This window comes from Amblyraja radiata, chromosome 3, assembly GCF_010909765.2.
Source record: "Amblyraja radiata isolate CabotCenter1 chromosome 3, sAmbRad1.1.pri, whole genome shotgun sequence".
Taxonomy (NCBI): domain Eukaryota; kingdom Metazoa; phylum Chordata; class Chondrichthyes; order Rajiformes; family Rajidae; genus Amblyraja; species Amblyraja radiata.
The window spans coordinates 79205773-79277861 of record NC_045958.1 but is presented as its reverse complement, the minus strand read 5'-3'; the positions used below and the strand labels follow the sequence as shown (position 1 = coordinate 79277861).

At 43.2% G+C, this 72089-nt stretch overlaps 3 protein-coding genes and 1 long non-coding RNA gene across 9 annotated transcripts in view; 2 read left to right on the top strand and 2 right to left on the bottom strand.

Moving 5' to 3' along the window:
- The window catches only part of LOC116971220 (A-kinase anchor protein 2-like), a 125215-nt gene extending 119433 nt beyond the window's left edge, over positions 1–5782 (top strand). For all 6 annotated transcript variants that reach the window (XM_033018193.1, XM_033018196.1, XM_033018191.1 and 3 more), the window contains 2 exons: positions 105–292; positions 4831–5782. In XM_033018193.1, the coding sequence (XP_032874084.1) occupies positions 105–292; positions 4831–4920 (278 nt within the window). In that variant the 3' untranslated portion in view covers positions 4921–5782. The remainder of the gene's footprint in view (positions 1–104; positions 293–4830) is intronic.
- LOC116971224 overlaps positions 1–6224 on the bottom strand; it is a 12102-nt gene extending 5878 nt beyond the window's left edge. The window contains exons 1-2 of the long non-coding RNA XR_004411441.1: positions 6210–6224; positions 4562–4566 (exon numbers count right to left, since the gene is read on the bottom strand). This is a non-coding gene — a long non-coding RNA (uncharacterized LOC116971224). The remainder of the gene's footprint in view (positions 1–4561; positions 4567–6209) is intronic.
- Positions 6225–34708: 28484 nt separating this feature from the next.
- Positions 34709–47969, top strand: slc46a2 (solute carrier family 46 member 2). The gene is made up of 4 exons (XM_033018190.1): positions 34709–35970; positions 42671–42754; positions 43923–44079; positions 45831–47969. The coding sequence occupies exons 1-4, from the start codon at positions 34860–34862 to the stop codon at positions 45883–45885; spliced, it is 1407 nt and encodes a 468-aa protein (XP_032874081.1). The 5' UTR covers positions 34709–34859; the 3' UTR covers positions 45886–47969.
- Positions 47970–54076: 6107 nt separating this feature from the next.
- Positions 54077–71510, bottom strand: snx30 (sorting nexin family member 30). The gene is made up of 5 exons (XM_033018189.1): positions 71286–71510; positions 67399–67598; positions 65687–65773; positions 57368–57520; positions 54077–57096 (listed from the first exon to the last, which is right to left on the bottom strand). The coding sequence occupies exons 1-5, from the start codon at positions 71365–71367 to the stop codon at positions 57022–57024; spliced, it is 597 nt and encodes a 198-aa protein (XP_032874080.1). The 5' UTR covers positions 71368–71510; the 3' UTR covers positions 54077–57021.
- Positions 71511–72089: the final 579 nt, after the last annotated feature.

Genomic DNA, 72089 nt, shown 5'->3' with positions numbered 1-72089 from the left:
ATGTCCTTTCTGTTTTTAAGAATACCTTCACCCATCCAGCACTTACTGTACAGCCATGAATCTTTTGAAGAGTTCCTGATGGCATTCCTCTTTTCTCTCTGCAGGGAAAATTGAGAAGTCGGGTCCGGTATCGCCAATGGCGGAAGGCCCGTTACCCTCTCCACGGTCTGATGCCACGTCTGTGGAGCAGGAATATTTAGGACAGTCTCGCTCCAGAGGCCTGATGGAGACGTTGCTGGAAGACTATGAAGTGCAGAAAGTAAAGCGACGGGAGAGGCGGGACGATACCAATGTAAGCATTTGTGATTCTCCTCACCATACAAGTTAAAATGCTTGCCGGCTCCATTCATTACCAAAGGTGCCGATACTTGCCCCTGAATCTCACGGCCATCGGACGACTTAGCTCCATGCTCCTCAGCATTTTCTACAAAAAGAGTTCGCTGAAGATTTGATCTGATGAAGGTCCTTGAAATAATGCAGGGGATTGGCAGCAGGTGGTACAGATGTTTCCACTTGAGCAGATGAAGTGCAAAGCCAAATGTTAGGAAGCTGCTAATTAGATGCAAAAAACAGCATTCAGGAGCTCAGTGTGGAACTCCTTAGTGTTAGAATGCACCTAGAAAACTAGAAAGGAGATATGGGAACAAAGGTCTGGAGTTAGATGCGGGGAGTATGGGAGGAATCTTGTGTGGAGCCTAAATTCAGCCATACATCCATTATAGTTCTGAGCCGTAAACTCTATGTTGAATATTATTTGCACTGTTCATATAATGCACCCTTGCCCCTGCTCCTTCCCACTTGCAAGCCTTTGTCTCCAGGAACACAGTGACCTCAAGTCCCAGACGCAAGAGGATCAGGATTTATTTTGTTATATATACCATATATTGTCCTATAAGCCAAATGTGGGGAGTAGTGACTCAGGATTGGAGAAGAAAATGAAAGACATTAACAATTATGGCAGAATGCAAGTGAATCCATTAAAAAAAACTGAAGGGCCTAGTTCTAAATAGAAAACAAAATCTAGAGGGCACTCCACTGTGGCCCTGGAGGGATTGCTGTCTCAGAGGCACGATGTGTATGAATTCCCAATTTCTCTCCCGGATGGTTGTAATAGATCCCATGGTAATAATTTCAGATGTCAGTTAGTTCTGAGCAGGGTTTATCCTTTAGCCAACAAGATGAAAGTACATTTGCTCATAACCACAGTGCATTTAGTAAGAGATTGCCCATTCTGTTTCCCTGCAATACAACAGCATCTGCACCAGAAATACTTCACATGGTGACGTGCTTAGATGTGGCCTGAAGGCTTGAAAGCGGCGATAGAAATGGAAGATTGCTATTTTTAATTAGGTACATCAGTGGGGAAGTTGTGGAGCCTCTCAGTGACCCCCAGGTCATGTGATGACAAGAGAATAGAAGGAAACTGAATTAGCACTCCATTGCGATTTGGCAGGAATTATATCTTTGCAATTGTTTCATTGCTTTAACCCAGGTCATGGTGAGGTTTGTGAGCAAGTTGGTTTTTTTTTTAATTGTCTTTTCTATGGTTCGATACAATATGCATTTGTTGTCCATTTAAAGTGAAAGAGGAAGCAATGAGATGTTCTGCTATTTTAATGTTGATGTTTTACGTGGCACAGATGGAGTAATTAATCAACTTCGCCACAGATGGGGAAACCTGGGAATGTGAGTTTTGTAAGACTGCAATGGTTAAAGTATTGATTAGTTTATCCACAACACATTTCTCATTGGTTACAAATCTCCGTAGCCGTTAATCTCTCTCTCTCTCTGTCCCTCGCTCACTGTGCTTCCTTTTTAACTTGCTTAATCAATCCCCACCTCCTGCCCAAACATGGGCCGCCCTTCGGCAGCTACTGAGGGGTGCCAGGGCCTCAATTAACGAGCTGATGTTCCACATGCTTCCCAACATGTATCCATTATTAACAAGAGAATCATCTTTCCACGGCTACAGGGGTCTTGGGAATATCCCCCAGAGCGACACATTCGGCCAACAGTGGCAGGGCGACCACTGATCTGTCGTGAGTGGGTTATTCCCAGTGCACTCCTGTGACCCTGGACTTCACCCCATACATTTAACAACCTCAGAAGAAGTGATTATAAGGTTATAATGTCAATAACCATGAAGCAAACTTGGGATACAAAACCTTGGTACTTTTTGCTCTATTCACCTGTGACCTGCATTGTATTTGATGGTGTCACAAAACCCACAGCAGCCAGCGAGTCCATTTCCTACGATATTGCCACTGAGCAAGCTGAGATCATACTGAATGACTGTGAAGCTGTAAGTATTAATTGTGTCCGCCAGGGGATCAGGTGATGTACATTACCAATTGACAGTGGCTTTACTGCACAAACGCAATATTAGAGCAAGGACGTAAAGACGTAGAAGTTTGTAGGGTAATTGGCTTGGTATAATTGTAACTTGTCCCTAGTCTGTGTAGGATAGTGTTAGTGTGCAGGGATTGCTGGTGGGTGCAGACTCGGTGGGTCGATGGGCCTGTCTCCGCATAGTCTCTCTAGACTAACCTAAGCAAGGCAAAATTAATGCCAACATCTTGGAGTGATTGCAATAAACAGAACCACCAGAATTTACAACACAGTAACAGGCTGTTCAGCTCTTCCGATTAATGCCAGGTGAAATTTACCAGTCTTACTGCCATTCTCTTCATCTGTGGCCCATTAGCCTCTCAATCGTATTCCTTCATCCAGGGCTGCTCAATATTTTCTCGGGTTTTATAACCTTTGTACAACAATTAAAACTGACTTAGCTTTAAAGCAAATACAAGGGTGAATCTCTTAAACGTGGCTCATATTATATAATCTTGGGAGCCTTTAACTGTGATTATATGACATTCCAATGAGGGGAATGGCTCTGGGATAAGAGGTTGATCTCAGAGTTCCATGGATCATTGGGGATAATCAAGAATGAGTTTGATTACTTTGGGAATCAATGCTTTTGGGGATTGAACAGCAGAGAGAAATTGAAATGTGGGAAGTGCTGTGATCTGACTGATTGGAGGAGCAAGTTTGAGGGATTATATGACTTATTCCAGTACTTTTATCATCCCCAGAATATTGACAATGTCTATAATAGGGGTCGGCAACCTGCGGCCCCCGGGCCGAATGCGGCCCGTAACCCGACATCATCTGGCCCGCAGGTGGATTTTTTCCCCCATAATCATCCGGCCCTCAGAGCACTCCCCCGAGCAGCGGACGAGCGCTTCCCCAAGCGAGCCCCGAGCTCTGGCTGTACCGCATCCTGCGCAAAGCCGCCGGCACGGCCGCGCACCTTCTGTGAACATGTTTAAGAATGAACTGCAGATGCTGGAAATATCAAAGGTAGACAAAAATGCTGGAGAAACTCTGCGGGTGAGACATGCAAGGATTGCATGAGGCTGCCTCACCCGCTGAGTTTCTCCAGCATTTTTGTCTACCTTCTGTGAACACGTGATTTGATGCTGGCCATCCGGGGCAGGATCCATGTGCACACATGATAGATATGGCCCGCCATCCGCTCACAGACATGCGTCCCGGCCCCTATGCAGAACAAGGTTGTCGACCCCTGGTCTATAAGATGCTAAATAAATCCAAATTCTTTCTGACTATACACAAACCCCACATCTCACCAAATGTTGCTTGTTTCTCTGCTAACCATGTGGAGGTTGAAGAGGCTGGACACCGAATAACAGTCAACACGGGCAATGAAGGCCAATCTGGTGAAAATGAGCATGTTATTTATGTTTAAAAAAGCTGCCCGTTTTTTGTCTATTGCAGCTGTGTTCTGAGGGTTTGTATCCCAGGTGCTCAACATTTTTAATATGTATATCAGAAATATTGATAATGCACATTTTGTTTGGTTTACCTAGGTTGGGCTCGAAAGTGGCATTCAGTGTCAACTATGTATTGTTTAAAAGTATAATACAATGGCACACTCTTCAAAATTAATTCAAAATATTGCTCCAAATAAATGAATATGCCTGGAATGAATGTGTATGTGGGCAGAGATTTGCCACATTACATTGTATCTCACCACCACGTTATGTGGTGATGGATTTTCAATATGTGGAACATGCACCTTTCTATTAAGTTATTGGACCTTTCTTATGCAGAGGATGTATTCCAATCAACTAATAAATATTCCCAAGAGACACAATGCTATTTGGAATTGAGTCATTCATTCCGCTGTATTCCAAATAATTTTGTTTATAAGATGATTTAAAAGAGTAAGAGCTCCATGTTGGAACTAAAAGGTCCAGTTTGATTTTCTGGACTGTTGTTGCTCAGAAGAAGTCTAGAGCTCAGTTTCAATATGGAGGATGGATACCACCCTGTAATGTCATGAATCAGCCCAGCCTAGGGATGTCAATGGTATTTTAAACCTGTCATTTATTTATGTAGCCACTTCCTCCTCAAAGTGAATCCATGCCATCATTTACCTTAATCCTACCTTAACCAATTTTCTCCCCATTTTTATTGTCCCATCCCAGATTCTAATACCCACCTGGCAATATTGGGAATTTAAAGTGTCCAATTAACCGACCACGTCTTAGAAGGAAATACACGCTGTCACAGGGAGAACATTTAAACTCCACACAGACATCACCTAAGGGCAGGATTGAACCTGGGTCGCTGGAGCTGTGAAGTTACTCCAGTTAATGAAAGCCTGCCATCTTAATAGTGGGCGGGGTGACCAGTCAGCACGAAGTGGCGGTTCACGTTGACGAAGAAGATGTTCACTGCGTAGAAGTATTGGTTGATTGATTTATTTTTCCTTCCGCTCACTTCTCTTGGGGTTTGCAATTCTTCCAGGTCCTGGAGGCCACCAGGGTCACCCGCCGAAAGAGTGCCATGGCTCTGCGTTGGGAGGCTGGCATTTACGCCAACCATGAAGAAAAGTAGTAAACCTTAGCATCGCCACGTAAGGGAAAGGTCAAGAGTATCTTGTTTTGTTGTGTTCCTTTTGTTTTTGCTGTTGTTGTTGCTGAAGCACAGGTACAATGCGGCGTATTTATCCAAGCCAAGCCATGCTGGGATGCTCTGTAGAAACATCCACCTTTGCAAGCACGTTGAAAACAGTAAATGGAGAGATTCTGCGTTCTCAAATACAACCCAGCTACTGCAACAACAAAAAAAGACACAAGGATTCCCGGACAATAACTGCATTTTAACTGCAAAACCTGAAGAGCCAGTTACTTGTATATGTATAAATACTCCTCGCATCCCTGCATTTAATTCTGCACGGGCTATGTTTAAGTCACAGTCCTTCAGACTCCACCATTGTCAGCCTCCTTGTAAATAGCCGTGATAATGAATTGCATGGGCTTTTATTTTAATTACAGCTCTCGTTTGCTTACTAACATGGGAGGGGAGGTGGGGCTTAAGAGACATATTACATTGTGGTTTTCAGGGAGCTCCATCCATGCAGCAACTTATAGTTAGCTGCACTGGACCTAGTCACACACATCGGCAGCGTATCAATCTGGCCTTTATTCCCTCTTTGATACCTGCCCTTAATTTATACCATTCATATTTAGCCAAAGTCGGCAGTGGCAAGCAACTATCTTAGCTGCTATCTCCATGTAAAACAGGATTTGTTTTTATTTTTTTTTAATTTATTGTGGAGTGTGGCACATGTTGATCACGAATCAATGGAACAATATGCTTTATAAACCACGGACAGGAATGGGAGAAAGCATGGCGAGGGAGTTGCTTTGAGGTTGACCTACTGCTGAGACACCAGAAGGACAGTTAATCATTAAAACAAACTTTGTTTTGCCAACATGCAGAAAAAGTCAACCAACCCAACCAACCAGTTGCACTGTACCATCTTAAAGCTCCTTTTCACGCTCCCTTGACCTTGCAAATGCCTGTGCTTGTTGATTTCCAACCAGAATCTGTAGTGGGTGCAACGTACTTACCTATAGGTAGCGGGGAGGGAGCTCGAGCAGGAAACAGCAGAAAATGGGGGCTCCAGCATTGCACTGAGCATCTCAGATCATGTATGTGTGGAGCAATAATCCAATCAGCTCATGCCCCCTCCAGAAATTGTGTTGCATATTATGCTGCATATAGTGTTCCAATTTGTTTTTAGTTCCCTGGATTCTCAATAAGGACAAAGTAGTTTAGAGATACAGCATGAAAACAGGCCCTTCGGCTCACCAATTCCATGCTGACCATTCATCACCCACTCACACTAGTTCTATACTATCCCATTTTCTCATCCTCTCCCTACATACCAGGGGCAATTTACAGAGGCTGATTAACCCACACGTCTTTGGGATGTGGGAGGAAACCCATGCGGTCACAGGGAAAACGTGCAAACTCCACACAGACAACACCCAAGGTCAGGATCGAACTCGGGTCGCAGCCACTGTGAGGCAGTAGCTCTACCAGCCGTGCCGCCCTAGTATAGTAGTGGTAGTGGTATAGTTAGTAAATTCACAGAGCAGAACATGCTCCCATGATAGATGCATGAAATTGTTTTCTGTTTTTTGCAGATAACCAATTATAATGTGCAAAATAATGCAGTGTTTATTCCTACGCTTTTTATCTATTAATGACAGTTTTTCTGAAATGAAGCTTCCTTTAACTCCTTGGTACAACAAAACAGATTAATTAATCCTCCATTTAGCGTGTCATACATCACTAGCCCATAGGGATGATCTGTGCCAGTATAGGCTTTATGCTACGCAGTCTTTTGCCCCTTTATGTGCATGTGATGAGTGTAGGTGGAACAATATTAGCATAGGCTGAAGCACGATAAAGTAGTAAACTTTACCACCTGCAGTTTGACTTCACTTATTAATGATGAATCCCCCTGACAACAGAATCTATTCAGATATCAGCATATGTATGTTGCAGTTTCTTACATGTTCTTGATTTATTTTACTCCCATTCGTGTGTATATGATTGTGTGTGTGGATCAATGTGTGTGAGAATGTGTGTGGGTGCATGAGATAGCTAAAGTTTGTTTTATGATTCATCAGTAATCCAATGAGCCAACAGTTCTAATGGGCAATTGATGATGACTATGAGGAGCTAACCTTGAAGATAAGGGAGGTACAATCAATGTATCAACCTATCAACATATTTTGTATTCTCCCAGATAGATATACATATTCTTGCATATTGAAGTTATGCTGGTTACCTTTAAGTTCACACAAGCAGAGATGTTTCTGCCATTATCTTAACTTGGTTCTGCATTTCAGGGGTGTTTTTTCACAGACCTGTGCACAATGATCTATTTGCTGTTCTGTGTGGTGTTGCTCGATGCCAGTAACGATTACAGACTGACTAATGATTGGCTTCTTGTTCATTCCAAACTCCTTGTGTTGATTGCTCCAAGGAGATCTTTTGTGAAATCTAAGTAGGCCATTTGACCACACTTCTGCATGACTCAATTTGTACGGTATCACTGGGTATTATATTTGATTGATTTAGATTTAGAGTTGCAATCTCAAGGTGGCCATATTTTTGGGCAGATTCATCATCTAACTTCCCACTGCCTGTGTCTCGCCCCTACTTCCTCCATTATTGGTCACCCAACATGTCCCAGGTCCAAATAATTGGTCAAATCTTGAACCTCAGCTGAACGGCCTTTCCCACCCACCTTCGATTTGTTTATCATAAATGAACACAAAATACAAATCAAAATGTAAACGCCTGTCATTCTGTCATATATTTATTTGTCAAATGAACTGGGACAATGAAAGTTTAACCTGCTGCAGCTTTATGGGCTTAGTAGAGACAACAACCACTTTCTTGAATTTCTAAATGATTTTTCACCCAAATCATTGGACATTTTTGCTTAAGACATTGAAATCAAGTTGTGTGGGGTGCACAATCTGATTTGGAAGCTAGATGGGGATTTTAAATGTACAAGTCAGCTGATTTTTTTATTTTTGATGTGGCAGCAGCAGCTTGCTCTGGAGCTGAACACATGAAAACTGTGACAGGCAGTATTAGAAAGTAAAGTTTATATCTCAATACAAGAAGTAAGGCAGTCACAAGGCTCAGCAGTTCCTCTTGTGATTTCCCTTCCTCATCTGAGGTTCACTAATTGAAACAACTTTGATCCTGGATTCTGCAGATGAGGCCCTCATCTCCTCATGAAAGCCATCTGGACAAAGTCTATCCGATGGAACCTAGATACAAGAAAGATTGGTGTTGATCATTTCAACCAAAATGGTCAATTGAGTTTTTCACTTTTTTACAAATAATGTACCTCAAATGCAGAAGCAAATTCTGAAAAGTATTGTTTTTAGCGAAAAAAACAATTAACTAAAACATTAAAAAGAGAGTTTATGAAAATGTCTTAATCTGTAGATTATGTAGGATGCTCAAAGCTAGGACTTTACCCAGAAGAACACACAACCCTGATAAATGGAAGTACAAGAAATGGTGCATTTCCGTCAGGTCAATGCTGCAATAGAGAATGCAGAAGCTAGAGCTGATGCAATCTCACGCCCTTCACCGATGTTTTGCAAGCATGAGATCAAGTCCTGCCAATGCAGCTGTGGAATTTCAGTTCAGTTTATTAACTACAAAATTAGTACCAATAATGGTGACCATGAAACTCCATCACTAATGAACGTTTGCGAAATGAAATGTGTACCAAATGTGACTCCACATCTACAACAGTGTACTTGACACTCCTACCATTGAAGACACAAGGAACTGCAGATACTGGAATCTAGGAGCAAAACACAAAGTGCTGGAGGAACTCAATGGCCCGGCAGCATTTGTGGAGGGACTAGACTGTCAATGTTTTGGGTCTGGTCTCTTCTTCAGACTGATTGAATGGGCCCCGACCCAAAACATCGCATGTCCATTCCCTCCATAGATGCTCCTGACTCAGAGTTCCTCCAGCATTTTGCACTTTGCTCCTACAATGAACTGGTCAAGGCAATCATTGCGTGATTCACAATAGCTTCTGTGCGTGTTGCTCCTGGCACTGTAAGGGATGCAGGCCGATTGAATAGTCCTCACTATGATGACCATACCCTTCAAATTGAGAGGCAAACATCAGTGATACTGTTCAGATTTCATGAACATCAAGGACTGAGATAAATAGAATACAATACCGTTTAAAGATCAGAGCTTTCCAGTAGTATGCCTTTTCTCTGAGTGATTGTAGCACCATTGTACATGCTTTATGCTATAGCACAGTGCAGATGATATAATTTTCATTCACTATAAATTGAGCTTTAGATTCTGTGAAATTGCAAGTACAATATCCTCAGTGATGCATGACTGTGTCCTATTTTAATGCAGTGGCTCCACTACACAAGTACTGCTTCTGTTTGTAACAAGCAAGAAAGATGCTAGTTCTTTTCAAATTATGATGGGATTGTTTTAAGTAAGCTAGGTCTCAGCGGTTCAATAATCCTATCTTTCCCTTTCATTCAAATATATAAATACTTCCAAATCGAGAGTGATGCCATGGTTGAGCAGCTACTACTGCTGCTGCCTCACAGCTCCAGGGTCCCTGGTTCGAGCCCGAACATTGTTACTGTTTAGTTTGTTTTTTCTCCCTGTGACCCCATGGGTTTCCGTCGGATGCTCTGATTTGTTCTCATGTCCCAAAGTAGGTTAATTGGTTACTACAAATTGCTTCTGGTGTAGATGGGTGTGAAAAGAATCAAACTGGATGGATGGGCATTTTAGAGAGAATAAGTGCAGGGTAATGAGGAAGGTGAATGGGAATAAAGGGGTCATTCTTCTTGAAACCAACATGGTTCTGAATGACCACATGGCCTTCTGTCAGCCATGATCATATTGAATGGCGGTGCAGGCTCGAAGGGCCGAATGGCCTACTCCTGCACCTAATTTCTATGTTTAATAAGTGAAGAGATTATATCAAATCATCAGCATTAAAGCAGGTCACTCTGGTGTTTATTTGGAGGGGGGGGGGGGGGATTAAGTCTCATTGAATACTTATTATTCCACCCCCCCCCCCCCCCCCCCCCCCCCACAATTCATAATTTATGTATAGTTGTATTTCCTCCCCAAAAATTCACCCCCTTCAGTTAAGAGAAAGGACTATCAGTTTAAATCAAATTCCCCCACTCCTGTTCGGGGATATAATTCGCCAGAAGAAGAGAAGAAATGTGATTCTATCTGAGCATCCACTCCATTGCCAGTAGGAGTGAAATTTGTGCCTGCTCTTCCTCCGGAGACATACCTCTGCTATACCATTGAATTGGGCAGACATTGAAGGGCCTATCCCACTTGGCCATCATTTACGCACAGCCGTCTGGAGCGCCTGACGTCATTTGAATACCCAGTTTATGATATTTATGGTGATTTTCTAAAATTTTCCAGTTTCTTGAGTGGCGCGAGCAATTGGAAAACTGCAGATGTAATTCCACTATTCAAAAAAAGAGGCGAATGAAAAGTAGCAAGCTGCAGACTAAATTAATCTGTGGGAAGGAACTGCAGATGCTGGCTTAAATTGAAGATAGACACAAAATGCAGGAGTAACTCAACAGGACTGGCAGCATCTCTGGAGAGAATGAATGGATGATGTTTCAGTCTGAAGAAGGGTCTCAACCCGAAACATCACCCATTCGACCCGAAACATCACCATGTCCCACTAGGCTGTCATTTACACGATAGGCCGGTGGCGAAATCCTGGCGCACTGCGCGATACCGCGCGCAACTCCACACTCCTCCATGCCACTCCATGCGCCCGTCCAGTGCTACCCACACACTACCATGTTTCGTAAATGGCGTGCAAATGACGGCCAAGTGGGACAGGCTCTTAACACACAGAAACAGGCCACTTGCCCCTCTAGTTCAGGGGGGCATTTGTGCTGCAAACATGTCCATGGAGGTATTTGTGCGCTGCACAGAAGCTGCCTGGCCCAGAGTTCCTCCAGTAATCTTTGTAGCTCAGGATCCCAGCACTGAAGTCTCTTGTGTCTCTCTCCCACCCCCTCCACACCGTATCAGCTTTATCACCATATACATACTCTCATTGAACACACCTAAGCCAGTTGCCTCTATGTGGCAGTGCATCCCATATTCTAACAGCAAGTTTTACCATTCTTCTGAGAAATATTATCCTATCCTGTTAACTTTTATGCAATTTCTCTCTTTTATATGAAACAGAGATATAGACATGTGCTTATGGTACAATTCAACTCCCACCTACAAAGCTTGCACTGCAGCGGGAAGGAATTAGGGCGCAGGGTAATTGATAAGGTTGTGCATCAATCCTAATAGAATAAGTCTGTTAGCCTGAGGGCAATGATAGTAAAGGATGATAGAGCAGATACAGTGGCAGTCAACAATAACTACAAATGCTGGAAACCTAAAGTAAAATAGAAAATGTAGGAAATACTCTGGTTACATCAGTGGGATGTAAAAGGGTTCACATTCCAGGATGCAGACCTTTGTTTGAATTGGGATGTAGAGGAAAGCTCAATAATCTACAGGAAGAGTGATGTCCATTGTAGAGTCCAAATGGGGTGTCCGTAGGAACAAGTGGTAAACAATGTTATCTGGTCAGCGAGTGAGTGGGAGCAGTCAGAGAGTGAGAATATCGACAAAAGAACACAGACAGAGAATGCAGGAGATGTGAAACACAGGGCACGAGGACATGCCCAGCAGGTCAGGCTTCAGTCTTCAACTCTAAACGTGAATTCTGTTTCTCTTCCCACAGATGCAGCGTCATCTGCGCAGTATTTCCAGCATTTTTGTTTTTATAGTGTATACAATATTTTATAACAGGGATGTGGATGCATATAAGCCATGTTGATGGCTCAATTTGTAGTATTATTCTGCATAAGTGATAAATTAGTTTGTGGGCAAGTTATACGATAGCAAGACAATTTATAGACATGCACACCAATAACTATGCCATGAGGTTTGGGTATATGTCCGAGCAAAAGTGTTATACTGAAAAATATAAGTGCTACATGACGTGATGTATTTGCTAAAACATGACCTGTTAGGTTATAAAATGCATTAATATGCAGTGTATATGTGACAACGTGGGATATTGTTGACAATAATTAAGGTATAAGTTATAATGTATGGTGTATGTAATAAAGTAGTGTGTTTTGTAACAGTATAGGGTGAATGCTACAAATATATGATCAATCTGATATGTAGGGTTTGTGTGATCACTTAAATGTTTTTTAGATGAGGTTGAACATATGAAGCAGGGTGTTATCAAGTGTGATATTGGTCACTGAAACAAAAGCAATCCTCAGTCAGTTAAACTGATAAGCTCCTGTTTGACCAGAATTTCCAACATATTCCCATTGACTCATTGACATAATTGGTGCAGCAAATTGGTTGGATCAGTGCAGATTATTTTTTTTCTGTTGGTAATGCCAAAGTATTGAAACTTTATTTTCTAGATCTGTTGTTATGAACTTTTATTATGTAGCTACTCAAACAATGCCTAAACTTTATGGAATTATAAATATATTTTAAAGTGAATATTGGCTCGGTATTTTTATAAGGAGAACTCCAATGGAGTGTCAAAGATGTATATCACTATGCAGGACAATGTTGCAATAAAATCTGGCTTTGCTTAATCTTGCTCTTGTGTTTATTGAGTCCTATATGTGAAATCATTTTATGTGAGAAAAATTGGGAACGTTTATTTATTTTTTCCCTTTACAAGGAAGGGGGCAACACAATAGATGGACCTGGGTTTGGAATCTGTCTCACTTGTTTTAGACCTGCAATTGCCTCCTTTCTCTGCGGACTCATTTGTCCATCCTATCTGCTTCAGTGGAATCTCTCCACTCAGAGGTCATTGTTGCAATTCATTTCATAATAACACAACTTGCATTGCAGCAGAAGGGAATTAGGAAACAGGGTAAGGGATAAGGTTGTCAATCCTGATATAATGCATTAACCTGAGAACAATGATGATAAAGGATGTGTAGTATAATATGTGCAATATTTGATGTCAGAGATGTGAATTGATGGGAACAATGCAAGTTCAATTTGCAGTATTATGTTGCATTTTTGGTAAAAAGGAGCAGAATGGGCAATCTATAACAATAAAACATATAAATCCACAGCAACAACTATTCCATGAGTATGTGTTCCAACAAAAGTTGTGTGTTCACTGAAAAATGTAAGTTGTACATGATATGATGTACTTGAGGAGAGGAACTGTTATTCTGAGAATTGATTTCATCTTTTCCATTTCCTGTCCAGACATCCAGTGATCCTGTCACATTTTAAGAATCATTGTAATTATGTCCATTTTAAGGAAGTAGCAATAGGATTAGACCGGGGTGGAGAACCTGCGGCCTTCTAGGCCATTAAGTGCGGCCTTTTGAATGAATCCAAATTTTGTAGACCAAATCCTTTTATTTTTATTCAAGAAGGAACTGCAGATGCTGGAAAATTGAAGGTAGAGAAAAATGCTGGAGAAACTCAGCGGGTGAGGCAGCATCTATGGATGCTGAAGAAGGGTCTTGTAGATGGTTTATGCATGCAACCTATAATGTAGCTACCTCATCACCACTAACCACGCCCCATCACATTAGTATAACTGTGGTATCCTCCCTTTATTCCTCCCACTAGGTTCCAGTACGCCTGAAGGCTGGATGCAGTCAGTGCTGGGACGTGTGTGCCATGTGCTATAATAAACTCCTAGTAAAGGTTACAGTGTGTCAGCTATCACACCTTTACATGGTGTCAGAAAGTTAAACTCGCGCCTCCCGTTTACCGGTTTTCTTTTATTTGTCCCCCGAGTGCCCAGTGTTGCGCTTCCTTTGATATGGCATCCTCATGCCGAAAGCCATCTCCCCTTGTCTTTGACGCTGACATTGCGGAGCGATGGTCGACTTTTGTGATGGACTACACTCACTTCGTCAACATTGTGCACCGGAATGACCCAGCCGCGGTCAAAGCCTCACTCCTGCTCAACCTGGCTGGTCCCGACACAATGAAGAGAGCTCAGGCTTTCGTCTACGAACCAGCAGTCCTGGATGACAACGGCCAGCCTGTCGAGCCAGCTGAATCTGCCGATGACCCGGTATGTCTTTTGCGCAAGTTTGCGGAGATTTGCGACCTGCCCTCCAACCGCACATTGGAGCGGGCCAGGTTTTTCTCACGGAAGCAACAGCCGGACGAACCTGTCGAGTGTTTCATCGCTGACCTGCGCTACCTTGCTCAGCGGTGCCGTTTTGAGACCATGCACGACCAGCTCACCAGGGACATTCTCGTCACTGGCATGCTCGACCAGAAACTACGTGCCGACTTGCTGCAACGGCCTGACCTAACCCTGACTCAAGCAATGCATGCGTGCCGCATCGCCGAAGTGGTTACCTCTCCACATGGGCAGAGGGGATCTGACAGCCGAGCCATAAATCTGACTGGTGTTGCTGGACAACGATGTATGCAGGACAACTTTCGCCCTCCACCGTGGCCCGTTCGTACATTTCGGGTCCCGCGCTCTCAGAAGTGTCCAAACTGTAATTATGTGCATCCCACGGAGTCACAGTGCCCAGCCCTCGGAAAGTCTTGCAATTTCTGCAGGAAAATGAACCATTTTGCAGCTGCCTGCCGGTCCCGTGGGAATGTGCCCTCAGCTCCTAGACAATTCCTAAACAACCTTCAGCAAGTTGATAGTGAGATGGATTCTCAGTCCTCTGTCGACACTGCCCCCAGCTCTGAGCTCAGCTATTCCATGGGAGATGCAAGTGTTTACACTTTCCTCCACAGCCGATCTCGCCTCCCCGATCCATCTGTGCTCATTACTGTGAACAATAAGTCCTTCTCTGCGAAGCTGGATACGGGGGCAAAATTGAACGTAATGTCAACATCACTGTTTCACAAGATAAGGAATAATGAGCTGTTGACTGCAGATCGCTCTGTTTTGCGTGCCTATGGGGGAGAGGAGCTAACACCTATGGGGAGGGCGACCTTCCATTGCGTGCTACAGAAATCTTCCCGTGACCTGTCGTTCTTTATTCTGGATTGCGACTGTGTAACTCTACTGAGCAACCAGGCCTGCCAGGATCTTGGTCTGGTGTCCTTTGACCGTACGGTCCACGAGGTGCAAGCAGTGATGGATCCACTATCCGGGTACCCAGACCTGTTTGACGACAAGTTGGGGAAGCTGCCGCTGGTGTATAAAATCGCAACAGACCCATCCGTGGTGCCTGTGATCCGCCCACCCCATAGAGTGTCGTTCGCCATGAAGGGTAAGGTGGAGGCTATGCTGAAGGATATGGTTAACATGGGAGTGCTGGAGGCTGTCAGCGATCCCACCGAATGGGTCTCCACCATGGTCGCCACAATGAAGAAAGGAAAAAATGAAATACGGGTATGCATCAACCCTAAGGACTTGAATCTGGCGAATAAACGGCCCCACTACCCTATGAGGACTGTTGAAGATGTTGCCGCCCAGGTCGGACAAGCCACGGTGTTTTCCGTCCTCGATGCCAGGAGTTCATTTTGGCAAATACCCCTGGACAAACGTTCCTCGGACTTAACCACATTCGGTACGCCCTTCGGCAGGTTTAAGTTTTTGCGGATGCCGTTCGGCATCAACTCCGCCAGCGAGGTATTCCAGCGTTCTATGGAACAATTGTTTGCAGGTCTGCCCTGCGCGATTATTGTGGACGACATTCTGGTCTATGGAAGGGATGTGGCCGAACATGACCGCCACCTCCGACAGATTCTGGACCGCGCACGGCAGATCAATCTAAAGCTGAACCAGTCAAAATGCAGGTTCCGGGTGCCTGAGGTTCCATATGTTGGCCACATTTTCACGGCCCACGGGTTAAAGCCCGACCCGCAAAAGACCAGCGCCATCTCAGAGCTGCCTGCCCCGACAGATGTTACCAGTCTACAGCGCTTCCTGGGTATGGTCAACTACCTGGGCAAGTTTATCCCTGACCTCAGCGAGTTGAGCGCACCCCTGAGACAACTTACTAAAAAGGACATTGCTCGATCATGGTTTCCACACCACCAGCAGGCGTTCGACCTGCTAAAGACGAAGCTGATCAGCACACCTACTCTGAAGTTCTTTGATCTACTGCGTCCGGTTGTGGTTACGTGCGATGCTTCTCGTTTTGGACTGGGTGCTGCTTGCCTGCAGCCCCATGATGATGGTTCGTTGCAGCCTATCTCTTATGCCTCCAGGACCATGACGGACACAGAGCAGCGCTATGCGCAGATAGAGAAGGAGCTGCTGGCGGTGGTGTTCGCGTGCTCGAAGTTTAAGGACTTCCTCTTTGGCACCAGGTTCACCGTTGAGACGGATCACCAACCCCTGGTGATGATCCTCAACAAGCCTATACACTGCGCTCCAGCCAGGCTACAGCGGATGATGCTGCAGCTACAGCGGTTCGACTTTAAAATCGTATATAAGAGGGGCACCGAGATGCATGTGGCTGACGCGCTGTCCCGGGCCCCCCGGACCTCCTGCGACCAGCACCCCTTCAAGCAGGCAGACCTACAGGTACTGAACGTAAACTCCGTCCCTTCCAAGCAACTCCAGTGCCTGGTTGAGCATACCGCTAACGACCCCGACCTGCAACAGCTTGCTGCTGTCATCAAGCGCGGGTGGCCTACAAAACGGACTTCATTGCCTGCTGGCGTCCACCCCTATTTTCTGGCAAATTCTGAAAAGTATTGTTTTTAGCGAAAAAAACAATTAACTAAAACATTAAAAAGAGAGTTTATGAAAATGTCTTAATCTGTAGATTATGTAGGATGCTCAAAGCTAGGACTTTACCCAGAAGAACACACAACCCTGATAAATGGAAGTACAAGAAATGGTGCATTTCCCTCAGGTCAATGCTGCAATAGAGAATGCAGAAGCTAGAGCTGATGCAATCTCACGCCCTTCACCGATGTTTTGCAAGCATGAGATCAAGTCCTGCCAATGCAGCTGTGGAATTTCAGTTCAGTTTATTAACTACAAAATTAGTACCAATAATGGTGACCATGAAACTCCGTCACTAATGAACGTTTGCGAAATGAAATGTGTACCAAATGTGACTCCACATCTACAACAGTGTACTTGACACTCCTACCATTGAAGACACAAGGAACTGCAGATACTGGAATCTAGGAGCAAAACACAAAGTGCTGGAGGAACTCAATGGGTCCGGCAGCATTTGTGGAGGGACTAGACTGTCAATGTTTTGGGTCTGGTCTCTTCTTCAGACTGATTGAATGGGACCCGACCCAAAACATCGCATGTCCATTCCCTCCATAGATGCTCCTGACTAAGAGTTCCTCCAGCATTTTGCACTTTGCTCCTACAATGAACTGGTCAAGGCAATCATTGCGTGATTCACAATAGCTTCTGTGCGTGTTGCTCCTGGCACTGTAAGGGACGTAGGCCGATTGAATAGTCCTCACTATGATGACCATACCCTTCAAATTGAGAGGCAAACATCAGTGATACTGTTCAGATTTCATGAACATCAAGGACTGAGATAAATAGAATACAATACCGTTTAAAGATCAGAGCTTTCCAGTAGTATGCCTTTTCTCTGAGTGATTGTAGCACCATTGTACATGCTTTATGCTATAGCACAGTGCAGATGATATAATTTTCATTCACTATAAATTGAGCTTTAGATTCTGTGAAATTGCAAGTACAATATCCTCAGTGATGCATGACTGTGTCCTATTTTAATGCAGTGGCTCCACTACACAAGTACTGCTTCTGTTTGTAACAAGCAAGAAAGATGCTAGTTCTTTTCAAATTATGAGGGGATTGTTTTAAGTAAGCTAGGTCTCAGCGGTTCAATAATCCTATCTTTCCCTTTCATTCAAATATATAAATACTTCCAAATCGAGAGTGATGCCATGGTTGAGCAGCTACTACTGCTGCTGCCTCACAGCTCCAGGGTCCCTGGTTCGAGCCCGAACATTGTTACTGTTTAGTTTGGTTTTTCTCCCTGTGACCCCATGGGTTTCCGTCGGATGCTCTGATTTGTTCTCATGTCCCAAAGTAGGTTAATTGGTTACTACAAATTGCTTCTGGTGTAGATGGGTGTGAAAAGAATCAAACTGGATGGATGGGCATTTTAGAGAGAATAAGTGCAGGGTAATGAGGAAGGTGAATGGGAATAAAGGGGTCATTCTTCTTGAAACCAACATGGCTCTGAATGACCACATGGCCTTCTGTGTCACAATAAGTGAAGAGATTATATCAAATCATCAGCATTAAAGCAGGTCACTCTGTTTGGTGTTTATTTAGGGGGGGGGGGATTAAGTCTCATTGAATACTTATTATTTCCACCCCCCCCCCCCCCCCCCCCCACAATTCATCATTTATGTATAGTTGTATTTCCTCCCCAAAAATTCACCCCCTTCAGTTAAGAGAAAGGACTATCAGTTTAAATCAAATTCCCCCACTCCTGTTCGGGGATATAATTCGCCAGAAGAAGAGAAGAAATGTGATTCTATCTGAGCATCCACTCCATTGCCAGTAGGAGTGAAATTTGTGCCTGCTCTTCCTCCGGAGACATACCTCTGCTTTACCATTGAATTGGGCAGACATCGAAGGGCCTATCTCACTTGGCCATCATTTACGCACAGCCGTCTGGAGCGCCTGACGTCATTTGAATACCCAGTTTATGATATTTATGGTGATTTTCTAAAATTTTCCAGTTTCTTGAGTGGCGCGAGCAATTGGAAAACTGCAGATGTAATTCCACTATTCAAAAAAAGAGGCGAATGAAAAGTAGCAAGCTGCAGACTAAATTAATCTGTGGGAAGGAACTGCAGATGCTGGTTTAAATTGAAGATAGACACAAAATGCAGGAGTAACTCAGCGGGACTGGCAGCATCTCTGGAGAGAAGGAATGGATGATGTTTCAGTCTGAAGAAGAGTCTTGACCTGAAACATCACCCATTCGACCCGAAACATCACCATGTCCCACTTGGCTGTCATTTACGCGATAGGCCAGTGGCGAAATCCTGGCGCGCTGAGCGATAACGCGCGCAACTCCACACTCCTCCATGCCACTCCATGCGCCCGTCCAGCGCTACCCACACACTACCATGTTTCGTAAATGGCGTGCAAATGACGGCTAAGTGGGACAGGCTCTTAACACACAGAAACAGGCCACTTGCCCCTCTAGTTCAGGGGGGCATTTGTGCTGCAAACATGTCCATGGAGGTATTTGTGCCCTGCACAGAAGCTGCCTGGCCCAGAGTTCCTCCAGTAATCTTTGTAGCTCAGGATCCCAGCACTGAAGTCTCTTGTGTCTCTCTCCCACCCCCTCCACACCGTATCAGCTTTATCACCATATACATACTCTCATTGAACACACCTAAGCCAGTTGCCTCTATGTGGCAGTGCATCCCATATTCTAACAGCAAGTTTTGCCATTCTTCTGAGAAATATTATCCTATCCTGTTAACTTTAGTGCAATTTCTCTCTTTTATATGAAACAGAGATATAGACATGTGCTTATGGTACAATTCAACTCCCACCTACAAAGCTTGCACTGCAGCGGGAAGGAATTAGGGTGCAGGGTAATTGATAAGGTTGAGCATCAATCCTAATAGAATAAGTCTGTTAGCCTGAGGGCAATGATAGTAAAGGATGGTAGAGCAGATACAGTGGCAGTCAACAATAACTGCAAATGCTGGAAACCTAAAGTAAAATAGAAAATGTAGGAAATACTCTGGTTACATCAGTGGGATGTAAAAGGGTTCACATTCCAGGATGCAGACCTTTGTTTGAATTGGGATGTAGAGGAAAGCTCAATAATCTACAGGAAGAGTGATGTCCATTGTAGAGTCCAAATGGGGTGTCCGTAGGAACAAGTGGTAAACAATGTTATCTGGTCAGCGAGTGAGTGGGAGCAGTCAGAGAGTGAGAATATCGACAAAAGAACACAGACAGAGAATGCAGGAGATGTGAAACACAGGGCACGAGGACATGCCCAGCAGGTCAGGCTTCAGTCTTCAACTCTAAACGTGAATTCTGTTTCTCTTCCCACAGATGCAGCGTCATCTGCGCAGTATTTCCAGCATTTTTGTTTTTATAGTGTATACAATATTTTATAACAGGGATGTGGATACATATAAGCCATGTTGATGGCTCAATTTGTAGTATTATTCTGCATAAGTGATAAATTAGTTTGTGGGCAAGTTATACGATAACAAGACAATTTATAGACATGCACACCAATAACTATGCCATGAGGTTTGGGTATATGTCCGAGCAAAAGTGTTATACTGAAAAATATAAGTGCTACATGACGTGATGTATTTGCTAAAACATGACCTATTAGGTTATAAAATGCATTAATATGCAGTGTATATGTGACAACGTGGGATATTGTTGACAATAAATAAGGTATAAGTTATAATGTATGGTGTATGTAATAAAGTAGTGTGTTTTGTAACAGTATAGGGTGAATGCTACAAATATATGAGCAATCTGATATGTAGGGTTTGTGTGATCACTTAAACGTTTTTTAGATGAGGTTGAACATATGAAGCAGGGTGTTATCAAGTGTGATATTGGTCTGAAACAAAAGCAATCCTCAGTCAGTTAAACTGATAAGCTCCTGTTTGACCAGAATTTCCAACATATTCCCATTGACTCATTGACATAATTGGTGCAGCAAATTGGTTGGATCAGTGCAGATTTTTTTTTTTCTGTTGGTAATGCCAAAGTATTGAAACTTTATTTTCTAGATCTGTTGTTATGAACTTTTATTATGTAGCTACTCAAACAATGCCTAAACTTTATGGAATTATAAATATATTTTAAAGTGAATATTGGCTCGGTATTTTTATAAGGAGAACTCCAATGGAGTGTCAAAGATGTATATCACTATGCAGGACAATGTTGCAATAAAATCTGGCTTTGCTTAATCTTGCTCTTGTGTTTATTGAGTCCTATATGTGAAATCATTTTATGTGAGAAAAATTGGGAACGTTTATTTATTTTTTCCCTTTACAAGGAAGGGGGCAACACAATAGGTGGACCTGGGTTTGGAATCTGTCTCATTTGTTTTAGACCTGCAATTGCCTCCTTTCTCTGCGGACTCATTTGTCCATCCTATCTGCTTCAGTGGAATCTCTCCACTCAGAGATCATTGTTGCAATTCATTTCACAATAACACAACTTGCATTGCAGCAGAAGGGAATTAGGAAACAGGGTAAGGGATAAGGTTGTCAATCCTGATATAATGCATTAACCTGAGAACAATTGTGATAAAGGATGTGTAGTATAATATGTGCAATATTTGATGTCAGAGATGTGAATTGTTGGGAACAATGTAAGTTCAATTTGCAGTATTATGTTGCATTTTTGGTAAAAAGGAGCAGAATGGGCAATCTATAACAATAAAACATATAAATCCACAGCAACAACTATTCCATGAGTATGTGTTCCAACAAAAGTTGTGTGTTCACTGAAAATTTTAAGTTGTACATGATATGATGTACTTGAGGAGAGGAACTGTTATTCTGAGAATTGATTTCATCTTTTCCATTTCCTGTCCAGACATCCAGTGATCCTGTCACATTTTAAGAATCATTCTAATTATGTCCATTTTAAGGAAGTAGCAATAGGATTAGACCAGAGGTGGAGAACCTGCGGCCTTCTAGGCCATTAAGTGCGGCCTATTGAATGAATCCAAATTTTGTAGACCAAATCCTTTTATTTTTATTTAAGAAGGAACTGCAGATGCTGGAAAATCGAAGGTAGACAAAAATGCTGGAGAAACTCAGCGGGTGAGGCAGCATCTATGGATGCTGAAGAAAGGTCTCAACCCGTAACGTCGCCTATTTCCTTCATTCCATAGATGCTGCCTCACCCGCTGAGTTTCTCCAGCATTTTTGTCTACCTTTTATTTTTAATAATATGTTTTTGTTATTTATTATTTTATTTTAATTTTAAAATGAACGTATTTAAAATACCAAAGAGTAAAAGATTCAATCAATAATCCTCCCCGACTGATGGCCACAATTAAAACATTAGTAAGTCATGAGGGCTATTTTAACTAAATAATGTACATTTTGAAGTATATCTAATTGAAGTTTCTTGGATGCGGCCTTATTAGATTACAGCTAAGTTAATGCGGCATTCCATAGAAACATAGAAATTAGGTGCAGGAGTAGGCCATTCGGCCCTTCGAGCCTGCACCGCCATTCAATATGATCATGGCTGATCATCCAACTCAGTATCCCGTACCTGCCTTCTCTCCATAACCTCTGATCCCCTTAGCCACAAGGGCCACATCTAACTCCCTCTTAAATATAGCCAATGAACTGGCCTCGACTACCCTCTGTGGCAGAGAGTTCCAGAGATTCACCACTCTCTGTGTGAAAAAAGTTCTTCTCATCTCGGTTTTAAAGGATTTCCCCCTTATCCTTAAGCTGTGACCCCTTGTCCTGGACTTCCCCAACATCGGGAGCAATCTTCCTGCATCTAGCCTGTCCAACCCCTTAAGAATTTTATAAGTTTCTATAAGATCCCCTCTCAATCTCCTAAATTCTAGAGAGTATAAACCAAGTCTATCCAGTCTTTCTTCATAAGACAGTCCTGACATCCCAGGAATCAGTCTGGTGAACCTTCTCTGCACTCCCTCTATGGCAATAATGTCCTTCCTCAGATTTCCAACATGAAAAGATTCCCCACTCCTGGATTAGACAATTGGCTCCATCAACCTCTTCCCTTATTGAATCAGATTGGGAGTTCCCAAATTGTGGCCCGACCAAGTATCTGGATTGCTTTGTGTCGGAAGGAGATGTAGATGCTGGTTTACACTAAAGACAGACATAAATTCTCTGGATACTTTCAAGAGAGAGCTGGATAGGGCTCTTAAAGATAGTGGAGTTGGGATATGGGGAGAAGGCAGGAATGGTGTACTCTGCTCTGGAACTCTTTATCCAGAACTGCCGCCGCGACGTCAACCGCCTCAACTTCTCCACTCCCCTGTCTCACTCTAATCTTTCCCCCTCTGAACGCACTGCCATTGAATCACTCCGCAAAAACCCAGATTGGGTCATCAAACCAGCCGACAAGGGAGGTGCCGTGGTAGTCTGGCGCGTCGATCGCTATAAAGCTGAGGCCACGCGCCAACTCTCGGACACCTCCTCCTACTTACCCTTGGACCATGACCCCACTGACGAGCACCAGGCCACCATTTCTAGCACCATCACCGACTTCATCAATTCCCACGCCCTGCCCGACCAAGCTTCCAACCTCATCGTTCCCCAGCCCCGCACGGCCCGTTTTTACCTTCTCCCCAAAATCCACAAACCCGGTTCTCCCGGCAGACCCATTGTCTCTGCGTGTTCGTGCCCCACCGAACTCATCTCCACATACCTTGACTCCATCCTATCCCCCTTGGTCAAATCCCTCCCCACCTATGTTCTAGACACCTCAGACACTCTCCGCCGCCTCCACGCATTCCACTCTCTGGGCCCTCACCCCCTCATCTTCACCATGGATGTCCGGTCACTCTACACCTCCATCCCCCACCAGGATGGCCTCGGAGCCCTCCGGTTCTTCCTCGACCAGAGGAGCAACCTATACCCAGCCACTGACACTCTCCTCCGCTTAGCGGAGTTGGTCCTCACCCTCAACAACTTCACATTTGACTCCTCCCATTTCCTCCAAACACAAGGCGTAGCTATGGGCACACGTATGGGCCCCAGCTACGCCTGCCTCTTTGTCGGGTACGTTGAACAATCCTTGTTCGAGACGTACCAGGGCCCCATCCCCGACCTCTACCTCCGTTACATTCACGACTGCTTTGGGGCCACCTCCTGCACCTACACACAACTGACTGACTTCATCCACTTCACCACCAACTTCCATCCGGCACTCCAATACACCTGGACGATTTCCGACACTTCCCTACCATTCCTTGACCTCACCATCTCCATCGCAGGGGACAGACTCCTGACCGACATACATTACAAACCCACTGACTCACATGGCTATCTGGACTACACGTCTTCCCACCCTGCCCCCTGTAAAGACTCCATCCCCTACTCCCAATTCCTCCGCCTACGCCGCATCTGTTCCCAGGATGAGACATTCCACACCAGGGCATCGGAAATGTCCTCGTTCTTCAGGGAACGGGGATTCCCCTCCGCCACCATAGATGAGGCTCACACCAGGGTCTCATCCATACCCCGTAACACTGCTCTCTCTCCCCATCCCCGCACTCGCAACAAGGGCAGAGTCCCTCTGGTCCTCACCTTTCACCCCACTAGCCGCCAAATACAACACATAATCCTCCGCCATTTCCGCCACCTCCAACGTGACCCCACCACTCGCCACATCTTCCCATCTCCCCCCATGTCTGCCTTCCGCAAAGACCGCTCCCTCCGCAACTCCCTCGTCAATTCTTCCCTTCCCTCCCGCACCACTCCCTCCCCGGGCACTTTCCGTTGCAACCGCAAGAAATGCAACACCTGTCCCTTCACCTCCCCCCTCGACTCCATTCAAGGACCCAAGCAGTCGTTCCAGGTGCGACAAAGGTTCACCTGTATCTCCTCCAACCTCATCTACTGCATCCGCTGCTCTAGATGTCAGCTGATTTACATCGGGGAGACCAAGCGTAGGTTGGGCGATCGTTTCGCCGAACACCTCCGCTCAGTCCGCAAAAACCTACCCGAGCTCCCGGTGGCTCAGCACTTCAACTCCCCCTCCCATTCCCAGTCCGACCTCTCTGTCCTGGGTCTCCTCCATTGCAAGAGTGAGCAACAGCGGAAATTGGAGGAACAGCACCTCATATTCCGTCTGGGGACCTTGCGTCCTTATGGCATTAACATTGAATTCTCCCAATTTTGCTAGCCCTTGCTGTCTCCTCCCCTTCCTTAACCCTCTAGCTGTCTCCTCCCACCCTCCCATCCGCCCGCCCTCGGGCTCCTCCCCCTCCTCCCCTTTTCCTTCTTTCTCCCACCCCCCATCAGTCTGAAGAAGGGTTTCGGCCCGAAACGTCGCCTATTTCCTTCGCTCCATAGATGCTGCTGCACCCGCTGAGTTTCCCCAGCAATTTTGTGTACCTTCGATATTCCAGCATCTGCAGTTCCCTTTTGAACACAGGAATGGTGTACTGATTGGGGATGATCAGCCATGATCACATTGAATGGCGGTGCTGGCTCGAAGGGCCGAATGGCCTACTCCTGCACCTGTTGTCTATTGTCTAAAACGCTGTAGTAACTTAGCGGGTCAGGCAGCATCTCTGGAGAAAGGGAATAGGTGATGTTTCGGGTCGAGACCCTTCTTCAGACTGAAGAAGGGTCTCGACCCGAAACATCGTGTATTCCTTTTCTTCAGAGATGAAGCTTGACCTGCTGAGTTACTCCCATAATTTTGTGTCTATCTGGATTGCTTTGCTGAGAGGCCTCTGTTATCCCATAATGAATGCAGAGAGTTTGTACACAGTGTAATGGGTCTTCCGAGGCAGAAATCATGGTGGAAACAAATTAAAGAAAATATCAAATTGGATAAGGTCAGGGTGGGGGAGAAAGTGGTTGGCGTTTGAAATATCACATAAGGCAGATCATCTGGCCAGGAAATGGGAGGGTGGGGCTAATGATGAGGGGTTAATTGGGCATATGATTGTGCGGTGCTGAAGACACCAATAGCAAGGGTGCGGTGACAATTAATAATGATGAAATTACAGAAAGTACCTTCCTGCTGAAAGATGGATACGTCATTCTCTGGCCCTGACAGTTTCATTACATAGACCAGATTACGACTTCTTGGTTAAAGCTATGTATGTGAGAATTTTGCATGTGCAAAGGTTAAATGGGTATTGTGTACAATTTGAAAGCACTGTCCATTGCAAGTACCTCCATGAAGGCACTTAGTGCACAAAAGTCCTGGTAACTATTTTAGTCAACTATTTTCTATTCTGACCTGAAAATGGTTTAAGCACGTTTAAGAGCTACTGAATTAGATTGATTCATTTTTCAACATCATCTATCAGCCTTTGTTCTACAATCCTGTGCAAGTGCTTGTTGATCAATGGACATTATGTACAGTGTCCTTTCACTTACTTTTTCTGTAAATCCATGCATGTAAAACGAAGCTGGCAACAATAGCTTTTGTGTAAGTTGTTCCTGGTACTGCAAAGGATATGCCTTTGAATAGTCATCACTATGATGACCATACCCTTAAAGTTGAGAGGCAAACATCAGTGACCCTATACAGATTTGCTAAACGTCAAGGACTGAGATAAACAGAAAGGTCAGAGCTTTCCAGTAGCACCCCTTTTCTCTGAGTGACTATAGCACCAGTGTGCATGCTTCAACTTAGTATTTATGGTACAGCACAGTGCAGACTATGTAATTCTCATTCACTACGGATCGAGCGTGTGTCCTATGAAAGTGTAAGAACACAGTACAATGCTGTGTGACATTTTCACAAAGCTGCGTCCTATGCAAGTGTTTACAGACCAATGGCAGCAATGTCTGCTTTCACACCCTTTCCCCCATTATTCATTATAGAGTCATGGCGCTTTTGTTTAGTTTAGAGATACAGCTTTGAAACAAGCCCTTCGGCTCACCGAGTACACGGTGACTAGCGATCCCCCGCACACTAGCACCATACCACACACTAGGGACAATTTACAATGTTTTACCAAAGCCAGTTAACCAATAAACCTGTACGCCTTTGGAAGTGGTAGGAAACCAGAGCACCCGGAAAAACCCACGCAGTCATGGGGAAAACATACAAACTCCGTACAGACAGCACCCATAGTCAGGATCAAATCAGGGTCGCTGGCGCTGTAAAGCAGCAACTCTACTGGAACGCCACCAAGTCGCCCCAAAACCCATGGTGAAAGGCCCTTCGGCCCACCTGGTGCTTACCGATAAAGTTGCTTTACTAAATTAGTACTACTTGCTCGCACCTGGACCATATCGCTCCACATTTTGCCTATCAACGTACCAACCTGCATGTTTTACAGATGTTGTGAATGTACCAGCTGCTACCATTTCCTCTGGCAGCTCAGACCACATAGCCATCCGGAAGTGGCGGCGCTGGGAACGGCAGTGGCTCGCCTGCAGTCTGTTTGTCTTTACTTTTTTGTGTTGTTTTTTTTCGTTTTGTCTAGTTGTGTTTTTGGTTTTTAGGTTGTGTTTATGTGGGGGGGGGGGGGTTGAAACGGGGTTTGCTGTCTCTCCCTTGGGGGGAATACGACTTTTTTGTCGTATCCCCCCTCTCTGCCTCCGTCTGCGCTGAGGCCTAATGGCGGAGCTGGCGACCTCGGGATTCCGGAGGCAGCCTGTCAGGACTTGCCCTGGGCTCGCTCCCGTGAGGGCGGCCCAGCTCGGGGCTGGAACTGCGCTCCCGTGAGGACGGCCTGGCGAGGGGCCGAGACTCTCCCGTGAGGGGCTGTGGCACTCCCGTCGGAGTGGCCCAGCCCGAGGGAGGAACGGCACTCCCGTCGGAGTGGCCCAGCCCGAGGGAGGAACGGCACTCCCGTCGGAGTGGCCCAGCCCGAGGGAGGAACGGCACTCCCGTCGGAGTGGCCCAGCCCGAGGGAGGAACGGCACTCCCGTCGGAGTGGCCCAGCCCGAGGGAGGAACGGCACTCCCGTCAGAGTGGCCCAGCCCGAGGGAGGAACGGCACTCCCGTCGGAGTGGCCCAGCCCGAGGGAGGAACGGCACTCCCGTCGGAGTGGCCCAGCCCGAGGGAGGAACGGCACTCCCGTCGGAGTGGCCCAGCCCGAGGGAGGAACGGCACTCCCATCGGAGCGGCCCAGCCCGAGGGTGGAACGGCACTCCCGTCGGAGTGGCCCAGCCCGAGGGAGGAACGGCACTTCCGTCGGAGCGGCCCATCCCGAGGGTGGAATGGTGCTCCCGTCGGAGCGGCCCAGCCCGAGGGTGGAACGGCACTCCCGTCGGAGTGGCCCAGCCCGAGGGAGGAACGGCGCTCCCGTCGGAGTGGCCCAGCTCGAGGGAGGAACGGCACTCACGTGAGGGCGATCCGGCTCGGGGCTGGAACGGTGCTCCGGTGGCTGGGACGGCGTTCTGGCGGCGGCGACCTGGGTCCGGGGTTGAGCCGCGGGCCAGCGGCTGCGTCCGTTGGAGCCGGCCCGTTGCGGGGTTCGGTGAGCCGCGGGACTGTTTGTACCATCGCCCGGTGGGGAATCGCCTCAGCGCAGAGGGAGAAGAGGAAGGAAGAGACTGCAGCCCCATGATTTTTGCCTTCACCACAGTGAGGTGCTTGGACTCACTGTGGTGGTGTTAATTTGTGTTTATTGTTGTTATTATTGTATGATGTATGTATGACTGCAGGCACGAAATTTCGTTCAGACCGTAAGGTCTGAATGACAATAAAGGCATTCAATTCAATTCAATTCAATTCATCAACCTGTGTGAAAAAGCTGGCACTCAAGGTCCTTTTTAAATCTTTGCCAGCTCATACCCTCTAATTTTAGACTCCGCTATCTTGGGGAAGACTGGGCTATACATCCTATCCACGCCCATTTTATTTTCTAGCATTTAAAATGAAGCTGCATCCTCTGCCTTAAGATCCACCTGTGGCAACTACTCCATGTTATGGTAGAGTCTAAACATTCCTATTGCCCCATTTAATGTTCTTCCGATAGCCTATGGTTAATGGCCCTCTGCTACTCAGTCACCCATCAGCGTAAAAAAAAATGTTTACCTCCCCGTATCTATCATATTCTTGAAATTCAAAATACTGTCTATAAAATTTACCTCTAATTACCAAAAGGCTACAATTTGTTGACAGAATTTATTATTATGCTCCACAGCTTCATTTTCATTATGCAGAATTACTTATTAAGAATTTAAGAATATAAGAAATGTAAGCCCTGCCAACTCCCAAGCCTGCTCTTTCAACAATCAGGGTTGTTCCTGTGCCTCCAGTCCCAAGTCCCAGACTCAATCCCCACTTTTTCCAAACTTTTAGCTTCCAAATCTCTCTAGAGCTTGAACTTCACACCAAAGATTCCCTGCACTATTTTCTCCTTATCTCAACCCTAACTAATCAATCCCTTGGACATGGCCCTTAACCCCATATGTGCCCAGCTTTAGGAAACAATGTCTCAGCACCCACCTTCTCCATCCCACTCAGAATATTACAGTGCCCTCCATAATGTTTGGGACAAAGACCCTTGTTTAATTATTTGCCTCTGTACTCCACAATTTGAGATTTGTAATTTAAAAAAAAAAATCACATGTGGTTAAAGTGCACATTGTCAGATTTTAATAAAAGCCATGTTTATACATTTTGGTTTCACCATGTAGAAATTACAACAGTGTTTATATATAGTCCCCCCATTTCAGGGCACCATAATGTTTGGGACCCAGCAATGTCATGTATATAAAAGTAGTCATCTTTAATATTTTGTTTTTTGTATTTTTAGTATTTTCCTTTGCATGCTTGAAGTCTGCGATTCATGGACATCACCAGTTGCTGGGTGTCTTCTCTGGTGATGTTCTGCCAGGCCTGTATTGCAGACATCTTTAGCTTATGCTTGTTTTGGGGGCTAGTCCCCTTCAGTTTTCTCTTCAGCATATAAAAGGCATGCTCAATTGGGTTCAGATCGGGTGATTGACTTGGCCACAAGAATTGACCATTTTTTAGCTCTGAAAAACTCCTTTGTTTCTTTAGCTGTATGTTTGGGATCAATGTCTTGCTGTAGAATGAACCGCCGGCCAATGAGTTTTGAGGCATTTGTTTGAACTTGAGCAGATAGGATGTGTCTATACTTCAGAATTCATTATGCTGCAACCATCAGCAGTTGTGGGTGGGCGGTGCGACTCACGTCGCAGCGGCCTCTGCAGTCCATCTGTCTTTTTTTACTTTTTGTCTCATTTGAGTGTAGTTATAGTGGGGTTTTTAACTGGGTATGTGTGTGGGGGGCGGGGGGTGGGGGTGGGGAAACTTTTAAAATCTTTTCCCTTTTCTCTGTCGGGTCTCCGTTGTCGTTGGGGCCTAGCACCGTGGAGCGGCCTCCAACCGGAACGACCTGGGGCTCCAGTCGCGGAGCCTGTGGACTACTCACCATCGCGGAGCTGGCCAAGTTCGGAGCGGGAGGAGCTGTGGTGGCGCGCTGCGGCCCGACCCCGGAGATTCGGAGGCTCCAGCTGCAGGTCTGGTGGACGACAACACCGGGAGCCCGCGGGTCCCTGGTGGGAGACCACTTTTCGGGGCTTCCGCAATGGCGACTTCTCCCGCCTGAGTTGCGGGGTTGAGGATGACCTGGAGCGGGGCCTTACATCGCCCAGCGCGGCTTTAAATGGCCACGGGACTTATTTACCATCGCCCACCAGGGGCTTTGACTCTGACATCGGGAGTAGAATGGGGAGTGCAGGGGAGAGATACGATTTTGCCTTCCATCACAGCGAGGAGGAGATTCGCTGTGATGGATGTTTGTGTAAATTGTGTTGTGTCTTGGATCTTCTACTGGTTTGTATGACTGCAGAAACCAAATTTCGTTTGAACCTCAATGAGGTTCAAATGACAACAAATAAATTGTATCATTGTATTGTATCATTGTATCATCAATGAAGATAAGTGAGCCAGTACCTTCATCAGGCATACATGCCCAAGCCATAACAACCCCACCACCGTGTTTCACAGATGAGGTGGTATGCTTTGGATCTTGGGCAGTTCCTTCTCTCCTTCATAACTTTGCTCTTGCCATCACTCTGATATATGTTAATCTTTGTCTCATCTGTTCACAAGACCTTTTTTTTCCAGAGGTGTGGTTGATCTTTTAAGTAATTCTTGGCAAACTATAACCCGGCCATCCTATTTTTGCGGCTAACCAGTGGTTTGCATCTTGCAGTGTCGCCTCTGTATTTCTGTTCATGAAGTCTTCTGCGGACAGTGGTCATTGACAAATACACACCTGACTCCTGAAGAGTGTTTCTGATCTTCGGACTGGTGTTTGGGGATTTTTCTTTATTATAGAGAGAATTCTTCTGTCATCAGCTGTGTTGGTCTTCCTTGGCCTGCCAGTCCCTTTGCGATTAGTAAGCTCACCAGTGCTCTCTTTCTTCTTAATGATGTTCCACACAGTTGATGTTGGTACGCATAAGGTTTGGCTGATGTCTAACAGTTTTATTTTTGTTTCTCAGTCTCATAATGGCTTCTTTGACTTTTGTTGACACAACTTAGCCCTCATGTTGATAAACATCATTAAAAGTGTCCAAAGGTGATGGAAAGACTGGAGGAAAGACTAGGTGCTGAGAGCTCTCTTATGCCTGCATTCAGGAGGCAATTAAACACACCTAAGCAATTACAAACGCCTGTGAAGCCATGTGTCCCAAACATTATGGTGCCCCGAAATGGGGGGGACTATATATAAACACAGCTGTAATTTCTACATGGTGAAACCAAAATGTATAAGAATGGCCTTTAATTAAATCTGACAATGTGCACTTTAACCACATGTGATTTTTTTCTATTACAAATCTCAAATTGTGGAGTACAGAGGCAAATAAATAAATGATGGGTCTCTGTCTGTCCAAAACATGATGGAGGGCATTGTAAGGGTCTCTGTCAGTTTAAGCCACGTTTACCTAATCTCACCTCATCCCCGCAATCAATCTTCCCCACATATATAGAAATGAGAACTGTGCACTGTAATCTAAATAAAGTGTTCCTTAGGTTTTGTCAAACTTAGCAAGATCTTGGTCCCCAACATGTATTGATAGCAAGTTGTACTCAACACTTGGTTCAGTTTGCTTCAGCAGAAGTAATGCATCACTGAAGCAGGCAAATGTTACAGACAAACCGACTCGTGGAAGAGTCTAGGCCTCAGAATAAAAGGACGTACCTTTAGAAAGGCGATGAGGTGGGAATTTTTTAGCCTGAGATGGCAAATCTGTGTAATTCACTGCCACAGTCTTTGGATGTCAAAGGTTACAGGGAGAAGATCGGAGAATGGGGGAAAGATGGATCAGCATGACATGGATAGAAAATTGGTTGGCAGACAGGAAACAAAGAGTAGGGATTAACGGGTCCCTTTCAGAATGGCAGGCAGTGACTAGTGGGGTACCGCAAGGCTCGGTGCTGGGACCGCAGCTATTTACAAAATACATCAATGATTTGGATGAAGGTATTCAGAGTAACATTAGCAAATTTGCAGATGACACAAAGCTGGGTGGCAGTGTGAACTGTGAGGGGGATGCTCTGAGAATGCAAGGTGACTTGGACAGGTTGGGTGAGTGGGCAGATGCATGGCAGATGAAGTTTAATGTGGATAAATGTGAGGTTATCCACTTTGGTATCAAAAACAGGAAGGTAGATTACTATCTAAATGGCATCAAGTTGAGAAAAGGGGAAGTACAACGGGATCTGGGTGTCCTTGTTCATCAGTCTATGAAAGTAAGCATTCAAAAGGGAACTGCAGATGCTGGAATATCGAAGGTACACAAAATTGCTGGGGAAACTCAGCGGGTACAGCAGCATCTATGGAGCGAAGGAAATAGGCGACGTTTCGGGCCGAAACCCTTCTTCAGACCAAAAATGGCCATTAATTTACAGCGATTAAATACTAAATTCTTTCCATTTGTCTGAAGAGTCTGAAGAAGGGTTTCGGCCCGAAACGTCGCCTATTTCCTTCGCTCCATAGATGCTGCTGCACCCGCTGAGTTTCCCCAGCAATTTTGTGTACCTATGAAAGTAAGCATGCAGGTACAGCAGGCAGTGAAGAAAGCGAATGGCATGTGGGCCTTTATAACAAGAGGAGTCGATTATAGGAACAAATAGGTCCTTCTGCAGTTGTACAGAGCCCTAGTGAGACCACACCTGGAGTATTGGGTGCAGTTTTGGTCCCCTAATTTGAGGAAGGACATTCTTGCTATTGAGGGAGTGCAGCGTAGGTTTACAAGGTTAATTCCCGGGATGGCAGGACTGTCAAATTCTGAGAGAATGGAGCGGCTGAGCTTGAACACTCTGGAGTTTAGAAGGATGAGAGGGAATCTCATTGAAACATATAAGATTGTTAAGGGTTTAGACACGCTAGAGGCAGGAAACATGTTCCCGATGTTGGGGGAGTCCAGAACCAGGGGCCACAGTTTAAGAATAAGGGGTAAGCCATTTAGAAAGGAGACGAGGAAACACTTTTTCTCAGTTGTGTCTGTGGAATTCTCTGCTTCAGAGGGCGGTGGAGGCCGGTTCTCTGGATACTTTCAAGAGAGAGCTAGATAGGGCTCTTAAAGATAGCGAAGTCGGGGATATGGGGAGAAGGCAGGAACGGGGTACTGATTGGGGATGATTAGCCATGATCACATTGAATGACGGTGCTGGCTCGAAGGGCCGAATGGCCTACTCCTGCACCTATTGTCTATTGATTGCTTGGCGGAGTAGATTCGAGTAGGCTGAATGGCCTAATTCTACTCCTACGATTTATTTTTTTGTATGAACTACCTCTACCCCACTGCACCTCACGTTAGCATAACCTTTCCCCAAAATACTTTGACTTGAATGCACCAATTCTGTTAGCTTCGCAAATTCTGTCAATTTAAGTAAAGTCGGTGTACCTGAATTAACCACTGAATTTATTGATCCTAAATTGGTATTTTCCCGAGTAATGGGAAGCATAATAATTGCGACAACGTACACGTGTTTCTGAAGCCCTTTCATTAGGTATGTTGCAAAACTTACCTTCAGCGGTGTCACTGCCCGTGTGCGCGACTTTGGCGCCTTTGAGAGGGGGGCGGGTTTAAAATGCCGTTTTCTCCAGACTGTTTAAATCGATGTTGATCAGCCTGTTTAATTGCTCAAGAAAAATCGCTCCGACTGCCGTTCTCTGTACTTATTTTTAAACTAAGTTGGATAATTTAATTGTTAGAGTAAATTAAAAATCATCTTCTAAAGCCGTGAACGCCGACAACAGGACGGATCTCACATTGGAGACAAGGCAAGGTACGCTGTGTATTTTTACATTAAAAAGTACTTCTTAAGATGTCTTTAACCAAAATTTTAAGTTGCGAGAAGGTGACTTGGAGCCCATCCGAACCGGCAGTATTTTTCATGCTGACATGGGGTTCAAATTCACTGCAACCGCAACGTTCCAAACCATCGCGTTCCACAAATTCCCACTCGCAAGATGATTTAAATGGCCATTAATTTACAGCGATTAAACACTAAATTCTTTCCATTTGGCCTATAAATTGAGATTTAAAAAACATGTTATATTGCGAATTTGTGTGTGAATGTTATTTGGACATTTAGGCTATTTAAAAATGTAAATCTTTTCCTAAGAAATGGATAGATGTTTAGATCTAGTAATTGAGTTTTGTAATTAACTACAATTAGGTAACTAACTAATTATTATGCTTTAATTTCAGGTCATCCAAGTAACAATGTTTATTATTTGTTTCAGAATGCTTCAATCTATAATAACTGAAATTTTATTTCAGTTCTCTTAATTTTTAAGAAAGTTATGGGCATTTGACTGCCCTTGATCACAGCTTTTGTGTTAATGGAAAAGCAATAGGGAACAAGATGCTAATTTCCGAGTATGAAAATGGCCATAACTTTTTTAATACTGAAGATATGAAAGTGAATTAGGTGTCAAATTAAACTTCTTTTTATGCTTTATCTGGGATAAATTGCAGACTTGGGATATATTGGGATGGGGTGATCACATTGCGTCCCACGTCTGCTAATGCAGGGAGAGCACTGACAGCTTTGCATCTGTATCTTGGAAACCGGTTGGACAGGTCGGCAGTTGCGGGATTGCTCGGCTGAATTCCGATTCGGGACGTGTGGGCCGATTCGGGCCATCTGCCCAGTGACAGACAGGGAAGTGCTTCACCACGGCGGCGCTGACTGTCTTTCCGGATCCGTGCGGCGGTGAAGTCAGAAGCACAGGAGAGGGGTGAAGCCCGGGAACGTGAGTGCAGTGTCTAGAGTAAGGGAGATGTGTGGAAGGCTGTCCTCCTTCGTGGAGATCGCCGTGGCTCTCCACCAGGTCGCGGGGGCTTTCTTCGACACCACGCTGCTGATGGTGACTCAGGAGCGCTGCAATGCCACGGCGGCCGGCAGCCAGGTCAAGCGGCAAGCCTGCGTCTCTCGGTTTTACTTGTACAATAACCTGCTGCTGGGAATCACCCCTCTGGTCTTCACCTTCACTCTGGCCAGGCTGGGAGATCAGAAATCCAGGAAGATAACCATCTGCGTGCCCCTTCTGGGCTACCTGGTCTCCAGGTCTCTACTGCTCTGGATGATCCTGTTCCAGTTGCCCTTGGAGGCGATGTTTGCGACTGCACTGCTCAATGGCTTCACCGGGGGCTTCGCCTCTTTCTGGACTGGAGTGATGGCCTTCGCCTCAGACACCTCCTCAGTGGAAGAGAGGTCGGCCCGCCTCATTAGGATCGAACTGACCTCCGGCTTAGCAGGCATGATTGGAAGCGTCGCATCTGGACACATCTTCGTTCACTTCACTCTCTCCCGTTACCAGGGGGCTGTCCTGGCCGCCTCCAGCTGCTGCCTCTATGCGCTGAGCTTGCTCTACTGCACCCTGGTCTTGAAAGTGCCGCCCAAACAAACGGCGAGAACACCTCTGGAGAGCGACAGGCTACTGGTCCAAGCCGGGCAGGACCACGTCGCTGAAGCTGCTGCCGGGGTCGAGGCCGAGCAACAAAACAGTGCCGAGGATGGAAGTCAAAGTGAAACAGTAAGGCTACCGGAAGGCACGGCCAGCGCCCAGGATGAACGTAGCGGCTGCACGCCACTGAGTAACATCACGGTCGTCCTGCTGTTTGCAGGCGGGGTTTTATATGATCTAAGTGTGGCGGGCGGAGTGGACGTGATCCCCATGTTTATGCTGAAAGCCCCGCTGAAGTGGAATGCCGTCTGGGTTGGCTACGGCAATGCAGCGGGATACACCATCTTCCTCACCAGCTTCCTAGGAGTCAAAGTCCTTTCCAGATATTTGAAGGACACTTCCTTGATAGTGATCGGGATGGTGTCATTTTCCAGCGGGATGCTGATCATGGCCTATGTAAAGTGGACTTCCTTATTTTTCATTGGTAAGTATCATTACCAACAGCCTGGCGCTGCTTAAACATCAATTCATTGAAGATAGACACAAAATTATGGAATAACTCAGCGGGACAGGCAACATCTGTGGAAAGAAGGAACGGGTGTCGTTTCGGGACGAGACCCTTATTCAGACCTGCACGTATAGTAATTGGCTACATTTGGAGTCAATACAAAGTTGAATAGTTCCCTCAATTCCCGGATTCAGATACCTGACGTAAAACAGTAATTAAGCATTGACTCAATTAGCGACCTATTGCATATTTTCCCCATTCATTTGTCCATTACCTATACTTATGGTATCGCCGACAGAATTCTCACTACTACCTAGTAGTAACATTGCAAGACTTAAATCAGCATAGACTGTGTACCTTAAGTACAGCGCTGGGCATCTAAAATCAGTACTCCGTTCCTGCTTCCCCCCCCATATCCATCGATTCCTTTACACCAGGGGGTCTCCAAATTATGGCCCGTAGCAAACTCAGCGCAGGACGGAGCGTGTGTCAGTTATGCCCGTCACAGGCGTCGAGCTGATTCGAGTCGGGGAGCACGGCGGCCCGGAGCTGCCCTTAATGTTGTTACCGGATATGTCCCTCGAATTGTCAGAGCCGATACATCACGGGGCCGCCGTGAAAAGGGTGCAATTGGGGGGGGGGGGGGGGGGGGGGGTTGCCATCGTTCCTCTCTGCCTGCTCTGTCTCTGTCCTCTCTCTCAGTCTCTCCCCTCACTGTCCCTGCCCCTCTCTCTCATTAAATTTATAAAACTGACACTTCTTTATGTTTTCCTATAGCCTGCAAAAATGTGCCAAATATATATGGCCCATATACTGAAAAGTTTGGAGGCCCCTGCTTTACACCCAAGAGCTAAATCTAACTACCCCTTGAAAACATCCAGTCAATTGACCTCCACTGCATTCTGTGGCAGAGAATTCCACAGATTTCAATCAATCAATCTGATAATAAGAGAACACTCCTAAAGCATGAACCATCTCAATAAAAAGAGAACTATGGTGACCAATACTTCAAAACCGATTAGGTGTATAGTCCTGAGGAAGGGTCTTCATATGCAGATATTCATTCTGTTTCTCTCTCCACAGATGCTGCCCTGTGTGGGTTTGTAGACTAGGGCAGCATCGTGGCACAGCTGATGGGGCTGTTGCCTCACAGCACTAGTGACCTGGGTTGGATCCTGATAGGTGCCGTCTGTGTTGAGTTTGCATTTTCTCCCTATAGACAGTGTGGGTTTCCTCTGGGTGCTCCGGCTTCTTCTCATATCCAATGTGGGTTTGTAGGTTAATTGGCCTCTGTAAATTACCTCTAGTATGTGGAGAATAGATGAGAAAGTGGGATAACAGACCTAGAGCATGTGGGCAATCATTGTTGTACAGTAATATGAAACAGAAATTGAACCTTACATAAATGAAAATCTACACTTCACACTACCTCGGTAATACCACCAGCATAATCAATGACATCTCACCCCAGCCACTTCCTCTTCTCCACTCTCCCATCAGACAAGAGGTACAGAAGTGTGAAAACACATACCTCCAGATTAAAGGATAGACTTTAATCTTTCCCAGCTGTTATCAGGCAGCTGAACTAGAAATCAGTCCTAACCTACCACCTACCTTATAGGGATCCCTCAGACTATATTTAATCAAACTTTATCTTGCATTAAAGTTTATTCCCTTTATCCTGTATCTGATCACTGCAGGCCGTTTGATTGTAATTATGTATAGTCTCTCCACTGACTGGAGAGCACATAAAAAAGCCTTTCACTGTACCTCACTACATGTGACAATGAACTAAACTAAAACAATAATGTGCCACTTGCCAAAGAGTTTAGATTCATATCGTTCAAATATGATTACAGCAGTAATGGCTGGCAACAGCAGTTTGTGAAAGTGCAACAAAGCACTGACCACAAATTTGGGATTTCATTTTTCAACAAATGTCAGTCGTTTCACTTCCATTTTGACTGAAAATGCCACACCAAAAATACAAGTTCCCTGTCTTGTTTGATCTGCATCCAGTGTCACACTCTCCTAGAGGCCGAGGCAGGACAAATAAAAATCCCATGAAAAAAAAGTCAAGTGCAGCAAATAGTATTACAACTACAGAGAAAGTGGGGTTAAAAGCAAAGGTAGAATGGGAGATTGGAAATGCATGCGTGGCATATGACAGGTCCATTCAAGAGTCTGAAAACAGCAGGGAAGAAACTGTTCTTGATTCTAATGGCGAGTGGTTTTAGTTTTAGGGATACAGCATGGAAACAGGCCCTACAGCCACCAAGTCTGTGCCGACCATCGATCCCCTTACACTATCACTATCATACACACTAGGACAATTTACAATCTTTACCGAAGCCAGTTAACCTACTGTACGTTCATCCTGCGACATGGGATCTCTCCGGACTCCTTCCACACTCCATAGACGTGCAGGTTTGTAGGTCAATTGCCTGGGTAAAGTTGTAAATCGCCCCGAAAGTGAAGTATAGTACCAGTATAGGGGGTGACCGAGCATGTCCTGAAGAAAGCACGTTCTGTTGGGTGCGATAACGTGAAAGAGTGCAGAATGAGTGTAGAAGGGCTCGCTGGTGCAGACAAGTGGCATCATCACCTAGCTGTAAGGCGAAACGACACAAAATGCTGGAGTAACCAAGCAGACTGAATCAGTCTGAAAAAGGGTCCTGGCATCACCTATCCATGTTTCCCAGCGATGCTGGCTGACCTGCTGAATTTCTCCAGCACTTTGAGTCCTTTTGTGATGAGCATTCATCTGCAATTGTTTGTTTCAACTACATACTACGCGACAGTGAGAGTAGGAATGGAGCGAGGTGGAGGATAAATGAGTGGATGAGGGACTGGTGCAGTGGGTATGGATTCAAGTTTCTGGATCATTGGGACCTCTTTTGGGGAAGGTGTGACCTGTACAGAAAGGACGGGTTGCACTTGAACTCGAGGGGGACCAATATCCTGGCGGGGAGATTTGCAAAGGCTACTGGGGAGACTTTAAACTAGTATGGTTGGGGGGAGGGACTCAAATTGGGAAAGCTAGCAGTCAGTGTGTGAGGCAGGAGGCAGAGAATGGTGGCACTCTGACCCAAAATGTAGGGGAGAGAGAAGAAAGAGACAATAAACAGAGAATAAGAAAGGGTGGGTTTCTTAAATGTGTATATTTTAATGCTAGGAGCATTGTAAGAAAGGTGGATGAACTCAGAGCCTGGATTGACACCTGGAAGTATGATGTTGTGGCGATCAGTGAAACATGGTTGCAGGAGGGCTGTGATTGGAAACTAAATATTCCAGGATTTTGTTGCTTCAGGTGTGATAGAATTGGAGGGGCAAGAGGTGGAGGTGTTGCATTGCTTATCAGGGAAGATATTACAGCAGTGCTTTGGCAGGATAGATTAGAGGGCTCGTCTAGGGAGGCTATTTGGGTGGAACTGAGAAATGGGAAAGGGGTAGCAACACTTATAGGGGTGTATTATAGACCGCCAAATGGGGAGCGAGAATTGGAAGAGCAAATATGTAAGGAGATAGCAGATATTAGTAGTAAGCACAAGGTAGTGATTGTGGGAAATTTCAATTTTCCACACATAGACTGGGAAACATATTCTGTAAATGGGCTGGATGGGTTGGAGTTTGTAAAATGTGTGCAGGATAGTTTTTTGCAGCAATACATAGAAGTACCTACTAGAGAAGGGGCGGTGCTGGACCTCCTGTTAGGAAATGAGACGGGTCAGGTGGCAGAGGTATGCGTTGGGGAACAGTTCGGGACCAGTGATCACAATACCATTAGTTTCAATATAATTATGGAGGGGGTCAGAACTGGACCTAGGGTTGAGATTTTTGATTGGAGAAAGGCTAACTTTGAGGAGATGCGAAAGGATTTAAAAGGAGTAAATTGGGACATTTTGTTTTATGGGAAAGATGTGGAAGAGAAATGGAGTACATTTAAAGGTGACATTTTAAGAGTACAGAATCTTTATGTCCCTGTTCGGTTGAAAGGAAATAGTAAAAATCGGAAAGAGCCATGGTTTTCAAGGGAAATTGGACACTTGGTTTGGAAAAAGAGGGAGATCTACAATAATTATAGGCAGCATGGAGTAAATGAGGTGCTTGAGGAGTATAAAGAATGTAAAAAGAATCTTAAGAAAGAAATTAGAAAAGCTAAAAGAAGATATGAGGTTGCTTTGGCAAGTAAGGTGAAAGTAAACCCAAAGGGTTTCTACAGCTATATTAATAGCAAAAGGATAACGAGGGATAAAATTGGTCCATTAGAGAGTCAGAGTGGACAGCTATCTGCAGAGCCAAAAGAGATGGGGGAGATATTGAACAATTTCTTTTCTTCGGTATTCACCAAGGAGAAGGATATTGAATTATGTGAGGTAAGGGAAACAAGTAGAGTAGCTATGGAAACTATGAGATTCAAAGAAGAGGAAGTACTGACACTTTTGAGAAATATAAAAGTGGATAAGTCTCCAGGTCCGGACAGGATATTCCCTAGGACATTGAGGGAAGTTAGTGTAGAAATAGCAGGGGCTATGACAGAAATATTTCAAATGTCATTAGAAACGGGAATAGTGCCGGAGGATTGGCGTACTGCGCATGTTGTTCCATTGTTTAAAAAGGGGTCTAAGAGTAAACCTAGCAATTATAGACCAGTTAGTTTGACGTCAGTGGTGGGCAAATTAATGGAAAGGATACTTAGAGATAATATATATAAGCATCTGGATAAACAGGGTCTGATTAGGAACAGTCAACATGGATTTGTGCCTGGAAGGTCATGTTTGACTAATCTTCTTGAATTTTTTGAAGAGGTTACTCGGGAAATTGATATGGGTAAAGCAGTGGATGTTGTATATATGGACTTCAGTAAGGCCTTTGACAAGGTTCCTCATGGAAGGTTGGTTAAGAAGGTTCAATGGTTGGGTATTAATGGTGGAGTAGCAAGATGGATTCAACAGTGGCTGAATGGGAGATGCCAGAGAGTAATGGTGGATGGTTGTTTGTCAGGTTGGAGGCCAGTGACTAGTGGGGTGCCACAGGGATCTGTGTTGGGTCCACTGTTGTTTGTCATGTACATCAATGATCTGGATGATGGTGTGGTAAATTGGATTAGTAAGTATGCAGATGATACTAAAATAGGTGGGGTTGTGGATAATGAAGTAGATTTTCAAAGTCTACAGATAGATTTATGCCAGTTGGAAGAGTGGACTGAAAGATGGCAGATGGAGTTTAATGCTGATAAGTGTGAGGTGCTACATCTTGGCAGGACAAATCAAAATAGGACGTACATGGTAAATAGTAGGGAATTGAAGAATGCAGGTGAACAGAGGGATCTGGGAATAACTGTGCACAGTTCCCTGAAAGTGGAATCTCATGTAGATAGGGTGGTAAAGAAAGCTTTTGGTGTGCTGGCCTTTATAAATCAGAGCATTGAGTATAGAAGTTGGGATGTAATGTTAAAATTGTACAAGGCAGCGGTGAGGCCAATTCTGGAGTATGGGGTACAATTTTGGTCGCCTAATTATAGGAAGGTTGTCAACAAAATAGAGAGAGTACAGAGGATATTTACTAGAATGTTGCCTGGGTTTCAGCAACTAAGTTACAGAGAAAGGTTGAACAAGTTAGGGCTTTATTCTTTGGAGCGCAGAAGGTTAAGGGGGGACTTGATAGAGGTCTTTAAAATGATGAGAGGGATAGACAGAGTTGACGTGGATAAGCTTTTCCCACTGAGAGTAGGGAAGATTCAAACAAGGGGACATGACTTGAGAATTAAGGGACAGAAGTTTAGGGGTAACATGAGGGGGAACTTCTTTACTCAGAGAGTGGTAGCTGTGTGGAATGAGCTTCCAGGGAAGGTGGTGGAGGCAGGTTCGTTTTTATCATTTAAAAATAAATTGGATAGTTATATGGACGGGAAAGGAATGGAGGGTTATGGTCTGAGCGCAGGTATATGGGACTAGGGGAGAATACGTGTTCGGCATGGACTAGAAGGGTCGAGATGGCCTGTTTCCATGCTGTAATTGTTATATGGTTATATGGTTATACAATGACAATGCCTTACCTGGCAATAGTAGACAATCGGCAATAACAACACCCCGCGACTTAGTCTGAAGAAGGGTCTCAACCCGAAACGTCACCCATCCCTTCTCTCCAGAGATGCTGCCTGTCCTACTGAGTTATTCCAGCTTTTTGTGTCTATCTTCAGTTTAAACCAGCATCTGCAGTTCCTTCTTGCATTAGATCACATCCCTGTTCCACTGAACAAGGAATTTCATTGCACCCTAGTATATATAACAATAAACTATTCTGCTCTGCCCAAAGTTAAATTTCAATCTTCAGGTATTGTCTCTGGCATTCCCCCCCATAAAGCTTTCTCCGTTCTTGAAAAATCACTCTTTCAAAATTACATCCTGTGATCTGTATCAAATTTTGCCTTATACCTGGCAGTGATTTGGAACACAAATATGTTAAGTTGTCATATAAATGCAAACATGTGGTAAAACTATATTGTGGACAGTGTTGTACAGATGAAAGCATTCAAATAACAAAGAAAATGTGAAGTGGTAGCAGTTGCAAAATTGATCAAATTGGATCATCATTGGTACAGAATGTCAACTGCAGAATAGCACTATTTAAAGAACTCCCTAACAATTACCTTTTTTTTTTAAATGTCTTGCAGCTCGAGCAGTGATGATGTTTGCCCTTATTCCTATGCCAATGATACGGTCAGTGATCTCAAAGCAGATAAGTGACACTTCATATGGTTAGTAACTCAAACTCCCCCCCCCCCCCAATCAGTTTGCACCTAAGTTAGTTTCCTTTATTTATATTAACTTTAATTAGTGTACATTATCACTTTAAGTTGCTTTGTTGCCCGCCCAGACAATGTTCCAAAATGGAATACAGGTAGATCTGTGTCCTCGGGCTATTGCCAGTGCCACTGTGGAACTAGCATCTACAAAATGCACGTGCTAACTGTTGCACAGCTAAAAGTACCGATGGTTGCAGGTGGACCTGCAGCAATTGTCAGACTTGCCTTTCAATTGTAAGATCGTGAGCTCCACTCTGGAGCTTTGAGCAAAAAAACAAAATCTATGCAGTCATCCCAGGATAAAACTAAGGGAGTGTTGCACTGAATCGGGTTCCATCTTTAGAATGAAATATTAAACCAAAACAGACCTCAAGTTGTTGCAGAAAATCCCATACCACGACTATGAAAATAGCAGAGGATTCCTCTTTGCTGTCCGAATCTCTACCAACATCTCTTAACATTCTGATTATCATTACATCTGTTTGGAAGAATAGATGTCACAAACTAGCTGTTCCTACTTAATTAAAACAGCGACTGCACTTTAAACAAATGTGCTTTGTCGTGGAGCCCCAGGAGTCAACATAAAAGTCGATGTCCTTCCAGCCAGAAGAGTATGTATTCCTTGTACGCAAACCTATTCCTTTTCTCCAGAGATGCTGCCTGACCCGCTGAGTTACTCCAGCATTTTCGGCGTAAACCAGCATTTGCAGCTCTTTCCTACACAGGAGACTATGCGTCTGTCAGTCTGTCCAATAGCGATGGGTGACAAAAGGCCAGTGAGCACCTGGAATATATGCAAAATATTGTTACATTCCTGGACCATTGGTCCCAGGAAGGCAAACACAACAACTTGGATACAGGGGGCAGAAACAACTCTGACAGTCAAATAGCAAGAGAAAAATAGTTTAGTGTATAATTCCATATATTATAGCACAAATTACAAGTAGCCATGATTATATTCTACACAAGTTATCAACCAAATAAATTTGACAGAACAATGACACTTCGTTACCAGTAATGCACTTGGGATATTCTGAAAGGGACATGAAAGGTATTATTATAGAAATAAAAGTCTCTTGTGATAAAGAACAGCACTTAAATTCTGCAATTGCATTTCAAGGGAAAGTGCTTGGCCTACTTCAGATTTTCCTGACGTTGACTGGAGTCATTGCTTCAACAATCTTCCTGAAGATTTACATGTTGACAGAAGACTGGTACCCAAGCCTTTGCTTCAGCATGTCTTCTGTCATTAGTTGCTTAAGTATCATTCCCATAATGTAAGTACAAATAAATTGTATTTGTTACTGTATTTACACAATTTATTTTCATAACTTCGCCAGTTGTTTGCATAATGCAATAATGGAAGAAATTAATACAGTAAACCCTCATTGTAATGAACCATGGGGGGGGGGGGGGAAGAAATGCCTGTTATTGCCAATACTATAACTGAGTAACAGATTATTATTGCATATTGTAGAAAAAAAACTGCAGATGCCGATTAATACATGAAAGGACACATGGTGCTGGAGTAACTCAGCCGGTCAGGTGCCATGCGGCTGCTCTGCCCCAGCAAGCCCTTCTTCACCAGCTGCCGCACTGTCCAGTTGACAGGGCTGTTGTTGCGGCTCACATTGAGGCCTCTGGCTGGGAGCACTTTCTTCGTACCACCGACAGGAAGTGCTCGCTCACAGAGGGGCTCCCTCCCTCTCTCGCCAGCTGCCACTACTCTGTCATCCACTGCTTTGTCTATTCCCGACTCCACTGCCATCTTCTCCCGTGGCTTTGTCCACTCTGCCACTGGAGGAGGCAGCAGTAGAGAGGGGAGTGGCCAACAGGAAGAAGCTGCAGCTGGTTTGTAGGGTGGGATCCCCACAATGGCCAAAGGCGCCTGCCGGTGGCAGCGGCCGGAGGAAAGTGCTGTCCTCAGGAGCTACCAACAGCCGTGTCAACCGGACTGTCGACAGCCAGGGCTTCAAATGCCAGGGAAGTGGTGCAAGCTGAGGTTTGTCCGCTATACTAAACTAGAGGCCCGGGGGGGGGGGGGGGGGGATGGGAATGGTGGGAAGGTAGAGTTTAGGACCAGTAAGTTTGAAAGGAAACACATGCAGAGAGAGAGAGATGAAGGAATATGCTAGTCTGAAGAAGGGTCTCGACCCAATACGCCACCCATGACTTCTCTCCAGAGATGCTGCGTGTCCCGCTGGCTTACTCCAGTATTTTGCGTCTCTCTGAAGGAATATGGTGTCGCTGATGGGCTGAAGTGTTTATTTTCATGCAAGGAGCATTGTCGATAAAACAGATGAACTTAGAGCCTGGATCAGTGCTTGACATTGTGGCACGTGGTTGAGAGAGGGACACAACTGGCAGCTTAATATTCTGGGGTTTCGATGTTTCATACATGATCGAGGGAGGGAAAGAGGTGGAGGAGTTGCACAACTAGTGGAGTTAATCGGGAGACTGTCACAGTAACAGTCAGAGTCGGGACATACTGGAGGGTTTGTTACGAGGCGATACGAATAAAACTTTAAAAAGGTCCAAGCACTCTAATAGGATTGCATTATATAAGCACAGGCCAGTGACATTCAACATCAATGTAAAAACTATTTTGAGAATGGTTCAACATCTAGTGTGAAGTTAGGAATCTGCTAGTCAGAAAATAACTGAAACTTCAGTTAAACTCAACTCAGTTTTTTTGAGCAGTGGAAAATTATAGTTATGGTACAGAGCAAGATTATTCTTGTTACAAGTGCTTTTTGAATTGTCTTTATTCCATGTATAAGTCTTTTTTTTAAATGCAAGTAGAAATCCTTTTGGCAGGGTTGGGTAATGCTTGGTGCACCCCAAATACAACAATATCGGTTTTATTCAATGTTTGTATTTGGAACAGAGAAGAGCGGTGAAGAGGGCAAAAACAAAATAAATCTGTTGCTACATGATGAAGGATTGTGCACAACGAAAAAATGTTTTTAAATTGGTATTGTTCATTCATCTGTTGATGTAAACATCACAAATTCTGCTTTATTTGCAGCATTGTAGAACGCAGATTATCTGAACCATCAAGATACTCCAGAAGATTGATGTAAAATCCAGAGTTGGTACAGTGAAGAGCTTTGGTTGCATGCCCAAATACAATCAAGCCATACACAATTACAACAGGTAGTGCAGAGAAAAATACCAGGTTGCAGGATAGAGTTTTACAATAGCATTGCAGGTAGAGAAAAAGTTCAGCGTCCAGACAGAGGTAGGTTGAAAGAGCAGGACTACCCCCCAACCCAAGGCAGGACTGTTAAGTACTCTGATAACAGAGGGGAAGAAGCTGTTTCCAAGTTCAGTGAAACATGCTTTCAAGCTTTTGTATTTTCTGCCCAACAGGAGAGGGAAGAAGAGGGAATGACAAGAGTGAAAAAGTCAAATGATGTTGGCTGCTTTCCAAAAGCAGCATGGAGTGGAGATGGAGCCAATGGCAAGAAGTTAGGTCTGAATGATGGACTAGGCTAAGCTGTAACCCTGCAATTTTGGGCAGAGTAGTTCCAAACCACGCTGTCTTGCAACCTGATAGTATGCTTCTTACAGTGCATACGCAGAAGTTGGTAACAGTTGTTGGAGATATGCTGAACTCCCTTGATCTCAGTAAGTAGGGGCATTTGTGCACTTTTTTGGCTGTAACTGCAATGTGGCTGGACCTGAAGAGTGTTGATATTTACACCTACGAATTAAAAGCCCTCAACCATTTCTACTTTGGCTACCAGTGCAGATTGGGACATGTATTTCACCATGCTTCCTGGTGTCCTTAAGTAGCTCCTCCATCTTGCCGACATTGAGAAAAAGGTAATCATCTTGATACTATTTTACTCAGCCAAATCTCCTTCCTTTAGTGGATGTCATAGTTTGAGATCCAGCCCACCACAGAGGTGTCATGCACAAACTTGTACATGGAGTTAGAGCAGAATTTGGTTGCACATCATGAATGTATGAGTATGGCAAGGGATTGAGAATGCATCCTTGCCGGGCATCAGTATTGAGAATTATTGTGGAGGATGTTTCGTGGCCTATCATAGACTCTGGTTCATAGGTCAGAAAATCAAGAATCTAGTGGAAGGGGGTGCTGACTCCTAGGTTCAAGTGTTTGGATGGGATTATGATATTGAAGACAGATCTGTAGTCCGATGGTATTAATGTGGAGTTAAAACAGTGTTCTAAACTACTTAAAGAATCACTGTTGGTTTGTCCAATGCCTGCCATTAACTGTCACTTCTTTCTAATTACAACCCCAATTTCAACATCCAGTATCTTCATGATATCAAAAGGAATCCCCCATGTTGCTAATAACACTTGAGACTGGTTTCCAACCTGTCCACAATACAGGGACCATATTAAAAAGAGATTGCACGAGCCCATAATTCGACTATTTTGACAAGTATATTCATACCATCTCCTTCTGTTATGCACCTTAGGTAGATAGTTCTTAAGTGGTTATAGTCCTACTCCTACACCCAGCTAGATTTCTCCCGTGGATCCATTCCTTCTCTCCCGTGTTCTCCACAGAGATAAAAGGGAGTGTGAAAACGGTCATCAGTTATTGAGATGGTTTATCAACAGAATTTGGGAAAATAAAAAGGCATAGTTCTTCAACCTTGTGAGCTTATATCTCAAATCTTAATTATAATTACTTGCACATTTTGCTGTACCCTACGGTTACAAAACACTACCAGTAATTAAGTGACAAGAGACTGCTCCAGATTCCAGCACCTGCAAGAAACAAAGAGCTGGAGGGACTCAGCAGGTCGGGAACATTGTGAAGGTAATTAGATAGTCGACTCCAGATGAAGGATCATGTCCCAAAATGTCGACTGTCCATTACCCTCTAGATGGTGCTTGACTCACCGAGTTGCTTCAACAATTTATTTTTTTCATTGGTACTTTGGCAAAGGTTCAGAACAAACCGTCTGCCACAGACTAAAAATTCAGACATGCCAAAAGCCCACCTCAAGTACCCCTCAATTTAAGTAAGACCCATTTACCCATTCCATCATCCTTGAAACAGGCACTCTTAATTAATTTGGAAGGCAAAACAGCTCTTCTCCCAACTCAAATCAGGCCAAATTTACTTTTAAATCACATTGGATAGTCCTCCATATTAACACAAAGATTAAAGTCGAATGTTGATAAAACAAAGAATAGGAATAACCCATTTAGCATCTCTTACAATCCAATTATGACTGAACTATAGGGAATTAAGACTAATTTTCAGGAATGAAATGTATGCATTATTGCCGATGAAGATTCATCTACTTAATTTTGGAACAGGACAACATTGCATGTGGAGAATGATACATCTGCAATATTTGGCAACAGGGATAGCAACAGAGAAGTTAAATTATTGGACACTAATTCAGAGGTCTGAATTAATTAATGACCTGATGAAAGTTCAAATACAATTATTGCATGTTAGGAAATTAAAAACTAGCCATTAAAAATCAGAAGAGCTCTTACCAGGAATGGTAATGATAGAACTATTGGATTGCTATACAAACCCATCCAATATCCTTCAAGGAAGAAAATCTACCACCCATGACCAGTTATGCGAGGTACAATTCCAGACCCACAACGCTGAAAGAAAACCTTCAGCTGCCTACCTTAATAAGATAGCGAATGTCATGGATGTGCAATTAATTAGAGTCCGCACCAGTAGTGCCTCATTTTATGTGATTAAGACATGACACTTCAAATCTTGAATTAAATCAGAAAACCATACCATGTTGCTTTTAAATACATTAAATTTTATTAGTCAAATCATTTAAAGTCAATTGAGGTAAAGAAATGCAATATCAAAACTGTACGATCACTATAGTTTAACTTTAGTCACAATGAAAAAGTTTATACAGTACACTTTTCCACACAAATTCCACTGTCAACCAATGTACGCAGAGGATCAAATGACCTCTGATGCAAAACAGGTAGAGTGTATTCAGCCAAGCCTCTATGTGTTAAAAGCTTTTCATTGCAGATGATCACACACCATCACCTGGAGCAGCCAGACAGTGTGAATGATCTGTACAGAATCCAAATTTACATTAAAACTAAATTATCAATTACAAAAGGCGACAGTATTTTGCAATTCTGAACTGCCAATCCTTCATACAAGAGAAACATTTAGAAAGGAGTGCCAAAAGCATATTATTGCATTTGACATTTACAGATGTAAAAAATGTATTTTGTAGTCATTACCTCCGCAATGTAAATAAAGCCTGTTTTAGGATCATAAATCACTCGCATTTCTATTAGTCTCTGGAAAACGTTTTGCCAGATTTTCAATGATTCCTTTAACCATTAAGCACATTATTTTGGTTTTTCCTTTTGTCTAATATACTGTTGCCTTATGCTGTGAGCAGCCAGACTGAGTATGAATTAATAACACACGTGAAAAGATAGCAGTCAGCCAGTGCCAACTCATAAGCAACACAAACAAGCAAAAAAAAGGAAAAACCCCACCCTGCTGTACCACCCAAGAGGTTCTTGGTTCCGGGGTTATGTCCGTGCCCGGGTGGTGTTAGTGAGGGACAACGCACTGTCCCCAGGCGCATCGAGGGATTTCCAGGACCGCTGGGGGTTGAATGCATCCTTGACAAGGAGTACAAGATAGTTGTATAATAGTTTATTGTTTGTTGTGTATTATGGTGGTGGGTTCTGCTTTGTTTTTTATTGTACTGTATATATTTTAATATTTTAATAAATATTTTTGATTGATAAAAAAAGGTTCTTGGTAGATCAAATCTTTGGCTTTAGAACCACAGGAATTAGCTCTTTGGCCCACAATGTTGTGCCGAACATATCAAGTTAAACTGTCTTCATCTGCCTGCACATAATGCACCCCACTCTTTTCCCTATATTTCCATGTGCCCATTTAAAGGCCTCTAAAATGCCACTGTATTATCTGCCTTCACTACCATCCCTGGCAACGCGTTTCAGGTGCTGCAAACTTCTGCTGCCTCAAACGCAAGATACAGAAGAAGGTGCCCAATACTCTTAAAAACAACTTGCCCTGCATATCTCCTTTGAAAAAGCCCCCATCTCACCTTATAGCTATGCCCCACTTGTGTTGGATATTTCCACCATGGGAAAAAGGTTCTGACCATCTACCCCATTTATGCTTTTCTATGAAGTCTCCCCTCAACCATCGACTTTCCAGTGAAAACATTCCAAGTCAATCCAACCTCTCCTTGTAGCCAAAAACCTCTAATCCAGGCAACATTCTGGTAAATTTCCACTGCACTCACTTCAAAACCTTCACATCTTTCCTAAAATAGGGCAACCAGAACTGTATACAAATCTCCAAATGCAGCCTAACCAAAGTTCTATGGAGCTGCATCTTGAACTTTACTTAATGAACCTTTTCTCTTATTTTCCCACTTATCTAACTTCAGGCGAGTACAGGCACTTTTGCTTAATCCTCCCTCATAAAAATAACCCTCTCATCTAGAGAACTTTCACTGCACCACCTACAGACAAAAATAAACTTCACTTTTCTGACCGAATCCCATGGTCTAGTTTGAATCCTCATAGGTTTTATGACCCAACATCCACAAACTTCTAAAGAGGTCATGAATTCCCAAGACTGAAGAAATTTCAGCTCATTTAAGTGGCCAATGCTCATTATTCTAGACTACTCTAGTATCTACACAATTGCCACTTCAGAATTTTCTATATTTACAATGATTAGTTACTTGTAGAAACAAATGTAGTCAGAAGAAAGGTCCCTAATCTGAAGATATCATCTATCCATGTTCTTCAGGGATTCTGCCTGATGCTGAGTTACTTGAGCACTTGTCAAGGTTAGTTATTATTTATCAAAAATTATCAATGCATCACTTCCAGACCAAATACAGCTAAATTCTAGCAATCAGGCATCCCGGAGACACGAGTGGTACCAGACTAGCACAATTGTAGACAATTGGATGTTATTCCTTTATATTTCACTTTTTTTTTTTTAAAACAAGGATTGCTCAATACATTTCCAATGAGTGAGAAACGGAGCTCCGGTGAGTCCAAATGGGAGCACAGGAAACAGAAGACAGGGAGCTTCAGCCATCCAGTTTTCCTAATCTCAACTAAGATTGTTAAGGGTTTGGACACGCTGGAGGCAGGAAACATGTTCCCGATGTTGTGGGAGTCCAGACCAAGGGGCCACAGTTTAAGAATAAGGGGTAAGCCATTTAGAACGGAGACGAGGAAACACTTTTTCCTCACAGAGAGTTGTGAGTGCGAGGAATTCTCTGCCTCAGAGTGGAGGCAGGTTCTCTGGATACTTTCAAGAGAGAGCTGGATAGGGCTCTTAAACATAGCAGAGTCAGGGGAAAAGGCAGGAACGTGGTACTGAATGGGAATGATCAGCCATGATCACATTGAATGGCGGTGCTGGACCGAAGGGCTGAATGGCCTACTCCTGCACCTATTGCCTATAATTCCACACCTGGCCCACGTTTCCATCCAACCATGTTGATATGCTGAGTAAAAATAACTGTAGACGCCGTTTTAAATCGAAGGTAGACATAAAATGCTGGAGTCACTCAGCGGGACAGGCAGCATCTCTGGAATGAAGGAATGGGTGACGTTTCAGGTCGAGACCCTTCTTCATCCTGGAGAAGGGTCTCGACCCGAAACGTCACCCATTCCTTCTCTCCAGAGATACTGCCTGTCCTGCCGAGTTACTCCAGCATTTTGTATCTACCTTGTTGATATGCTGATAGAAAGCCCACAGATAAGGAATTTAGCATTAACCAGGTGATAAAATATCAGGATTTTTATAAACAACCAAAAATTGATTATTTTCTGTACATCTTAAATAAGCAGACCTAAAAGCCCTATTATAGTTGTAGCAAAACCCCCTTGTATTTCATGTCCCTGGGAATAGTCAACATTCCATTTTCCCAATTAGTTGCTTATACAGTGCCCTCCATATTTCTGACAAAGACCCATCATCATTTGTTTATTTGCCTCTGTACTCCACAATTTGAGATTTGTAATAGGGAAAAATGTTTTTTCAATCACGTGGTTAAAGTGCACATTGTCAGATTTTAATAAAGGCCAAACATTATGGAGGGCACTGTACCTGTATACCAACTTATATTCTGTTTCTCTATTCTTCCTACCAAAGTGAATTTCCTAATGTTACATTCATCTTCCACTATTTTGATAGCTCGCTACCTTCCATTTTCTCAGTTGTCTTGATATTAAGTTTACACTGCTGTTTTTAATGCAAATTGCAGATAGCACAGCACATAGTCGAGGCACCCTACCAGTTGTCATCTCGAAAATTACCAATGTAATCCTACTCTCCAATTCCTGAAAATTCCAGCCCTTTCTGCATGCTATAACCTTCAAACCATGACCATTATCTTGTGCATTAACTGTATTGATACTTAAATGTTTCTCGCAAATAGTAATGTATTCACTGGCTTCCATTATCTGCCCTATTAGGTTTGTCCCCTAATAAATGTGTCATATACCGTTACTTTTCATTATACTGGGATTATAAAGTCAGGATGGTCATTGACATCCAGTTCCACATAAGGATGTTACAGAATTCCACAATTATTCTTTAGCTGACAACACATATGCAGAATCAGGCACCATTCACGAGACATGATTAATAATAAAAAATGTAATCTAGCCTAATGTTTACCAACCGTAGGAAGTTGGAAGAGGAGCACAAAAAAAATGTTTTTTTAAAGCACACTAGTTACCCCTATCACACGTCAGTTAGCAGTCTCAAGGGCCACCTCAACCTCCTAAAAGCAGTAGTGCACATTTTGCAAATGAGAACAAGTGAAGCAATCCAAAGATGGGCACCACTTTGCTAGGCCAATATACCACCTTACAATTCACTTTACAATTTCAATGTCAAATTCACATCCTGGCTCTTTTACTTCAAGGTAGCACTGGAAATGATCTTTAGTTTTCTGGCCAAGGGGAACATATTTCACAATGAAATTTACTAAAAGTAGATGCCCTGTTCAATAGCATTGTTTGTAGCAATATTTTCCATACTGCAGAAGCATTCCATTACCTGCATAGGTCTTTCGGTCACAGTTGGAAAGCTACCATAGAAACAAGTCTTTCCTTCTGCTTGACAACGTGTAAGACCAAAGTCCACCCCATTTGTGAATGAAGTGAGCTATTCGAGATATCTTAAAACAAAATCTACCCAAAAACATTAATTTAACCAGCTTTATTGAACTATGGTAGCAAACTACCTGCACTAAATGGAAAGATGCAATGTTAATTCTGATAAAAATTCTGCTTGAAACACCAATTGGGACAGTCAGATCCTTTGCACTAGACTACAGATAAAGACAAACTCCAGTATCAGTCTACTATATTCAGTTCCTCAAAATGTTACATACTTTTGTGCCTTTTATCAAAATAGTTTCAAATCCATTCTACTAGCTACTCAACTTCCTCATTCACAGTGAGCAAGCAAAATATTCAACTACAATGAACTCCCAAGTTTAAAGAGGGCTTGGTTCCAGTAATCAAAAGTGTTATTGGAATTTATATACACCAGAATTTAGGAAAAGCACATTACACAAGACAGCCACTGAGCCAAAAAAAAGGGAAATCATTGTAGGCTGGGGAGATGTGGCTGGGTCTTACTGAAAATGTGTTTGTAATTCCACAAGCTTTCAAATAACATTACTAGCTCAGTGTTACTGCACCTTTTCTATATACATTCGGTACCATCAGTCATCACAATCCTTTATTGACATGGGATAATATAACTTCATCATAAAAGCAGTATTTAGTGGATAGTGCTAAACATTACCAGAGACTAGCTCTATGGGCTAGTGGAGTCAAAGGATATGGGGAGAAGGCAAGCACGGGTTATTGATAGGGGACAATCAGCTATGATCACAATGAATGGCGGTGCTGGCTCGAAGGGCCGAATGGCCTCCTCCTGCACCTATGTTCTATGTTTCTATGTTACCACATGATTGTGCCTGCCAACAAGAGATCAACTTATGGTTCACTGTTTATACTGTTTGCAAAATAGACACACAACCTAACCATCCAAAAATAAATGTTACGCTATAAATTGCATATTATTTCGGAAATGCTGTTCACTTAGTGAATGCAGCAGTCCCAGCTCTGGGAAAGGCTATTTTTGGAATGCTTGCCATTTCCTTCCTCGTAAAGCTAAATAACATGTGAAGTGACCGTCTTAATTTGCGGATGGAAATTTACTCAATCCTGCATAACAATAACGCACCATTTGTAGGCAAATAATTGACCCAAGATTTTATTCAATAGTGTTCAAAAAATCCACAGGTACAAATCAAGATTATTATAAATGTTGGCAATAGCACCAAACCTTTGCAGTGGAAAGATGCAACAAATCAAATAGTCCACACTCATTTTGCTATCTATTTGCTCCTTCATGATTTATTTTCAATAGTTTAATGCTTCACGATTCACAGTAAACAAAACCACTTAACCTCGAGCATCAATTGAGGATTCCAATGACTTTAATTACCCCAAATTCCATCGCAGTTTTGATGTAGACATGAACAAAACGTCTTACTTCAGGGAACAAATACCTCATTGTAAAACCGTAATGATCCACAATTTTAATCCTTGAATAGTGTTACATTTTAACTAACTAAACTAATTTGATGACTCCTTAAGGGGGGTCATCAAATTAACTTTAATAAGTCAATGATAAATAGATACTAGCATTTGATTAGTTTATTTCATTGTTATTTTAGACAAATGAAATGCTTGCAACACTTTAAAGTAATTGTTTATCATGTTGTATTTGATGTGCCAATTGCATTAAGCCCAAACTAATTTTTACATTGGAATAAGGCCCTGGATTATGTGCATCTCTATAATCACTTTCAACGTGTAGTGTAGACCATTACAGATTAAACACTAAAATTAACATTAGAAGTTAGCATTGGACAAAACCAATAAGTAATCCAGAACACAGCATACAATGCTATTTATCAGCAGCACCTATGCCATGGGCATGATTTTCAAGTTGCTTTCAATGGTTTATTTGCTCCACTACTAACTTGCTACAAATCCAATTATTTGACCTAATCATTCACTTGTTTCTTCATAACATTATACAAAACATTAATATATTTCTGAAAAAGGAATAAAGTTTTGGCACTTAAGCAAATCATTGCATAATAGCAATAAATCACAGCATTGCCAAGTGTTCCAATTACAAGCTCACTAGAAATATTAAAATCGTTGTCAGATTAGTGCATGCTGAAGCATCGCACTGGTGTGCCACAAGAGCAACCACCAAGCACATTCTGCCATTATTCATCTCACTGAAAAGCATAATCTTCCTTTCCTGAAACCTTAGTTTATGATTATTTAAATAGAGGCTTTTTTTCTTTCTGCCACATCTTTAACACTAAATGGGGACTAAATTTGTGCATGAACATTAAAGGTATTGTTTTGAACAAGACAATTTTAAAACAGGGAACATAGATCAAGAATATCAGTAAATTTCAGTCAAATCCCAATACGACACGTCCTCCTCATAAACAGTAGCACCCAGTAACTTTGGCTTTCAATTTAATATAAACTGATCAGAATAAAGAGTTTAGCCAGTGTGGGTGGATAGGCAAATGTATCCACACTACAGAAACATTTTGGAAAACTAACCTGGGTAGAAATACAAAAATGAAAACCTTAGTTTCTTTAATTGTGAACCAGATTTCCATAGCAGTTCCACATGTATTTTGCTGTTGACCCAATTGCAGATTAAGTCAGAAATCAAATCTCTAACATAGGCTACGAGAATGAGTGAGCACTAAACAATGTATTAAACCCACCAGGATGTTGTTATAAACATAACTAGTGATAACATACAATAGCATTTTCAAATGGCATTTTCAAATTTTCAATACACTGCCGAGAGAAAAAGGAAGAAAATAATCAAGAGCAGCGATTCCATTACAGAAGGAAAGAAAGTAAAATGAAGATCATGCAGCTTGGCTAATTTTCCCCTCACTTTTAGAGTTTAGTACATGAAAGCCATGGCAACAAAGTACACAAGGTCGCTTACTATTCAGACATACAAACTCCAAATAGCCAATACAAAATATTTCATGCAACAAAGGCACTTATGTATATCTACAATTAATTCAGTTGTTCACTCCCTGGCATATCCGACAGCTAGGAGTACTTCATTGCCTTTAAACATCTGTAATAGGACACTCAAATTACATACAAGCAAGTCTAATCAGAGTGGGGTGGGCAACTATAAGCGAGAGCCTTTTTTGATATTCCCTAGTCCTGAAAAGATGGGGCATAGTTGAACAGTAAAAATGTCAATTAATTAGGGTGATCTGGAAACAAACATGTGTGAGAGTGTGAAAATAAAGCACGACAAAATCAGGGATTAAAAAATTATACAAAATGGATAGAGGATATCATACCCAACAAATAGCCTGTGAAGGGTGTGATAAGTTTACCCTAATACTAAAGTGGAATGCTATCAAGATTCAATTAATAGCCTCAAAAATGATTCACATGCACTGCATCATGATGGAATTTCAGGATTAGCATCCTGCTGCCTTGACCTGCCCAACATGCACAAGGCAATAATGATATTTTACAAACTTAAGTGTTGACTACTCTTGTAGTGATAATTGAATACAAAAGAACTAAATCTCAAGTATCTCAGATTTTCTTCCATTTATCTCAGGGTTTTGAATATCTCCCTCCATCAAGCCTCTGAGTTCTCCAATGTACAAATATACTCAAATCTCTACAAATATGTCCACAGAAGTACCGGCCCATACCCAAGTGCAAACAATTGGTTAAATGGAATGCTTTAAAACACATATCAAAATGTTTACGTGTTAACAAGTGTTTGTAAAAAAGGTACAGCTTATGAAACAGCACAATATTAATCTGATAAAAGGCCTCCATTATATCCCTCACCATTTGGAGTACTGGATACAAACCCTACTTAACAGACCACTCCGAGTGAATTGTTAGATAACACTGCAGACAAAAACAAACCTTCACTTAACAGATCACACATTCCATAGTTTTGAGTCCTTCTACAACATGGCATCGATGTAGAGCTACATATAGAATCATCGACCGACTTTCCTGCCCCCAAAGTGCAATATTCCAGTAATGAACTGGGAAAGTGAAGGAGAGAACACCATCAGTGACCAATGCTGAAGGACAAGCTACGAGTGGTCCTCACTTTTACCTTCCGACTTCTCTTGTAGGAGAGGAATAACGGACTCCCATGCTGCAAGGCACTGTAGAATACAAACACATGTATGAACACAAAGCCATCAATTCTGAATTTGTATCAGCCTAGGACATAGATCAGTTACTTCCCAAAACAATGTATGCAAGCACCACTGACAAACAGGTTTTTACAAGAGACTTCACAGGAGGATAACTTGGTTTGGTTTATTAGTATTGTCGTGCACAAAGAGACAAGACTACTCGCCAAGCCACAGACATTAGGAAAGGTGGATAAATGAATGATGGAGGTAGTTAAGCCACACATGCACATGCTCTTACCTTCTCATAATACTGGATGTTTTTGTCTGCCATTCCCATTAACAGGTGCCGGAAATCCTGCCTCTTGTTGAACTGCCACCGATCCCAGTCTGCCTTTAGATCAGCATTAAAACATTCCACTCGATCCTGACACTTTTCAACATCTGTTGGTGTCTTTATAATAGAAGAGAGAAATATTCAATTTGTCTCCCAATCCCCCCCACCAAGGTGATACAGTACGCCTGGCAGTACCAATTAACTGTAATAGTCATGCATAGATTGCTGCGCAGAAACTAATTTTGCCAAAGATTCAGTGGCATTCACAATCACAAACACACTGGAGTTAAAACTGTGCCGAGGGGCCATACAACTGCATTTATTCGAGTGAAGGTTTTCATGGCACCTTTCATTTCAACGAGGGTTGCTGGCCAGGTGGAAAAACAGTTGCTTTATCTTATTTAATATTAATATCGACATTTCAATCTGGAAATTGATTTTACATTTAAATCAATTTCAATTGTTTTGAAATGTCTCTGGAGAGTTTCAGAAATAGTTGAAAGACCTTTGATAGCACAAGATATTAAAACAACCTACAAGGCAGACTGAAGGCAGGACACCAGCCATCCACTCTGCTTTGTGAGAAGTTGCAGAGGCCTAGAGCTCAGGCTTGTGGGGTCGTAGGGGGTTGAAAAAAACCCGCAACAACCCTTAAAAAAATGCACGTCATCAACATTGTTAACACTTCAAGTTTTAAGAGGGGCGGTGAGGGTAACAAGGGGACAATAATAAAATATCATTAAACATTATATTGATGCCCTTAGAAATGAAGGTTAAAAAAGTTTTAAAAATTGCATTTTGCATTAACATAGGACCTGAATAGACCCAATCAATATAATTAACACCAATGAAACAAGCACCACCGCCTTAACAAACATAACAGCTGTTGCGTTACTTAAATAGCAGACAGTTTGCAATTGCTAGACAATCATTCTTCTAGTTTACATTGCAGGACTGAGCCAATATTTAATACACTGATCCATTTAACACGCTATCATTTTTCCCCACTAATTTCAATTGACTAAAAATACAGTTAGTACTAACTCAGTGGGTCAGCAGATCCTCCGGAGGACAAGGACAAGCAACATTTCGCATTGGCACCTTTTGGACGCGATTTATTGGTTCATTTAGTACAACCAATAAGAAGGTCCCCAACCCAAATCACCACCTATCCATGTCCTCCAGAGATGCTGCCTAACCCACTGAGTTTAAAAAAAAAGTTGATTGTTATTGAATTATTGCCAGTTACATGCAAATTTAAGTCATCATAAATTGAAACTTAAGATTCCAAGAATCACTATGTTTTGCTTGAGAATACAGCATCTGCAGTTCTCAATTTATCCAATAAATTTATTGGTTATATTAAATGAATCAATAAAACACCCAGGATATAATACAACAAAATTTATGGAGGGCATCCATGAATTCAGCTGGAATTTCACTGGGAAGAGTAAGTAAACCAGCTTAAGAAATGCTCTTTACAAATGTTGCCTTCGATTTTTAATGATACTCCTTCCCAGCATGGCTTGCCTGATGCACCATTGATGATTTTCTACTGAATGAGCTAAATTTTAATCTTGTTTCCAACCCACGTTTGAAAAATTGACTGCGAAGACTATCCCAGCATATTGGGACATTGTGAAGCCCAAGGCAGGGCAGAACACCAAATGTTTCAATGCAGTGGTTGAACACTTGCGTTCCTGATAGAGCCAATACACTGTATGGTTATGTTAAACAAGCACAGGCTTCAGAAAAATCTACCTCTACACAAACCCTTGGGTGGCTCAGCTGGAGCTTTCCCTCCCCTCTCCAGTGTGGGCACAAAAAAAAAAAATGTCAGCATCTTCCAGATCACAAGAAATGAATCTTTTGGCGGCGCGACTCACCCGTTGCAGCGGCCCCTACAGCCTGTCTGTCTTTTTATTTTATTTTTTTTTATTTTTTGTCTAGTTAAATGTAGTGTTGGTGTTTTTTAATACTGGTTTTAAATGTGTATATGTGGGGGGCGGGGGGGAGGGGGAAACTGTTTAAAATCTCTTCCCTGTCCGGGAGACCCGACCTTTTCCCTGTCGGGTCTCCGTTGTCGTTGGGGCCTAGCACCGTGGAGCGGCCTCCAACCTGAACGACCCGGGGGCTCGGGAGACTGCGGAGCTGCGGACTACTCACCATCGTGGGGCTGGCCGGCCTCGGAGCGTGGGGAGCGGTGGTGACTCGCTGCTGCGACTCGACTCCTGGGGCTCGGAGGCTCCAGCAACGCAGCCGCAGGTCCGGTGGACTGGGACATCGGGAGCTCGCTGGTCCGGGGGGAGAGAGAGACCGCTTCCCGGAGCTCCCGCAACGCGACTTCACCAGCCCGTGTCGCGGGGTTGGAACGACCTGGAGCGGGGTCATACATCACCCGGCACGGCTTCATGGCCGTGGGACATTCCAGCGCCTGCCGGGGGCTCCAACTTCGAGACTTCTAGACCGGGAGCGGGGCCGTAAATCGCCCGGCACGGCCTAAAATGGCCGTGGGACTTATCATCGCCCGCCTGGGGCTTGGACATCGGGAAAGTCATGGAGAACAGGGGAGAGAAAAGACTTTGCCTTCCATCACAGTGGGTCCACTGTGATGGATGTTTGTGTGAACTAAATTGTGTGTATGTCTAGGAATTTTCTTTGTTTATATGGCTGTGGAAACAGAATTTCGTTTGAGCCTCACTGAGGCTCAAATGACAATAAATTGTATTGTATTGTATTGTATTGTATTTTGTAAAGGCTTTCATTTCACTATCATCACTGTGAGACCACATTGGTTGATGCCTTTTAGCAATTGAGAACACCAGTGAAGGTTTTTATTACCAGAATTTCTTGGCTTCATTTGAAACTTGTAACTGCTGCTTCCTATTAATAAGGATTTCCTCACAACACCATCGGTGCCAAGAAACAGTAAATCCATGCACAAACACCTTAGTCAAAACAAATGGCCAGCAAAATACTATAACACAATAAGTTAAAGGCTGAGATACACGTCGGTGGAAATTTTAGCTCATTCAATACTGCAATTATTTCTACTTCGTCAACTGGCGATCGAGCCTGCTTTTTAGGGAAGAGAATTTCAAAGCATTTTCCACAGCTTGTTGCATTTTCCAATTTTGTGTTTTTCCATCATTGGTCATGTCACCAGCTGTCTGGTTTCCAAGACATGGACTTTCTTCTAAATTTCTGCCTCCCTCTCCTCGAGCACCCCAAGATGTGCTGTTCGAGGAGGTCAGAACACCTGGGGCAATGGGGCAGAAACAGAGGAGAACCATACTCAAAAACTACAAGCTTCACACAACACAGGTGGTCAGGATTGAACCCGGGTCACTGAAGCTGTGAGGCAACTAACTGCTGCGCCACTAAGCTAAAAGTATTCGAGCTGAGCAACTTTCCTTCTTGAACAAAAGTCCAAGAATTCAACAGATGGATTACAAAATGGGCTTAATGTATGGATCTTTGAGACTGTGCAATTCTTCCAGGCTGGCAATTTGAAAATTTTTATTCAGTGAATAAAATTTTACTGAATAAGTTACTCATTTAGCCGGGCATGATGAACACATAAAAATTATTTATTCCCCACTCCCAAATAAGGTTTTATTCAAACTTATTTTTGCACTTATTTCATATTTCCTTGGTTTGTCAGGAGGTTAGGGTGATTATACAAGCTCCAGACCTAGTACCAGTCAGTTCCACAATACCACTGTTCAAGGAAAACACAGCAACTTATTAATAGCAAACATTCTCTGAAAGTCAGCTATCTCCATCACAGCGGACAGACTACCAAGTTCAAGTTCAAGTTCAAGTTAGTTATTGTCATGTGTCCCTGTATAGGACAATGAAATTCTTGCTTTGCTTAAGCAAAGCAAGAAAATAGTAGGCATTTACTACAAAACAGATAAATGTGTCCATATACCATGATATAAATATATACACACATGAATAAATAAACTGATAGTGCAAATAACAGAAAGTGGTTGGTAATAATCAGAGTTTTGTCCGAGCCAGGTTTAATAGCCTGATGGCTGAGGGGAAGTAACTATTCCTGAACCTGGTTGTTGCAGTCTTCAGGCTCCTGTACCTTCTACCTGAAGGTAGCAGGGAGATGAGTGTGTGGCCAGGATGGTGTGGGTCTTTCATGATACTGCCAGCCTTTTTGAGGCAGCGACTGCGATAGATCCCCTCGATGGAAGGAAGGTCAGAGCCGATGATGGACTGGGCAGTGTTTACTACTTTTTGTAGTCTTTTCCTTTCCAGGGCGCTCAAATTGCCGAACCAAGCCACGATGCAACCGGTCAGCATGCTCTCGACTGTGCACCTGTAGAAATTAGAGAGAGTCTTCCTTGACAATCCGACTCTCCGTAATCTTCTCAGGAAGTAGAGGCGCTGATGTGCTTTTTTGATGATTGCATTAGTGTTCTCGGACCAGGAAAGATCTTCAGAGATGTGCACGCCCAGGAATTTGAAGCTCTTGACCCTTTCAACCATCGACCCGTTGATATAAATGGGGCTGTGGGTCCCCCTCCTACTCCTTCCAAAGTCCACAATCAGTTCCTTGGTTTTGCTGGTGTTGAGGGCCAGGTTATTGCGCTGGCACCATATGGACAGTTGCTCGATCTCTCTTCTGTACTCTGACTCATCCCCATCAGTGATACGCCCCACAATAGTGGTGTCGTCAGCGAACTTGATGATGGAGTTCGCACTGTGGTTCGCTACGCAGTCATGGGTATAGAGTGAGTACAGCAGGGGGCTGAGCACGCAGCCTTGAGGTGCTCCCGTGCTGATTGTTATTGAGGCTGACACATTTCCACCAATACGAACAGACTGTGGTCTGTGGACGAGGAAGTCGAGGATTACCAAGCGACGTCGACTACAAACCTATCGACTCCCAGTTATCTTGACCACACATCCTCCCACCCTGCCTCTTACAAAGATACTATCCACTACACTCAATTCCTCCGTCTCCGCCGCATCTGCTCTCAAGATGTGGCATCAGATCAGAGATGTCCTCATTTTATAGTAAATGCAGTTTCCCCTTTCTAGATGAGGGATAGATGCATCAGTCACCTGCATCTCTTCTGTGTCCCAGAGCTCTGCTCTCAATCCCTTTCCCTTCAGATGGAACAAGGAGTTCCCTTGGTCCCCACGATTCACCCCACCAACCTCCACATTCAACACATCATCCACTGACATTTCCATCACCTCTAACCTCATCTACACCATCCGGTGTTCCAAATGTGGGCAACGAGACAAGCATGGACTCGGCGACCATGTCGCTGAACATCAGCGCTCAGCCCGCCAAAGCCTACTGGATCTCACAATTGTTAACCATTTTAACCGCTTCCCATACTGACCTTTCCGTCCTGGGCCTCCTACATTGCAAAACTGAAGGAACAGCACCGCATATTTTGCCTGGGTAGCTTACAGCCCAATGGTATTAACAGTGAATTCCCCAATTTTAGGCAACTTCTACAAACATCTCCCTTTCCCCCTCCCAACATTTTCCTGTCCCACTTAATTTACCCCTTCCCCTGACCATGGCTGACCTTGCACCTGTTCTCTTCACTCCCTCCACCACCCAACTAAAAGCCTGTTAGTTAGCTTCACAGTTTACAACTATGTATTCCTCTTGGGCTCACACCTGTTTCTATCCAACCATTTGCCTATCAGGGAATCCCCTTGCCCGACGGCATCTGTTGCCGGCCTGCTGTCCTGCCTCTTTGCATTCCAGTTTTTCTTTCGCTTGCTCTCCCTACTACAATCAGTCTGAAGAAGGATACCAACCAGAATTGTCAACTATCCATTTTCTCCAGAAATGCTGCCTGGCTCGCTGAGTTATTCTAGCTTTGTGTGTCTATTTCTGAAATTCAGCATTTTCCTTTCCATGAAAACAGGGCTGGATTGAAGAACTAACTACGTTAATAATAATGATAATAATAATAATAATAATACATTTTATTTATGGGCGCCTTTCAAGAGTCTCAAGGACACCGTACAAAAATTTAGCAGGTAGAGGAAAAACAAGGGGAATGAAATAAATAGTAGAGACATGACTAGTAAACAAAGTAAAGACAGAATACAATTCAAAACACAATATGAGGCAATTAATGCACGGATGAAAAGGGAGGGGGACGTGGGGCTAAGGATAGGCAGAGGTGAAGAGATGGGTCTTGAGGCGGGACTGGAAGATGGTGAGGGACACGGAATTGCGGATCAGTTGGGGGAGGGAGTTCCAGAGCCTGGGAGCTGCCCTGGAGAAGGCTCTGTCCCCAAAACTGCGGTTGGACGTGGATGGAGAGGAGACCGGCTGATGTGGATGTGAGGGACCGTGAGGGTTGGTAGGGGGAGAGGAGGTCAGTGAGATATAGGGGGGCCAGATGGTGGAGGGCTTTGTAGGTGAGGATCAGGATTTTGTAGGTGATCCGGTGGGAGATGGGAAGCCAGTGAAGTTGTTTGAGGACTGGAGTGATGTGATGCCAGGATTTGGTGTGGGTGATGAGTCGGGCGGCTGCGTTCTGGACCAGTTGGAGTCGGTTGATGTAGGTGGAGCTGATGCCAAGGAGAAGTGAGTTGCAATAGTCCAGTCGGGAGGAGATGAAGGCATGGATGAGTCTTTCAGCAGCAGGAGGTGTGAGAGAGGGTCTGAGTTTGGCGATGTTGCGGAGATGAAAGAAGGAGGTTTTAATGACATGGTGGATGGGAGGCTCAAGGGAGAGGGTGGAATCAAAGATCACGCCAAGGTTGCGGGCCTGGGGAGATGGGGAGACAGTGGTGCCGTCGATGGTGAGAGTGGGGTTATTGATTTTGCTGAGTGTGGCTTTGGAGCCTATGAGGAGGAATTCTGTCTTATTGCTGTTGAGTTTGAGGAAGTTATGTTGCATCCAGGTTTTTATAGCTGACAAACAGGAGTTGATATGGGAGAGGGTGGGGGGGGGGGGTTGTGGGGGGATTTGGTGCCGAGGTAGATCTGGGTGTCATCGGCGTAACAGTGGAAGTCCAGGTTGAAGTGGCGGAGTATCTGACCAAGGGGGAGGATGTAGATGATGAAGAGGGGGCCGAGTACGGAGCCTTGGGGAACGCCTTGAGTGTGTGGCTGTAGCAGAGGTGTGGTTGTGGAGAGAGATGAAGTGGGATCTGTTGGAAAGGTATGAACGGAGCCAGCTGAGTGCAGAGCCTTCAATGCCGAGGTCTTTGAGTCTGGTGAGCAGAATGTTATGGTTCACTGTATCGAAGGCTGCGCTCAGGTCGAGGAGGATGAGGATGTTGAGGGAACCAGTGTCAGCAGAGGTGAGGAGGTCGTTGAGGACTTTGAGGAGAGCAGTTTCTGTGCTATGGAGGGGGCGAAAGCCAGATTGGAGGGGTTCAAGTAGGTTATACGCAAGGAGGTGGGAATGAAGTTGCGACGCAACGATACGCTCCAGGGTTTTTGAAAGAAAGGGGAGGTTTGAGATTGGGCGGTAGTTAATGAGAGAGGAGGGATCACGACCAGGTTTCTGTAAGATTGGTGTGACAGCAGCAGTTCTGAAAGCGGAGGGGACAATTCCTTAGGACAATGAGGAGTTGAAGAGATTAGTGATGTAGGGGCAGAGAACGGGGAGGCAGGACTTCAGCAGGGGAGTGGGGAGAGGGTCGAGGCAGCAGGTAGTGGGTTTGGAAGAGCTGATGAGTTTGGAGATTTCAATAGGGGTGACCAGGTCAAACTGGGAGAGGAAGCAGTGTGGAGGAGGGGGTTAGACACTGAAACCTAGATGAAATTCCACATATTGCATCTGGGAATCAAAATTATTTTTTTTTAAATCAACTTTAAAACCGGATAAATTTTTCAATCAAACTATTAAAATTACATCCTTGGGTGCCTAGTATGGTGGTGATCAGATGGCGATTCCTTCAAAAGTATTATCAATCAAAGACACTACCTTCATTTTTTGAAAACTGTGCAAGAGAAACTGCCATTATATAGAGTTACATGAGCCTTCGTAAATGTTGAGGAAACCTGGACACACAAATCCAAACTCTTGTCATGTCTTATGCCAAGAAACATCAACCTCTAAAGGACATTTGACCAAATTAACCCTAAACCCCAAATTCATGTCTAGCAGCATTAAGATGTCTTGCTCTTGTAATTTCTGCTCATGGGAAACTGCTTTTCATTTGTAAACTAGGTATTAAAACTAAGAACATTAGAATGTATAAATTGAATTAAATATCTACTGCAAAGGGCTGAAAGGACCATTTGCATTGTAATTTCATTTAAGTGACACTCACGCCTTGCTTTTCTTCTTTCTTGTAGGCAGCACTTTCCAGTTTGGCCTCGTACTCTGCTTGTACTTGATCCCTTTTTCTTAGCACATTCTGAATAAAAATGAACAAGACTTGAACACAATGTTATCCGTAATTCAAATGTCAACTGCACTAATCTTCCAAACTTGCATTACCAGAGAGAAACCAACGATTAGTTTGATTGCTTTTCGTTTTAAAGCAATCCTGGCACACACAAATTAAGCAACTTTAAATCTCAGGATCAGTAATGTGAAAAACATTATTCAACAAACTGCACTTCAATTTCTAAATGGGCCTCAAGGGGAAAAATAAACAGCTGCCAAGGCAAACACTGAAAACGTGGATTCAAAAGACAATGACAACCATATGAGAAAGCATTTTTCAAGTGAAATACATATCACGTCATACAGTATGTACATTTTTCCACAGCAAACTTTAAGGCTTTTTGCATTTCTCTGCTGTACGACAGCATTCGGCTTGCTCCACGTCTAGAATATTATGTATGATTTTAAGACTCATCACTATAGTAAAACTCCATAATATGGCGTCTGATTGCTTCAGCATCTGGCATACCAGGTTCAGTTCAACACACTCCATTTAAACTCACTGGGTTCTGTTTTTCACTCTCCTTAACATGCATTGGAATCTTTGGAAGATTCAATACATTTTGAAAAAGTGAATCAAAAAATTTGTATTGAGGCATTAATAAGAACAACATCCAACGATCTAGAAAATCATATGCTAACATCAAAATACAAAGAGTAAGATTATTGGAGTTTTACTGTACTTTGCTATTGCAGATGGACAGCTCTTATTCATTAGATTGGTTCCTGGGATGGTGGCTTTTATGTACAAGGAGAACGCAAGTAGATTTGGCCTCCATTCTCTAAAGTTAAGGATAATGAAAATTGTCCTAACAAAACATGCAAACAACTCCTAAAGTGCTCGGCGGGTTAGATGCCAACTAAACGGTTTTCCCAGCCAAATAGTGTAGACACCATGGGGTCACAGCCTCAAAAAAGTCATTTAAGAGATTCAGAAAACTAGATAATTTATTCTCAGTCAAAAATATTTTGAATTCTTCTGAAGTGTGAAGGTTTAGTCATTTAGATATTCAAATATTAGAAGAAAAATAAATTAATGGCTATAGGATGAACTGGGATTAAAATGGTGCTGAGAAAGACTGCAATCAATTGTATAGCAGGTTCAAGGCACCAAACAGCCTGCTCTCACTGTTTCACATCTTGATAAAACTCTTAGCCAACACATTGATAAGGGTCCCAAACCAAAGCATCACCAACCCATGCTCTCCAGGGCTGCTGCCTGACCTGTTGAGTTACTCCAGCACTTTGCTTTTAAAAGTTGATAGTTGTTGAATTACTGTCATTTGCATGCAAATCACAAAGTCACCACAAATTTAAACTTAAGATTCCAAGAATTTTCTCAAAAATGTCTAAAACTTGATACTCCAAAAATGTGAAGAATTTAAAAGAGAATACCAAGTGAAATAATTATACATGGAAAAAGATTTGGATTTGGCCATCGACTGACCAAAGGAACTTCCACAATCACTATCCACTCCATTTGAGAAATAACTCTACCATCGTACAAAATTTATGCACATTGGGAACATGATGAAAACGAAAGGTTTATTAGTGGTATGGATTTATAATTATTAATAAGAAGGAATCTCTTACTTTCATTGATTCTATGTAGAGGACATATTCTCGAAGCACAGGAAGAATGTCTTCAAACATGCCCTCTGACAATTCTTCCAGGGCTACACAGCAGCTACCAATGCAATTTGATGCACCATCGAGGGGCTTATTTAGTTGTTCTTCTACTTCCGACCAGGAGAAGTAAATGGGTCCATATTCTCGAAGTTCCACCAAATATTCTGAACACAAAGAAAAAATTAAATAAGAAAAATGTTGCTTTAGAAATTGCAAGCACATTGAAAATATTACACACTCAAATAGAAGTATGGTACATTCACCCTTTTTTCTACCTCCGATTCGCCATGGATGTGCAGTCCTGCCACACCTCAATTTCCCCCCTCCTTGGGCAACATTCTTCCTATCTGCACAAATCTCCATGATCAATCTGGCTCATTTCAAATGTAACAGTTCTTTCAACTCCATTTATCCAAACCAAGGGGAAAATAAAAGCATAATTATGGATCCATTCTCTATAATTGAGTATGCTCAGTTCCTATCCGGCTGAGGTTTCCACTGTAATCTCTGCTTCAAAGAGATATTTTGGTGCTGCTATCTCACTTCCCAATAAGGATGGGACAGATTTGCTGCCATCTCAAGGCAGCTGACCATTTGCAATGAAACCAGTCTAGTTTACTGTCATGTGTACTGAGGTACAGCAAAAAGCTTTTTGTTGCATGCTAGCCAGTCAGCAGAAAGACTATACATGATTACAATAGAGCCAGATACAGGATAAAGGGAACATTTAGAGCAAGATGAAGTCCAGTAAAGTCAGAATAAAAATAGTCTGATGTCTGCAATATGGTACATGGTAGCTCAGAACCACTCTAGTACTTGATAGGATAGTTCAGTTGCCTGATAACATCTGGGAAGAAGCATACCCTGAATCTGGATGCATGCATTTTCACACTTCTGTACCTCTTGCCTGATGGAGCGTCTGGGGTGAGACTCGTCCTTAATTATGCTGGTGGCGTTGCCGAGACAGAGTTAAGTGCAGATGGAGTCAATGAACAGGAGGTTGGTTTGTGTGATGGCCTGGGCTGCGTCCACCATTATCTGCAATTTCCTGCGGTCTTGGATAGAGCTATTCCCAAACGATGCTGTGATGCATCCCAATAAAATGCTTCCTACAGCACATCTGTTGTTGGGTATATACTGAACTATAGCTCTGTTGGACAGCATTAGAGGCCTAGCTCGGCAGCGCAGAAGTCGTGTGGCATGCAAATTTCCTGTCTACAGACTTAATTGTAGCCAATTAGATTTTTGCCAAAATTATTTTAGTTTGCCACATGGCACATTTCTCAACTCTTATCTTTCTCCAGATTTGTATAATAAAAAGGCACAAGTGAGGAAAAATTATATAATAGAACCGCTCGGATAGTGACTTTTATATAAGCTAGGTAATTTGCAAAGAAAAGCTTAAGGTTTTCAGAAACATGTCTCCTAACGAAATAAAGTGCAAGGAAACAACACAGGGCGAACAGATGAATCAAAACATAGAAACCTGAATCTGGGGAATTCTGATTGGGAAAACAAAATGGGAAGCAGAATTAAAGATTCAAATAACAGAAGAAGAATGGTATCAAATGTGTGAAACACAATGTTCATCCACAAGCTCACTAGTATGGAGAGAATTTTGCTTGGAAGAATCTATCTCGCTTTTTTTATAACACCCAAAATAAAAAGCAGACAACTTGCTGTCCAACAACACTGTTGGAGGCTGTGTGGGAGTACGGAGGCAGACCACTCGCATATTTTCTGGAACTGTGTAAAGATAAGGCCATACTGGGAAAATGTTAATGCAGCTGTAAATAATATCTTGGGTTATAAAATCCCAAATACCTGCCCTGTGATGTATCTGGGGCGTATTAAAGATAGTGTAAAAATAGAAGATACATATTTGATTAAAGTTTTGCTTGCTGCAAGTAAGAAGGCCATTACCAGGCAGTGGCTTAATGAAAAAAGTCCAAAAACAGGAACCGTGGTTAGAAATTGTGCGAGACATCTTTAATATGGAGAAATTGACATATTCCTTGAGAGTCAAGGAGAATTCATTTGAGAAGATATGGGAAAAATGGACTGTTTATTTGAGCCATGACACCAATTAGATAAATGCCGAGCTAGATATAGGAAGATTGCGTTATATAGAACTAGATGGTATGTTTGTATGAATGTTGAATTATCTCCAGATAACTAATCAATGTAATGGTTTTTCTTTTTTTTAATTTGGTAAGTGAACCACACGGTCTTATTCCAGTTTTTTAATTTATTTACTTTTTTTTTTTCCCCCCATCTACTTATTTTTTTATTTTGATTGCTGATTTTCTTACTTTGTTTTATTTATGGTGATGGTGTTGCACTGTTTTGAAAATATCTCTTTAAAATCAATAACAATTTAAGTGAAAAAAAAAGAAACCTGAATCTGAATGCATAGTTTGGTTTGTTGCTTTGGGCAATTATAACGCTGGAGGAAATTGTATTTGATACGACTTTGTGTTGAAGAATGGATAGCTGAATAGGGGACTCTTCTTAGGCCAGAGGTCATCTGCTCTTTCTCTATGGCACATTCTTGAGCTGTGAGGATTATGCTGAGTTTGAGACAGAATTCAAAGCTGAGAGATAATAAACTATAATTTAACTTTGGCTAAGTTAAATTATAATGAGATTGAGATGAGGGGTAGGATGTATATGAAGGGGAGTAGTTGCTTGGAGAGGAAAATAATTAGATCGATGGATATGTGACATTCATATGTTTATAGAAAGTCGAAGCAGATGTAATTCTGATGTAATTCTGAGTTGTGAATTTACGCTTTGTTCTGTAATATTTGTCAAAGACCTTGTAGTAAGATTGGAAATCTGCCTTCCAGATAGCAGGAAAGGGGCTGCAAATTAAAATGAAGTTGTATCCTGCACCAACACTTATTAATTAAGTTGACAGATTTACGACCCATGTATGCTTGGGTTGGGAGGCGTGTGTGGGTTCTGAACTTAGAAACTGTAATTCAGAATTATATAATTAATGTTTTAATACATAGGTAATAGTATGTAAACTGTAAAATCACCACTGCCCAACCCCCTACCACCATGGTGATACGAATTCTCACTTCATTTTTATAATTGTACTCAAAACTCTGCCGAGTTCAATACCAGAAGGCCTATCCTAGATTGAACTTTGTTGCTACAAGGAAAGAATCCGACAACCCTATTGTTACAATCCAAATTGGAAGAGTTAAGGCATCAAGAGACACAGCAAGATTGCTGGCATTCTGAAGTCAACATGATTGCCAATAGTCATCACATCATTATCATATTTCCAAACAGCAAATGCTCCTTGATAATCATCAACTTGGAACGGGGAGTATTGGAAACAACTCAGTAAGATTTACCAGTGAAATATTCCAGCTAAAAAGGAAAAGCTGGATGGACTGGATATATTTTTCCTGGTGAGGCAGCAGCTAAGGAGATATCTGATAGAGGTGTAATAGGGTTAACTGGAATAGATTGGGTAAATAGTGAAAATATTTTCTCATGTTGAAGGTGATAAAGAGAGTGCATGTTTAAAAGTAAGAGACAGAAAGAAGGCTTACAAGGGAAAATTTTCCAGTGTGGTTGGAGTATGAAACATGCAGCCTGAAGACGTGGAGGCAGCAGATACTCTCATGACATTTAAGCAGCAACTAATCAAATACTTGAATTACTACAGTATAGAAAACTACTGATCCAATGTGGTGGATGGGATAACTATAAACATGTTTAGCAGGCAACATGGATATGGTGGGCCAAATGATTAATTTTATTAACAAATTGGCCAAAATGAAATCTGTGTATCCCGTCACTACATTTTCAAAAGTCAGCATACCATATCTTACCCGTTTGTTCTTTAACTATCCTCTGTGCAATTCGATCAATTGTCCCCAGCTTCTGAGAAAACATGTCCAAATAATCCCCCATTGCCAGCAAACTCCACAGGACGACTTCTTAGTTTGTAACTTCCAGTAACATATTTCACAGACTCGCCCACCTTTGCAATAAAAGCTAGGCCTTGCTTTTTATAAGGATTTAGATCCTACAAGAAAAACCCAAAATGCACAAGTCAGTTGAAAATGAACAGTTTTTAAATAATCCTCAAGAATAAAAATGAGAAAAGTTCTCAAAAACAGAGCAATATGCCTAAAATAGCACTGGAAGCAAATTCAACTGCAATTTGAAACTAATGATTTCAATATTTTAAAGGGGACTATTTCCAGACTACAGGAAAGGCCAGGGAACTAATCTGATACTTTGAACTATCTTTGATAATGGATCAAGTACTTCATTCTGTGCTGCTAAATTAGATATGATCTTGTTACTCAGTGAGTGATTGCTGCTTCTTCCAAGCAATCAGTTAAAAACTCCCAATAGTGTCTGACGTCAACTACAGAGGAAAAAGGACCAAAAACCCACAAATCATGCAAACCATTCCCATGTTTGGATTTTCAGTCCTGACATTTTGCCTTCAAGTATATTACAGATTATAGACCAATGATCATTAGCTTTATTAATCTAACACATACCACTGATCTTTATTTTTAGATTCATGGTCCAATTTTTTTCAATTTTAATACCTCAAAATCAAACTCTCAAAGTGTAATTTAGGCTGGAGCAATTTATGATGCCTTTCCTTGTGCCAAACA

Coding starts and splice junctions, on each gene's coding strand:
- slc46a2 (XM_033018190.1), top strand. CDS start 34,860: ATGTGTGGAAGGCTGTCCTCCTTCGTGGAGATCGCCGTGGCTCTCCAC. Junction 35,971..42,670: donor GACTTCCTTATTTTTCATTG/GTAAGTATCATT, acceptor AATGTCTTGCAG/CTCGAGCAGTGATGATGTTT. Junction 44,080..45,830: donor TTAAGTATCATTCCCATAAT/GTAAGTACAAAT, acceptor CTTTATTTGCAG/CATTGTAGAACGCAGATTAT.
- snx30 (XM_033018189.1), bottom strand. CDS start 71,367: ATGGGGGATTATTTGGACATGTTTTCTCAGAAGCTGGGGACAATTGAT. Junction 65,774..67,398: donor TCTACATAGAATCAATGAAA/GTAAGAGATTCC, acceptor ATTTTTATTCAG/AATGTGCTAAGAAAAAGGGA. Junction 57,521..65,686: donor AGAAAGAAGAAAAGCAAGGC/GTGAGTGTCACT, acceptor TCTATTATAAAG/ACACCAACAGATGTTGAAAA.